This window comes from Megascapheus bottae, chromosome 10 (genome assembly GCF_031878675.1).
Source record: "Megascapheus bottae isolate mThoBot1 chromosome 10, mThoBot2.hap1, whole genome shotgun sequence".
Classification (NCBI taxonomy): Eukaryota; Metazoa; Chordata; class Mammalia; order Rodentia; family Geomyidae; genus Megascapheus; species Megascapheus bottae.
Genome location: NC_143518.1, coordinates 36,002,956 through 36,075,044, shown reverse-complemented (window position 1 = coordinate 36,075,044; position 72,089 = coordinate 36,002,956). Strand labels below are relative to the sequence as shown.

The 72,089-nt window shown below is 38.4% G+C and overlaps 5 protein-coding genes across 5 annotated transcripts; 1 reads left to right on the top strand and 4 right to left on the bottom strand.

The window, feature by feature from the left end:
* Nucleotides 1-20,191: 20,191 nt before the first annotated feature.
* Nucleotides 20,192-26,134, top strand: Fcer1a (Fc epsilon receptor Ia). The gene is made up of 5 exons (XM_090341614.1): nt 20,192-20,246; nt 20,658-20,678; nt 21,723-21,977; nt 24,038-24,295; nt 25,950-26,134. The coding sequence occupies exons 1-5, from the start codon at nt 20,192-20,194 to the stop codon at nt 26,120-26,122; spliced, it is 762 nt and encodes a 253-aa protein (XP_090197740.1). The 3' UTR covers nt 26,123-26,134.
* Nucleotides 26,135-30,612: 4,478 nt separating this feature from the next.
* Nucleotides 30,613-31,554, bottom strand: LOC150058048 (olfactory receptor 10J3-like). The gene has a single exon (XM_090339826.1). The coding sequence runs from the start codon at nt 31,552-31,554 to the stop codon at nt 30,613-30,615; it is 942 nt and encodes a 313-aa protein (XP_090195952.1).
* Nucleotides 31,555-49,295: 17,741 nt separating this feature from the next.
* Nucleotides 49,296-50,237, bottom strand: LOC150058047 (olfactory receptor 10J3-like). Its single transcript, XM_090339824.1, has one exon. It carries the CDS (start codon nt 50,235-50,237, stop codon nt 49,296-49,298), a length of 942 nt encoding a protein of 313 aa, XP_090195950.1.
* An 8,312-nt stretch (nt 50,238-58,549) lies between these two features.
* On the bottom strand, nt 58,550-59,485 carry LOC150058046 (olfactory receptor 10J3-like). The gene has a single exon (XM_090339823.1). The coding sequence runs from the start codon at nt 59,483-59,485 to the stop codon at nt 58,550-58,552; it is 936 nt and encodes a 311-aa protein (XP_090195949.1).
* Nucleotides 59,486-68,541: 9,056 nt separating this feature from the next.
* LOC150058045 (olfactory receptor 10J3-like) lies at nt 68,542-69,483 on the bottom strand. The gene has a single exon (XM_090339822.1). The coding sequence runs from the start codon at nt 69,481-69,483 to the stop codon at nt 68,542-68,544; it is 942 nt and encodes a 313-aa protein (XP_090195948.1).
* Nucleotides 69,484-72,089: the final 2,606 nt, after the last annotated feature.

Sequence of the window (72,089 nt, the reverse complement as noted above, 5' to 3'; positions counted from 1 at the left end):
AGTTGAATGAAAGCAAACTTTGAAATTACCTTCCTATGATTTTGAAGAAGAGAAAAATACAAGATAGTTTTCAAATATGAAGAGAAGTAGAGTGCCAAATCTGTGCTAATTTCCTTTGCAGCTGTAAGGATTAAGAGTCCTTTCCCATTCCTGCATAACCAGAATATGATGTATTATTGAATAAGGTAAAACAAATATTTAGGTAACTGGAATATCAACCCTGCCTACACTTAGGGGATAAAAATAAATACATATGTTCAGTCATGGAAAAGAGGGATGGAGCGTACACATCCCTGCACTTCTGTTGCCTCTCTCATCATCCCACAGGAAAAAGATGACAGGAGCAGATGAGTGCTAACACTGGAACCGTAGGATGGTGAGAGTCAAAGCAAAATGTCAGCCTCTTTCTGGGGAATCCCAGTTACCAAGAACACAGTTTATTTAATTCTAATTCCTGTTCCCTGTTCGGCTAAAAATACCTCTGAATCCCCCCAAATAAAAAATAAAACACTTCAAAATATTTCCTTCTAGAGAAATGATTTTCTTCCTAGACCTAGAAACCAATTCTGGGCAAGAAGTTAATCTTATTCATTTTATTATGTAAGTCATTCCAGTGGGAAGCATGGTGCAAAGGAAAGCCTGTGCTTGGTGGTTTTGAGTTCATCAAATAGAACCAAGTCTCAGGACTCTAGATTTGGGAAGTAATTTGAAAAGCACAGCAATCCTCAAAAATAGTCCCCCAAATCCTGCATCAGGGCCTCTGATGATTGCACATTCATTATCTCACATGTTAGTATAATCTTCTTCCTTTTTTGGTAAAATACTAAGTTTTCATAGAAAAATCAAGCCAGGCTTTTCAGATTGTAAGAGTGCTCATTGTAGATGCGGGGAGGAACCACGTGAGCAGAAAACATACTTTTCTCCTTCTTTACATTCCCTGGTCTACAAGTAATGAGTTTGCTTTTGTTGTTGGGTAAATTGTCTCAAAATTTTCTATGGATTGACCATGCACATTCCAATATCGTTTCATTGCTACACAGATGGAAATAGAACATACCAATTCATGTATAGGTTTCTTTTTTCCCCTGAAGATTGTGTCTTGAATACTTTCTGTATTTGTATTGTATATCTCACGCCTTTTAGTTCCAGTGGTGCATTCAATTTCATTACACATACAATTCTATGATACGCATGTCCAATTATGAATTTTATCCTTAGTTACCTTTTGTTCTTAGAATGTTACTTTGCTCTGCTGCAACATCTGTCTCCTTGCAACTTCTCACCTCCCACATCATTTCACCTTCTACTCTTCTCCAACGCAATAGTGTTTCAAATACCAGAGGGCATTTCATCACTGCTCAACTAGATATCCTTTCCACCCAGTACCACAACATGAAGAGCATGGGCAAAGTCAACACTACTGAACAGGAGACTCAACCAATCCTGAATGGAAAACCTCTACAGAGAAAAGAGTAAAGATTTGGACAACACGCATGACATTCCACTTCAACTTACTCCTGCCAATAAACCCTTGTTGCTTCCGACCTTGGCGAAAGGAAGAAGGAGGCAGTTTCCAGACAGTAAACTTTACAACACATTTAAGAAGCTGAGTGGATTCACTGGGCACAGGTGAGAATTTTTGTGGTGAAGGAGCATTGACAATGGAAGCTACAAAGCGAGGGAAATCCAGCCCCCTCCACTATCCAAAACAACCTCCCATGTTTGTTATGTTCATGAAGTCCAGGAGTATATTGTTTCCTGAGGCCTGGGAAGTGGCCTGATGAAGGGGCTGGAGGAGAGACAGCAATTTTTAAGCTGAAAATTTCAGGAACTTTGTTTATTTTCTCCAAACAAGAAGTGACTCCCTGTGCCCCAAATCCCTTGGGACCGTGCTATTGAGAATTGCTCTGTGATAGTTAGAGGTGAAAATGATACCAACTCTAAGAACTGGTCTCATGGGCTTCATTAGGAACTTTGGAAACGGATGAAAGAGATGCTTTCATTTGTTTACTGATTTGGAGGAATTGTTTGGGCTTTGGCTATCAATACTACAAGTAAGCAAGTAAATTATGAGTACCATATGCACTGCATTTTAATCTCAGAATTACAAATGCACCTGGGTTTCTAAGAACTTTATTTGAATAAGTAAGATTGGGGCAAGCAAGCAAATGATGAGCTGGGTTAAAGCCATCTCTGGTGTAGCTTCAGTCCTCAGCCAATATTTCAAGAACATGTCCACTTTACTGTACTGTTTAGGCAAGATCCTCTCATCTCACACTTGAAAAGAGTGGAAGACACCATCAGACCCTTTCCCTCCCTGTACTCCCCTTGTTTCACATTCTGATCTGGAGAGGGTAAAACAGTATAGATCCCCTAGAAATTTAGTTTCTAGTTCCATTTGACCCTCACCCCAAGATACTGCCTGTCTCAGGAGGCTTATATGAGAAACAGCTCTCCCCATAAATGGGTACTGCCGTGAGGATTTTCTGTCCAGATGCAGAAGTTTACTTCTGAAACACTATTTCCTCTCTGATTTTCAAAACGAATGCATACTGAGTACAGAAAACAGCAAAAGGAAAATAAGATCCCATAAGTCACTTGTTATCACTAACTTAGGAATCAACTATCACTAACATTTTGGTAAAGAGTTTAAATACATTTTTCTTATGAGTTTATATACATGTACTAGTTTACAAGCATATGGATTTGTGTTTGTGGAAAAGAAAACAACACAGGGGGCCATTAGTACTTCTGAAGTTGCTAGGGTTTGAATGGGTCCTTCAAAGTGCATGTGCTGATAACTCAGTCTCTGAATTTGTATTAATTTATTTATTGGTGGGCTCTTTGGAAGGTAATTAGCATTTTAAGTTAGGTCACGAGGATGGAAAACTTCCGATGGTATTACTGGCTTTATAAGGAGGGGAAAGGAGACCAGAGCTAGAACACTTTTACTGTCTTGCCCTCTCTGGCCTCTTACATTTCGATGAAGTGTAAAGGTCCTCACCAGATGATAGCACTATGTTCTTGAAATTCCCCAGATCCAGAAACAAGAGCTAAGTAAACCTTAAAAACAAGATCCAGTCTCTGATACTCTGTTATACTAACAGAAAATTGACTGAAGATCATAGTCCCTCTCCTTTTTCACACATATCTGGTGTTGTACTACTCAAGTCAGGCCTCCAGTTCTCCCTTCACCCTTATAACAATATGAGAGAATGCTACACAAACTTCTTCACACCTAGTTTGGCTTTTCTCTTAATGTGAATCCTTCTCATATCAATAAACAGTTTTCTACATTACAATTTTGAAAAGAGTCTTCTTTGTTCCTTTTTTTTTTTTGGTTATTATGCTATGATTTGAATCCCGATTCAAATGAGTACCACACATTGCATTTCATTGGGAAGACTTTAAAGTCTCTTTTGTTCTAGACTAAGGCTTCTCGAACAGTGGTACTGTTGGCACTCGGGCACTGATAACTCTCTGATGACTGTATGTTAATGGGAGTGGTGATGGCAGGTTGTACTCTGTATTTCAATATGTTTAGCAAGATACATGATTTTGCTCATGAGATATCTTATGCCTGTGATTTCCTTCCTGTTTTTATCACTGCACTGGAGAAAACCTAACTCTGTATGCATGTGTACCAGTGCTCTGTGTGTGTGTGTGTGTGTGTGTGTGTGTGTGTGTGTGTGTGTGTGTGTATACCAGTGTTAGGCACTGACCCTTAGCTCATTTTGTTCAAGGCTAGCCCTCTAACACTTAAGCTACAGTTTCACTTCTATTTGTTTTGATGATTAATTGGAGATAAGAATCTTGCAGGTTTGTCTTTCTGGGTTAGCTTTGAACCACGATCATCAACCTCCTAAGTAGTTATGATTACAGGTATGAATGAATGGTAGCCCAGCTTGGAGGAAACAAAAATAAATGTCTTTTGTCTCTTTATAGGACCAAAGATTCCACGGAGGCCAAAATTATTCTATGACACTAATGGTCAATTTTATTTCATTGATAAATTAGAAACCAAATCACTCTCAAATTCTAGATGACATTTATTTATTGTGTCATTAATGTCATCTCCTCTATATTTCTTGGAAGTTAATTCTAAAGGCTTAATTAGATGCAGGGTAAATTTATTAAGTTACATGATATTAGACACACTATAAGCTGTTTATGAGTATACCAAACTGTGGACTGCATTACATTGTGTCTAGAAACACATAGTCATTTAGTACATGAGCAGTTTTGTAACTAGCAAGCTGCATATGTGATGGAGTCACAGAAGACTACATCACCTAGTATCTCATGGCCATCTTAGTTTGTGCAAACACCTCATTTCATCACGTTGAAATATCTTTCAGGATATATCCCTGTCATTATGCTGTATTTCCACTTAATTAAATTTATAGTTAAATACCGTGTGGTTAGAACAGTAGAAAGAGGATTGCAAAAACCATACCTTTCACATATTTTACATATTCTGAAGAGGGCTGACAGGCCATCAGTCATAAAGGAAAATATTCTATAATACCAATTACCAGTAGAATTAGCTAAAGCATATGTCCTGGGGATTGGTTTTCCTAAGTACAGATGCAAAGACAAAATTGGTGAGTCCCACAAAGAATGAACATTCATAGATAAAGAGTTGTCTGGCACTGTTTAGTGATATATATATGCACACAAGTAAGTATACACACAGGTGCATAAATATTTACCTCTAAGGAAAGTAAGAATAGCTTATTATATTGCAACATCTTGATAGAACAATCAATGAGTTAATTGCTCATTTATCCCTCTAATGAACATTTATTGAAGAGTTACACATGCTTTACCCCATGATAAGCACCAGGTAAGGTAAGGGGCAATGAATCAAATTCATATAGTCACTGACTTCGATGAGGACTCAGATAAGGAAAGATGCCAACTTCATATGCTGTGATACATGTTCTCATAGGTAAGAATAAGGTAATATAAGAGTAATAAGTAACTTTTGGGGATACATGTAGACATACAAATTGCTAGGACATACTTCTACTAGGATGACCAATTTAGCATATTTACTATTAAAAAATTAATATATTACTATTCTGAGCTATTGTGAATTGTGTAATGTTTCAAATGCTGGTCAGCTTCACAGAATTTCCCACTGAACTTTTGGCCTTTTCATGGTGGAGACACACAGTGTGACTTAGGGAGTCTACACTAAAATATTCCTAATTCCTAAATTCACTGGGCTTCTCATTGCTTTTTTCTCTTTGATGTCAAATTCACTCAAGACAGTTCCTTTCTTCCCATCTTGAAACTCTCTTCAGTCTTCATTGTGTGCCATTGCTACATCCATGCTTTCCACTGGAAAGGAGCTGGCAGGTGTGGGCATTTAGAATACAGTGTGAATGTCTCGATCTGTTCTGCGAAGGGAAGCATGAGTGCCATTGAATCTGATGATGTTGTGAATTCAGAAATGTCAAGAGAGTATCTTTGCCCCATCATTTCAACAAGTGTCTAGAGTAAATAACCAAAGTAACCACCTGCTCACTCTCCATTGCTCCACTCTGATTTAATTCCCTGCTCATTATTCTGTTTGTTGATACATATATTCTTTTCTTTATTGCTTCTTTTTCTCCTTGGACTACAGAGTTCTTAAGAGCTCTTGGCCTTTTGTTCTTTCCTCAGTCTTCAGTCTTCCCCCAATGCAGCAACAAAAACACCAACCACTACCAAACCAAGAGCCTCATCATTCAGTTCTGTGTTTGCCATAGATTAATTGCTCAGATATAGCTCCAAATACAAAGTATTCTGTGGGGTTCAGGTGCCCCATTCCCTACAATGAAGACTTCAAATTAATTACAGCTAAAGTTCTTTCCATTGCAAACACTGATGACATTTTCAAGACATGATAAAAAAACAACAACGGATTAGGAAACTGGGGATAACTGGAATAACTTCCCCACCCCCGGCACTTTTAACAAATATCCCATGCTTACATCACCCCTACTACCTTTAGCTATGCAGCTTCCAACTCCTTTCTTTCTTCAACTTCCCCTGGCAAATCTGTCACCACCTCCTACTGCTTTTCCTTTTCATCTCTGTCAGCTTTGAGACACAGGCACAGAAGGCAAGGTTCCTATGTGTCCTGTACTGTCAGCCTGGAGGCCAGACTGGAGAATAAAACGCTCATCTAGCAGACATCAGGTGTAGTACTTTTGGGGGCACTCTCATAAGGCCATATTGTCTAAGGAACTAGCCTCTTGAACTCTTACAGCCCTCATTGCCAGAAAATATCTCCATGTCAGACCCACAGACAACCTTACAGCACATGTAGTCAAAATTTTCTGTTTCATAGATACACCTGTTTTTGAAAGGAGGCTCAGCTTGTGAGGTAAAAACATGAAGTCATTAACACTTGATATATATTGGGAGGTAAAGGTGGGTGACCACATCACCCATGCTTCTTTCTTCCAACCTCATTCTCTTCTTCACTGAGAGGGCAGAAGTGAGAATGGAGCGGGGGTGGGGGACAGCTCCTCATTTTGTGGTAACTGCAGTCTCTGCATCACTGCCTTGTAAGAGAACATGAGACTGTGATGGTACTCCCTGTGCAAAAGTTATCCTTGAGTAGTAGTTGACTTGTGAGTACAGTGCATCTTGATTCACCCCTTGTTAGTTGTTACCATTTGTTGGATTGAGCATACGTTCTCATTTGCCAGTTAATTGTAAGTATTGTTGTGGGAGTATCTTTGTGGATTCTTCATTGGAGAAGGGGTGTGGCTCAAGTTGAAGAGTACTTACCGATCAAACACAAGTACCTCAATCCCCAGTACCTCAGAAAATAAAAAGGAGCCATCTACCCAAGGTTCCATCAATTTCTGCTTTCCTCAGCCTTGATTGCACGCAGCCCATTTAATAACATTTTGCTATTTGAGTCTCCGTCACTGGGAGAGTGGTCATTTTCAGAGAGATGGGCAAACTGGCTGAAGCTGTTGTCAGTATCTATGGATACGTAACCCATAGGACACATAAGAAGATGTCACTTAAAATGGTGCTGATATAGGCAAAATGCTAGCCTGCTTCTCTCAGATCCTTCACTTCTTCCCGTATTTTTCCCTACCATTAGGTTCTCTGCTGGTATAATGTCATATAAATCTTAGCACCAAAAATGTATACCTGAATTCTTAACTTATTGAAAATGCAATGAATGATTCAGATTTCCAAAATGTTGCAGCAGTACTACTGGAACACCATGCCAGAGCCTTCTTTCTCATGTCTAAAACGTGTGGCCATGCAAACCTCTAAGCTGTAAACCCTGGCTCTGACAGGCACTGCTTCATGGAAAAAGGTTTGTTAGCTGTAGCTACTACATGGGATTCCTCTGAGTACTAGTCGAAATAAAGTATAGTGTTCAGTAGATGGAAAATTAATATTTACTATTGATGTTCTCTGTGATTCCTGTTGGAATAGATCCCAATTTCTTCATCATTACTTCTGCCTTTGTTTGTTGATAAGGATGTTATGTGTAGGAGAATCCCTTTATACCTTATAAAATATGCACTCAAAATATTGTCATGCACATGGTAGCTACTTAATAGGGAAAAATACAATATAATCTGATCCAGTGTTTCTGAGAAGCAAGTTAGTTGTTATATTATTGGCAAATCAAAAATAATGTCGTTCTAACAGAGAAGTTAGTGCACACATGGTTTTTCCTATCATGTTTTTGTTTTGTACTACCAAGGAACAGCAACTGAGCACAAATGTTACTTGTACAATGGGACACAGCAAAGATAGAGTCTCCTACACACTGGCTATTCACCACTAACTTTGCTTGGCTTAATCATTGTTGGGAAACTGAGTCATAAGTGTTGGGAAACATAGAGGGGATAATAGGAGAGAAAGAAGGCTGAGAGCTCAACAGACCAGAATAAGCTTTTTCTAGTTAATTGGACATAAGAGTCTCATGGACTTTCCTGCCTGGGCTAGCTTTGAACCATGAACCTTAGATCTCAGCTGCCTGAGTAGCTAGGATTACAGGCATGGGCCACTGGCATCTGGCAATATTTTTATTTTTTTAGTTTAATTTTTTTACTATACAAATAAATTTGAGTGTTTTTATTTCTCCCTAAAAAGTACATTCTTTGTTTTCTTCCATATTTTGATTTATTGAAACTAAAATTAACAATAATATTGTTTTTGGTTTTTTCTTATGGTTTTATTAACATTGATTTTTACATTATATTTCAAATGTCATGTTTAACAAACAATTAGTCAAGAAGGGAATTTCTATATATACTCACTGGCACATGGATTTTAGAATATAATTAAAATTAAGATGAGTTTTTATATATCATAGATACATATTAATCTACATTATGTCTATAGAGTATATAGCCCATCACAGATTTTTATATCTATGTAGTTATGTTTATATCCCCAAGACCATGTCCATACTTTTTATTTTTGAGGTTTTTTTTTAAACTGATACCAGGGATTTAAATCTGAGGCTTCACATTTGCATGCCTGGTGTTCAACCATGTGAACCATGTCTCCAGTTGTGCTGGTTAATTTGGATATGGAATCTCACTAAAGTCACTGCCTGGGGTGGTTTCAGAACTTGATCTTCCAGATCTCAGGCTCCTGAGGAGTTAGGATTACAGGTGTGAGCCACTCCACCCTTCCTGCCCACTTTACTGCTCACATAGCGGACTCCCACATGTACTCTTCCATGCCATGGCTCAGTTATCAAAGACTCCAGTATCGCTGCTGGATCCAAAGATCACTTTATTCTCTCACCTGACTTTGCCCCTCCACAGATTTAGTAATGAATGATTATTCTAGAAGTGTGCTCTCTTCTAGGATTTTATGGTACAGTTTTCTGAGATTTCTCTTTGCTTGCTAGCTGTTCTTTCATTTTTCTGTGAGCTCTTTTTTTGGGTCTTCATCTTCTCATATCTTTAAAATTGTGGAATTCCTTCTGACTGTGTTTTGGGAAATACTTTGTTCTTTAGCTCATCTCTACTTTCAGTTGACCTCATCTTACATAGGGACTGTATACATGCTAATAAGTCTCAAATTTAAGTCTCTAGTTCTGGCCTTTATTCTGTTCTCACAATTTCTGTAGCTACCTATTTAGCATAAACACATGTAATAAACACACTAAACATCTTCAAACTGAGACACTTGATTTTCCTCTAAATCTGGTACTTTTCTACATAAAGCCTTCCTCAGCCTTTGCCATGTAATAAGTAGTACTACCATGCACTCATTTAGAAAAGCAGAAAGATGAGCCGTTTTCTATTTCCTTCCATTCCAATCTGTCAATATAGCTGAAATATATCAACTCTATGCTTTCTCTCCTCTATCACCTTTCTAGAACAATCATCCTATTTTACTGTCATTGAAATCTTATTGAAACCATCTCCCCAAGTCTATAATTCATATAACTGCAGGTACATGTGTATATGTGTGTCCATGTGTATGTAGACATTAAATATTGACAAATGTGTAACACCTTCCAATTGTTATAAACAAGGGGATATATATGAATATATATGCATATATACCTAGATACATATGCACATGCATATACATGTGAGTATGTAGTATGCATGTCTGTGTATACCTCTGCTTTAAATAGTTTTTTTTTTCTTTTCTTGTTGTTGGTCATGGGGCTTGAACTCTGGGCCTGGGTGCTGTCCCAGAGCTCTTCAACTCAAGGTTAGTTACAGTTTTCTAGTGGTTAATGGGAGATAAGAGTCTCACAGTTGTTAGTGCCTGGGCTGGCTTGGAACCTTGATCCTTGGTCTTAGCCTCCTGCATAGCTAGGATTATGGGTGTGAGCCACTGCACCTGGCTTCTTCCCGAAGTAGTTTTTCTTAATGAGCTTTCCATTACCTTTCAGGAAGAATCCTCACATAGTTCTCCCTCGCCTCCAAAGTTGGGTCTTTATATACATTCCCATTTTCTTTTTAATCTTTTGCATTCTTGCTCCCTGAGCTTCAGTCTCGATTCCTAGAGTTTTCCGCAGCCACTCTTGTTTTGGAAATTTTGAAATTAGAGTATGTAATTAATGAAAGTCTTACCACAAACTATATTTAAATGCTAAGGAAATATCCACTGATAAATCTACAATAGTTTCCTCTTTCTCTTAAAGAAAGGCTAGCACAGTGACTATCGAAATACATAGCAAATTGCTCGAGATCCAATTTAGGAAATGAGACTACAGAAGAATTTTGTATTTACTATTAGTCATTACTTCTAATTAACCATAGCTCCTTGAACCATGGGAAGAGAAATTTTCCCTGTAGTCCTTTTTGTACTGTGACTACAGTATTAACTATGATTAAAAAAGGTTGCTTGTGTTTGGAAGCCTATTATACAGTACACTTTATGGTGATTTATTCTTCTCTCCATTTTGTTCTGTTGAAAATCCTAGAAATCACACTCACAGATGTAGCAAGATAATTTGACAGCCACAACTGTAAATTGCTAGCAAAAAGGCAAAATGTAGGAAAGGCAAAATGTAGGCAAGTTAGGGTTAGGAAAGCCATCCTAACAATCCATAACCCTTGAATATTAATTAATTTATTCCATCACCAAAACAAATGTACATATTTTCTCATTAATACATTTGCAAGTCCCTAATTATGAGAAACACTGGTCTGTAAGACTTTACCAAAAACTCCTCCATTTTCTAATAGTGCACCTATCTCTAATACTTTGTCCAAATTTTTTTTTGGCCAGTCCTGAGCTTGAACTCAGGGTCTGAGCACTGTCCTTGTTTTCTCAAGGCTAGAGCTCTATCACTTGAGCTACAGCACCACTTGTGGCTTTTTTCTATCTATATGGTACGGAGGAATGGAATCCAGATCTCTGTGTATTGCTAGGCAAGCACTCTACCACTAGGCCAAACTCCTGGCCCCTTGGTCCAATTTTCAAGCCATATGACAGGCACCAAGTTTAAATTTTTGGTCACAACCTCAATATTCATTTGTTTTCTTGAACCTCTAATCATCTGTAGGTGTTGCCTGTTGGGGAGGAAGTAAAGAAAAAACTAGAATGAATACTGTGTGCAGGGTCCCATTCCTCCTTTCTCTGATTCTTTTCCTTTCTTCAAAATGCAGACTAGTAATCATATTTCATCGGATATTATACATGTCTTTACACTGTCTTGATAAGGTTTTGGTCAATTATGAGCTTACCAATTAATGATGGAGTTATGAGAGTTAAGCCTCGTGACTCCTCACATTTCTGGGCCCCTCCAAGGCTCTGAGTAAGTTCTGCATTTCTAGATCTCTGTGTTAATATTTTGTTACTATCACAAGATAGCCTGAGATAATCAACTCAAAAAGAGAAACATATCATAGTCTTGACTCACAGTTTTGGAGGTCTTGCCCCAAGGTCAGGTGGCCCTGTTGTCCTTGTTTAGGACATATGTCCATACAGGACATCACGGCAGGGTTGCATGGTGGAGGAAACTGCTCACCTCACAGGGGATGGGGAAACAGGAGGGAAAAGGAAGAGGAGGAGGGCAAAGAGGAAGAGGTAGTGGACAAAGAGGAAGAGGAGGAAGAGGAAGAAGAGGAGGGGAAAGAAGCCAGCCAGAATCCCAATTCCTTTCAGGCCTATTACCAGTGAGCTGAGGCCACACCTGTACCCCAGCCTGTACTCTTCAAGGATCCATCACCACCTCGTTTCCCAGCCCCAATAGCACCACAGGCTAAGTACAAATCCTTTTGTGTAAGGACTTCTGGTGGGCACATATCCCATGCTGAGCAACATTGCAGCTGCATTTGGGTATTACCACTGCTTTACTTCATTCACACTTCCCTCCTCCATCACACTTTTCTCTCCTATGGGTGACATGAAAGTAGCTGCAGACAGTTAGAGGCTGTAGCTAAGAATTACAGTTGATCAGTTTCATTCTGCTTTAATGTAGTAGAAATACGTAGTTCATGGTAACTTCTAGGTATGCCATCCTAGTGTATGGTTCCAGGAAAACCCCTTCACCAATGAGCTAGAGCCTCTGGCTTTACGAATTAAGACAGATGGGAAACAGTCACAGTGTAGTGCGAATACATCTTCCAGAGCTGAGCACTGGAAAGAAAGGAGAGCTAAAGATGGAATATCTGTACTGGGAAGCTAATCTTACCATTGTTTTGCCTAAGTATCGAGTTTGTGTAAACTTGTTAGTAGAGAACTTGAACTTGTTTTTCATGTCAAACAAAAATGTACACTTCCCAGAATCTATTCAATAACGTTGAAAACAAAACTGTAAGTGTCTGAGTTGGTAGAGGACATTGATCACTTCATAGTATCCTAGAAGCGAGTTAGGGGATTGGGTGAGGGGGGGAAAATGAATGATTTTGCCTTTTGTGATTTGGATTAGTACGGAGAAGATCCATAGCACTGTGTGCATGCCTGTGCTTGTAAAGCAGGACCACAACGAGGATATTGCATGTGAAATGACATTTTATATGCATCCTGGCTACCCCAATAAAAGAAAATAAATACTGATCAATGAATGGAATGAATTGTATTTCTAGTTTTCCTATCAAGGTATAATTTCACTCTAATAAATGGATCAAATAATAGGTAGGAAAGATTTGCAGAAAAATAAATAGGTAGTGAAGTATATGAGTGACAACTGTTCTCTGTATTTTATAATATTTATCTCATCTATCAGCTTTTGTCATTTGTAATGATTTATTTTCTTCTCCCAATTAATATAATTTAATTTCTAATCTTTAATATTGTATTTATAATTCCTTATTGAATTTTATTCTTAAAAAAGACTCCCTGACTCTGGATCTACCTCTGGGTTACCTACATAGAAATATATTTTTAAATCAGTATGACTTGCAGTTTTAATATAAAAAAGCAATAAAGTGAAAAAACTTTACAGCAAGAAAATATGACCGTGGTAAGTGCTGCAAGCTAGCCTGATATGAGGCTGACACAGTGTGGTGAACAGTACATCTGCTAGGGATCCCATTCTCAGAAACAGGAAGATTCAAGGAAATGTAAGGCATCATCTTCCCTAAATATGCATGACCATATTTCCTGCAAAATCTAGTCTATATGAACAAAGTTCCCAACAAGCTTTGCACCTACTTGTCAACGTCAGCTTCAAGCTATCTAACTGGACACTCAAAAAATATACAAAACCAAGATGAATCAGCATACAATGCTGTCTGGAGTACACACACACACATGCACACACTTCCTGCAGGTCTTCTGAGGATGGTAACATTCTTAGGGAGTATGATGATCAGAAAGATTCAGAGTAAATCTGGGCACAGGTAGATCATGCCCATAATCCTAGCTACTCTGAAGGCTGAGTTCTGAGAATCATGTTTCAAAGCCAGCTAGAGCATTAATGTCTGAGAGACTGTTATCTTCAATTAGGGATCAGATTAGAAACCCAAAAGTAGAACTATGCCTCCAAGTGGAAGAATGCTAGCCTTGGATAGCATCTAGGCCCAGACTTGACAGACCAAAACAAAAACAAAAACAAAAACAAAAAATATTTCAAGTAAACTCTGACTCTTTGTATTTCCTCAAACCCAGCTCACTTCCTCCCACTCCTTAGAAACACCTCATTCCCACAGTTTGGGCTGGGTGCTGAAAGATTAAGGTTTCAACAGTTGCTTATTAAAATGTAAATGTTCTGGGCTGAGCTAAGACCTCAGGTCCTTATCTGCTAACAGCCTAAGGGAATTTTTCCGTAGAGAAGACCAGTTCCAATTTTTTTTCCCAACTTCAATTCCATTAGGAATCATAAAATAAACCTGGTCTCTACTACATTTGGCTGGAGGGCTAACTGCAAAAGGAGAATTTCTCTGTCTAGTACCATATCTACAGATCAGCTTCTGGCTATCTACCTTTACTCCTGCAGGCCTGTGTGTGAGAGAAGGGATCTTTCTTACTTGCAGGAATGTGAAGAAACTGTTGCCTCTGTTACTCAGAAAACAATATCCCAGCAATTGCTAATGCAGACAGCACATCCAGTCTGTTGTGCTCTGTTCTAAAAGTTTTCTTATATTAACTTAAGCTTAAAGTGAGTTCCGTTGTTTCCTTCATTTTATAGGTAAGCAGACTGAGGCAAAGAGATTGAGCACCACAAGACAGCCCCACATCCAACAGGAGATCTAAGCTGAGAAACAAACTTAGGACCCTGTTGATGGCCTGGACTGTTAATACGTCTTGCACTCCATTTCTTCAAACTATGCACAGATAATTCAGGTTTGTTTTCCCTTTTTTGCAATTTAGTTATAATACTCTATCATTTAAAAGTATATTTTCCCATCAGCACATCCCTTGAAAATCTTCCTCAGCAGGCTCATAAAACAGTTCTTCCTGTATGAAGGAGACTTCAACTCACTTAATGTCTATGTCTGTTAGACGACATGAAGGCAAGTCTGAAACGCACTGGATAGGATGTTTATAAGGCTAAGATTGTGATCAATTTGTTTGAGAACATATTATGTTGAGATTTCTTCATTAACTATGAGATGCTACAGGGTCACTCAACTACAAAGTATGAGTGAAGTTAAAGTGTGAGGGATTTGATGGATGTTCATGTCATACAGGATAAAAACATTGTGATGGGAAGTAGATTATGTTCAGTTACACTGAGCATTCTTCTATAGGTGCCCTAGATTCTATAGAAGAATTGTCTCTGTGTATAGTAGATTAGAAGGTTACCCAAGAACTGTAACACTAGTTTGGGGAAAGCTTTTCCCAAAGTATTGTGTTCTCATGTCCATGAAAATTCACCTGAATGGTTTGGTTTCATTGGTAGTATTCAGTCACTAACTCTGATAGAATCTGCATATATCTGCCTATAGTATATGTAACATCTCAGTTATATGGTCACTTTTAGATTTGAGTGATAATATCACTTTGTATTTAGAAAAGAATTCATGTGCTAGCAGTGTATTTTGTAGTTGATCTCCATTCGAATACAATGTCTGAAGAAAATCCATACGATTCTCTCTTTGTGTGAGGGCAAAATTAGTCTCCAAAAATGGAAGGGAAAGAATCATCCTTGGGAACATTTCTTGAAGTCTCATATTTTTCTTCTCCTGAGGGAAGACTCTCTACATACACCCAAGGCCACAGCTGTTATAATCCCTGTCTTCATCTCTTTCCTAGTGACATTTACTTTGGCAGTCTTGAGAGTGTCTCTTTATTTCGTACAGATTTATTATTATTTATTTTGGGGGGCCTAAAACACAAAGGCAACCATTCAGGTCAAGATAGGAAGTAGAAAGTATTAAAGCCATAGCATCTAATGTGAAAATCCAGCCGAAAATCAGCACATGCTGGTGACAGCTCTTTCTTGAAGAGATTCCTGTTGCTAGCAGTGGAGAGAAGATGACCAGCTCATGCCCTTTTAGCCCTATTGGGGCGGGGCAGCGAATGGGCAAAAATTTCCCCACCCTCTCTTTAGAAATATTTGCAAAATGCACACAGTAATGGCAGCACCCACAAATGTGGATTCAGAAGGCCTCGTCAACAGTGAATTAGACGTCTCCCTAAACTGAGGAAAGGAACGGATAGCACAAGAGTTAGAATGAACTAAATGAAGATTTCCCTTTGTAGGTAATAGATCCTTAGGACCTAAAAGGTCTTTGAATCAGTACTATGAGTCCATGCTTGCATGTGCACCTCAGTTACAAAGAATGAAAATATCTTAGGTGCCCACTTTGGTCTCATATATACTAAAACTAGAATGATATGAAAAAAATGGCATGACCTGTGTGAAAGGATGATGCATAGTTTATCTAACATTCCATATATTTTATTTTATTTTTTTAGGTGATATATATATATATATGATTTATTTTTTGCCAGTCCTGGGTCTTGAACTCACTTAAACTCCTGGTCCCAGAAATCTTTTTTTTTTTAAATTGTAATTAGTAAAAGGGTTACATGATATTTGCCAGATAGAAGGTGCATTAATTCACATACATTGATACCCTTTCACATGTCTTGGTACCCATTACCCTCCCCCCCACATCCCCCACCCATCTTGGTTTTCCCCCCTTCCCTATCAAATTTCAAATAACCAAATACAAATAAATTCAATATATCAGATAACGAAGTGAGATACTGTAACAATATGAGATAACCAAGGGACAGCAAAGGAGATGAGAGACAAACGTAGTACATTAAGGACAACAATCATTCGTTATATGGCTTTGGTTTCAATATCCTGGAGGTCCTTTCAATTAGCTTCATACTATATGGCCTTATGTATCAAGATTTTGCTCTATTGCAGATCTCTGCTAGTAGAGCCCAAGGTTTCTACTGATTATGACAAATGAGGGAAACCATTGAACCTAAGTTCCTTTGAGTCTGGCTTACTTCACTTAATATGATTTTTTCTAAGTCTTTCCATTTCCTAACAAATGGGGCGATGTCATTCTTTCTGACAGCAGCATAGAATTCCATTGTGTACAAATACCACAACTTGTTGATCCACTCATCAACTGAGGGAAATCTAGGTTGGTTCCATATCTTTGCTATGGTGAATAGTGCTGCAATGAACATTGTTGTGCTAGTGGGTTTAGTATGCCCTTGTTTCTGGATGGTTGGGTAAATGCCAAGTAGTGGAATTGCTGGGTCATAGGGGAGTTCTATGTTTAGCCTTTTGAGGCACTGCCACACTGCTTTCCATAGTGGTTGAACGAGTTTGCACTCCCACCAACAGTGTAGTAGTGATCCCTCCTGGCCACATCCCCCCCAGCATCTGTTATTATTCGTTTTCCTGATCCTGGCCATTCTAACTGGAGTGAGGTGGAATCTTAGAGTTGTTTTGATTTGCATTTCTTTTATGACCAGAGATGTTGAGCATTTCTTCATGTGTCTATAGGCCATTCTTATTTCTTCTTCAGAGAAGACGCTCTTTAAGTCTTTGGCCCATTTTTTAATGGGATGGTTGTTACTTTGGAGATTAGTTTTGGAGTGATTCAATTTTTTGAGTTGTTGATATATTTTAGATATGAGGCCTTTGTCCTTTGTTTGGTTGGTGAAGATCTTCTCCCACTCTGTAGGCTTTCTAGTTAATTTACTAGCTATATCCTTTGCCATACAAAAGCTCCGCAGTTTAATGCAGTCCCACTTATCCAGCCTTTCTCTGATTTGTTGTGATTCTTGGTCCTTATTAAGAAAGTTTCAACCTGTGCCAAGGAGGCCTAGTGTATCTCCTATTCCTTCCTGTAAAGTTTTCAGTGTGTACATTCCATATATTTTAAAACCTTATTTATCTGTCCATTATCTATCCATGACAGCGAACTCTTTCACCAGGTTATCTGAATACAAATCTTAATGCTTTGTTTTTCCACTAGGTACCTATCCTCTTTATGATTTAGTTGCCAAAATAGTTAAGATCTATGGTGTATTTAGCAAGATTTAGCCCCATATTTTAGGGAAACACCTTGGGGAGAGATTTATTCTGTATATACCATCAACAAATAGATATTTTGTTCTTTCGATATTTCATCTAACATTACTCTAGTTATATAGGACTTAGATTGGCCCTTCTGCTTCCCTATTTTGGAGAAGACCACAAAGACCAGAGCATTGATATGAACTGAGTTTGGATGCCTCCTCTTCTAGATATACAAATGTTCCTGTCAAAACTTCTCATTCTGAATCCAGATGAAAAGACACTTCTTAGTCTATGTGCCCATGCTCATGCATGGCACATATGAGTTTAACTTTACCACTGGTCATAGTGACACTGTGATGTACTGAGTACATGTGTACCTGGATTCAAAAGCCTGTAGTTAGAAATAAGTTAAAGGCATATCCTATTCAGTTCAGTAAATTCATAGTGCTTTTCTTTTTTGTGCTGGTCCTCGGGCTTGAACACAGGCCTGGGCACTATCCCTGAGCATTTTTGCTCAACGCTAGTCCTATATCACTTGAGCTACAGCTCCACTTACTGGTTTTTTGAAAGTAAATTGGAATAAACTCATGTTTATTCCAATGTAAGTATAAGAAATGAGAAGATTATTCCATCCATATGATAGTTATAAACCTTGGAAGATTGGGCTGGAAGTGTGGCCTAGTGGCAGACTGCTTGCCTAACATGCACAAAGCTCTGGGTTCAATTCTTCAATATCACATGAACAGAAAAAGCCAGAAGTGATGTTGTGGCTCAAATGGAAGAGTGCTAGCTTTAAGAAAGCTCAAGGACAGGGCGCAGCCCTGAGTTCAAGCCCCAGGACTGGCTAAAAAGAAAACAAAAGGAATTTGAAGGCCATAAAACTGATGTGTTAGGAATTCCACATAAAAATGAAAGAATTTTACCAGTTTATCAATCTTCATTCTGTTAGGGGAGCGTGGGGCTGTTGTTTAGTCTTAGTGTTTATGTGTTCCTTTGCATTTGTATTCTGTTTCTTGGAGTACCTGTAGCTATTTATGAACTTTGGAAATCTTATATTATGCTCTCTGAGGTTCATGTAGTTGGGTGATTTATTTTCAGGGTTGGACTAGTAAGTAATAGCCCTTATTTATTTTTTATTTTTTTTTGTTTTTTTGGGGATTGTTCTTGGTGAACTTGTGAAGTCTTTGCTGTCACTGTTACTAAAACATTTTCTTCATTCAATCCTAAACACTTCTGCAAACACTTTAGAGTAGTAAAGTAAATCAAAGTAATCTCTAAGTAATCTCCAAGTATTCAGGGTTACCTGATACTTCAAATCAAAGCCAGTACCTCTTCATGAGCTCTTTCCAGTTCTCATCCAAGTAGGAGATACTTGGACATTGTACAGATTTCAGAGGAAGCTTGTAAGTCAGTTATGTGAGCCACAGTGAAGTGACGGCCTCTGAAGGACAATTTTATTTTTATTTTGAAAACTTAAAAATATTTTTTAAATCTACTTTGTTATTATCTTTAAGTAGATATACAATGGTGTTTCTAGTTAACCTATCAATTTATGAGTGTAATGCTTATTGGTCAATGTCCATCTCTGAAAGACAACTTTATTGTAGGGTGACTGTCCTGGAAAGAAATAAATTCAAACATCCTTGAACAAATATACAACCAAGGAGTAAAATAAGATCTGTCTCTATGTCTAGAGATATATGTTCAGGGTCTAGGGATTCAGATGTAACTCCAACAGCAGCTCAAACCCATGTCCACTCAATTCTTCCAACTTTCCTCCAATCCATTTGTACTTTTGTGTTCTGTTCTTCCTTGATCCTGCTCTTTTCTTCCTGACCATGGGGAGGATTGAAATCGCATAGTTAAGCTATGCAAGACAACTAGCACAAGATACTAGCTATTCAGTTAAATATCATATGGTTACTTCCATTTACTTTTAGCTAGATGATATTCATATTTCACCTAGCTGTCTTTAATAATACTAATAAAGAAGAAGATACATTTACTACTCATCTTTTGGCCTCAGCAGATACACAAAAGAAGGTATCTTAGAGAAATAGTCGAGGAAAATATCTCCAGTTTAACCAGTCAGATAGTGTATCACTAATCATTCAGATGAAAATTTGTGTATTTGTAAATCAAATAGATCAGCAGGAAATCAAGTAACAAGAGGGTTGTCACTTAAAATTAAATCAGTGGGATTCCAACAGCATTTTACTGGCCACAATGACGCAAGCATAAATAGTCTATTAGAATGGGTAAGAGTCTGACTTGGGTTAGATCTTATATGTTTGAATATCAAATTTTCCATTTACTGGATGATACCATAAAACAAGTTCACAACCCTTTGTAAGACCCAGTTTTCTTATCTATAAAATGTAGATAATGATAACACTTAATTTACAAAAAGTTGTGAGAAATGTCAGTTCTACTTAGCATAATGCCTAACTTGTGCTGAGCTATTCAGTAATTAGAGTTTTGTTCTGCTGTCACTTGTATTATTTTTCTAAGTTGCAAGTTGAACAGTTTTTCAGTGATTGACATTGTGATGCAATCTTTACCAGATTCCCGGTGTATGTGAGGAGCAAAGTGAAGTGGGTCAATAAAAAATCGCTCAGCTATATATATGTATATATATATATATATATATATATATATTATCTCTGGAGAAAGAGGCATGGCTGATGAGTTAGCCAGATATGATACCAAAAAAATAGTATTTCCTTCTCCTTTTTGGTTTCAAGCCTATTTCTGGAGGCATAGATCTCTCTAGCCCAGTTGGCACCTTACAGCAGAGAGGACATGGCTACTGCCAGGGTGTGGTCTGGACTGCTGTGGATGGCTCTGCTGCTCTTCTGTAAGTAGAGGTATAACTACTTACCCTGGGTGGGGCGCGGGGGAACACAAATGGATCTCGAAAACAGCTGGGTGGGAACTATGAGAGTTTTGGTGTTGACTTTTTCATGGATCATTTTTCAGGGACTCTGGGGGAAGAGAAGAGATGGGAATGCACAACACATAATGGGGAACCAGAGCTAAGAACTTAGCTCTTTGCAAGCCTCTGGCATCTCCCAGAGTACAAACTCTGTGTTAAAGAAGGAGGGTCAAGACATGGGAGAAATTCCTTCTCTACGTCAATTTTTTTGAGAAGAGGCTTAGTCCTTTAAACTCCTTAGGTATGGATTCATCCCAATATACAGTTCTCAGTAGTCTGGAGACTCAGGAGACTTGGCAGAGATGTTAACTTCTCCTCTCTGGACTTTTGCAGCTCCAGATGGCATGCTGGCAGGTGAGTCTTCTGTCTACATTCCCTCAGCATTTCAGCATGTCTTAGAACTGCTTTCTCCTCACTGCCTTCTTTCATCCTATCACTTCTTCCCCTCCCTGGCTAGCTCACTTTCCATTTCCACCTGCTGTCTTTCTACTTTTCTCCTGTTCAAGAATTTCTCACATATCATTGAACACCTCCTCAAGTCATCTTCCTCTTGAGTTTAAGGCAATAGCCACCTTGGCTATACATTTTCTGTGATTTAGCCTCCCTTTCAGGCTTCATACTCTCATTCAAGTTCACATCAGCATCATCATTATTATTATTTATGATTTTATAATGAAGAGTGCTAAACACACTACATGCCTTGAAGGAGGCATAGAAAACAAAAGCTAGACTCAAACATAAGTTCTTGGGATCTGAATTTCTCCTTTCATTATATTCCCATTTTGCTATCCAACTACTTTCTTTTCTGTTCACACTTGCATCATGTTCTTTTGCTCCATTCTAGACCGACACAAGTTTTGTATTCTTTATGTGCTTACATTCAAATAGCCATAAAAATTTAGATCTTGGAAATGTTCAAATAGTTCAGTTTATTATTCACTATTCCTGCATCTACCGTACCCAATAAGTTTTTAATGAACACTTTGTTTTTTTTTTAGTGATAGTTCTTGGTGAACTTGTGAAGTCTTTGATATCACTGTACTGAGCAATAATCAAGGATGACAATTTTTTTCTACCTGCCAAGAGATTTCAGTTCTCATGGATACTAAAATTTGAATGAAGACAAATACAGTGCAGTATTCCAAATCATTTACCAAATTAATTTGTGTTCTCTCACCAGGAGGTCCCGAGTTCCCTAGGGACACAACACAGTAGACTCTATTTTTTAATGCCTTCCTTAAGATTAAGACAGCACCCTATAGCTAATAATTAACATTAAAAGGAGAAACTGACCATTAATTGGCTATTGGCATTTTTGTGCTTGTAAGCCTAAGTGGTTTCTGAAGATATTTTATTTTTTACTTCATTATCTCTTTCCATAATTTTATCTTCTTTAAGCCACCCAGAAATCTGTAGTGACTTTGAAGCCACCATGGAATAGAATATTTAGAAGAGACAATGTGACTCTTATTTGTAATGGGAACAATGCCCTTGAAGATGGCCCCACAGAGTGGATGCACAACGGTACCATTTCCAAGGTGACAACTCCATATTGGGACATCATGAATGCCAGCTATGAAGACAGCGGGAAATACAAATGTCGGGCCAATGGGCATTATCAAAGTGAACCTGTGTACCTGGAAGTGTTCAGTGGTAAGTTTATCTGATTTGGAAATATCTCTCTCCCAAGTGAGGAATGGTTCATCAGAAGATGGGGCGAAAAGAAGTTATTCAGAGACTGAGAGCCCCTGGGGGAGACTGAGAACTTCTCATTTAAACATCTTCATCTCTTTTCCTCTTCTTCTTCCTCTTTTTTCTTTCTCTTCATCATCTTCCTTCTTCTTGTTCTCCTCCTCTTTTTTTTTTGACAGTGTTTTTCTATGTAGTGTAGAGACCTCAAACTCAAGATCCTCCTGCCTCAGCCTTATCTATGCTACAGTTGCGGGTTTGAACCATGGTGTGCAGCTTCTTCTCTCTTCCAGAACCCACTCCTTTAAAACCAACTTTCAATATCCCAGTCATCTTCCAATATATTTCTGCTATTTTCCCTCTATCTTTTCTGCTTAATATAGATGTAGGTTGTGTTGACAAATGATATGATGGATATGTGGATATTACCATAACATGTGATTCTGGACTAGCCTCAAAAGATCTGATTTAAAGATTTGCTCTGAACAATCTGCCTGCCATGACCTGAATATTAGGGTTATTAGGAAAGCTGCTGGACATGTTCCTCTTGATAGCTACTGTTAATTGAACACAATTCTTAGGTGTGTATAATCTTTATCATTCTCCCCCTGGCCAACAACGAGCACAACATATTGAGGCATATGGGGATTCATTCATAAAAGTTGAAAGAGCAAACGAATGATTTCTTTTGAGTGGAACAGTCGTGGATATGTTTTACAGAGGCCTTTCAAGTGAAAGAAAGTTTTGTTTTGTTTTGTTTTTTTGCCAGTCCTGGGCTTGAGCTCAGGGCCTGAGCACTGTCCTTGGGCTTTCTCATGGGTAGAGCTCTACCACTTGAGCCTCAGCACCATTTCCGGCTTTTTTCTATGTATGTGGTACTGAGGAATTGAACCCAGGTCTTCGTGCAAGGTAGGTAAGCACTCTACCACTAGGCTAAACTCCTGGCCCCGAAAGAAAGTGTTTTAACACTCATATGCAAGATCCAAGTACAAATTTAAAGCAGTGTTGAATAGTTTATTTTCTTGCAATAGACTCAAAAGAAGACTGTAAAGGTATCTCCTGAACCAAGTATACTTGCACGAGTCAACCATGATGTCCCCATGCAAAATTCTCCTATCATGAACGTTTTACAATTTTGACTATGACCTTAGCCTTAGAACCTGACTCTGGTCTTTTACTGACCCATTACTGAGAAACATTTGTTGAGCATCTGTGTAGTCCTTAGTGTCATGTCAGCCATTGGAAGTACAATAACAAGATATTACCTCCAACTTCCTGAAAGAAGAGGAAACTAAATAAAGAATCAAACAAATAATCGATTAAAATTTCTGTGCATCTTTTAAGAAACGACTGAGGTTAATAGCAGAGCTAAGAAGCTTCTCTGAGGTAAGAGAGGACAAAATAGATTCTCCTAAATTATAACTTCAAGTTTTGTGAATAGAGCCCAGAAATTCTGGGCTCGGGGCCTTTCATTCATAGGCTCAGAAGAGGCGTGTGAGACTTCATGGCACCAGACTGTCTTTTCTGGAGAAAAGGGAGAGAAGATTCATCGGAACAGGAGACAGACTCTAAGCCTTTTTTTTCCCCCTTGAACTCTGGGATGGGTGCTGTCCCTGAGCTCTTCAGCTCAAGGCTTCCACTCTAGCACCTGAACCACAGCAGTATTTCTGGTTTTCTGGTGGTTATTTGGAGATAAAAGTCTCATCGACTTTCATAACTGGGCTGACTTTGAACCTTTTCCTTAGACCTCAGCCTCCTGAGTAGCTAGGATTCCAGGTCTTAGCCATGGATGTCTGGCTTACTTTTGCCCATTGTTACTGGCTTTATGAGTCAAGATATAAATGAATGATAATCTGTGGTTTCTGACATTTCAAACATAATCTCTTCTATGTATGTATATGTATGTATGCATCTATCTATCTATCTATCTATCTATCTATCTATCTATCACTTATCCATACTTTCTCCCCATCTTCCCTCCTTCTGTTCATTGTTAAATTAATAACATAAAAAATGCTCTTCAGACTGGCTGCTCCTTCAGGCATCATCTGAGATAGTGATGGAAGGTGAGCCCCTCCTCATCAGGTGCCATGGCTGGAATAACTGGAATGTCTACAAGGTGATCTATTTCAAGGACGATGTAGCATTCAAGTACGTGTATCATAGCCCAAACATCACCATCGCCAGTGCCTCACTGAATGACAGCGGCACCTATCACTGTAATGGCAGCCTGCGGCGGCTGCCCTATCACTCTGAAAGCCTCAGAATTACTGTGGTAAAAGGTGAGTGTGTATGTAATCCTAGCTTCTCAGGAGGTTGGGATCTGAGGCTTTTAGTTTGAAGCCATCCTGGGCAGGAAAGTCCCTTAAGACTCTTAGCTGTAATTAGCCAGCACAAAGCTGGAAGTGGAGCTGGCTCAAATGGAAGAACACCATTTATGAACAAAGAAAAGCTAAGGAGCAGCACCCAGGCCCTGAGTTCAAGCTCCAGTATTGGCACAAAGAAGGTAAAATTCTTCAGGAAAAAATAGTTCACAGTGGGGAAGGCAGAGAGAATATCAGTGTTTGCAGCCATCAGAATGGAGCTGCAGGGCTATGTGACTAGCTTGGAGATGCTACCAGACTTGCAATGAAGAGACCTAGGTGCCTTGTCTGTCTCGATTGTAAATTCCTTATCTGTTAAATGCTAATAGTAATACTGCCTACACTATGGAATTTTATGAAGATTAATGAGGTAATTTTGTTAAGTGGCTTTGTAAACTATTAAGCACTGTCCAGGCATAATAGATTGTGATTACTGTTTTGATCTCAAACTTACCTATTGTCCCTGAGGACAGCACTCCTATTCATCAAATGGAAAGTGAGTTTCAAAGTTGAAGTAACAAGGGATGTGCAAAGCTTGAAGATTCTGTTCTAGGTTAGGGGGCTGGGGAAGAAAATCAAACAGTCGGTAAGCTGCATGCTTGATGAGGAGAGAGCAGGCTGATGAACTGCCTCTGTGGCTTAAAAGAAAAAAAAAATACTCTATTCAAATGTCATGTAAGAGGGAGTGCCTTTATAATGTTTGCCTTGCAAGGGAAAAATTAGATGCTGTGTTTTGGCCTTGTTTGTAATATTCTCTGCAAAAGCACATAAGCAAAAGTCAGAATTAAGCTCTAATTTGAGATCAAACTGCTAGTTACTTGCTGCTGGACTTTCAGTGTCTTTATACATAAAGTAAAGGTAGAAATTATTCTAGATCCTACCAGAATCATCTAATGAACTTCAAAAAATATTAATGTCTATGGTTCACCGCTCTGGAGTCTGATTTAAATGATTCAAGGTGAAATATGGACATACAATTCTTTCAAAGCTCTTTAAAGGACAGTAAAGTGAAGCCAGCCTGGTTGAGATCCACTGGTTTAGATCATCCCTGGGTGACTTATAATGGAGACATTCTAGACTCTATAACTCTAGGACAAGAAGAAAAAAAAATCAGCGCTATGTAAATAGAATAATGGCATCATAAGAGAATCATCCAAAAGCAACATAACCATTCCAATATCTCTATTTCACTCCGTAGCCATGTAAGAAATAATAAGAAATAAGACACTGGTGTCCCCCTCCCTGCCCTACCCCCTAAGCTCTCTGTCTCTATTTCTAGATTGTTTGTGGATGCTACTTATTTTAGCTCCAAGAAGGCAGTCATTTTCTCCTTTAACTTTCCCTTGGTAACAATGGATAGACAAACAGCTGAACAGGAGTTATTGGGGAATATTTAGCCTTAGCTTTCCTTAGCACTCTTGGAAGGCTCAATTGTAAAACTCAGTCTCTTGAGTATTTTCTCTTTGTTCCTAGATGAGAGGCCATGCTTGGCTCCTCTCATAAGAAGATATACTGCTCATTCTTCAATTGTTTATATGAATTATGTTTCTTTTACATCTATATTCCTTTCCAGCTTACCAGTCAAAATATTCCTGGCTACAACTTATTATTCCATCGTTGGTGGCTGTGCTATTTGCTGTGGACACAGGGTTAATGTTCTCAACCAAGGAGCAGTTCAAAACAGTCTTGATGATTCAGGAGACTAGAAAAAGTGGCAAACTCACTCAAATCCACTCCTCAAAGTAGCTAACGTCATTGCACAAGAAAAAAATTTTAACCTTGCAATATTTTATAGCCTCTTCAATAGCTTTGCAAATGTCAAATATGGTTTTTAATATACATGGAGAAATCTATACTCAAAGATGTGCGGATCTGCTTCATTAAACCAACTGTAACTGGTTAGTAGCATATAATAGAATTCAATAAACATTGGTGGAATATGTAAAGAAATGAGTAGATTTATGTAAATGTTTGTAAAATAGACGGAATAATTTAAACAAAAGAAACACGAAACTAGGTAACAAGATACTTTCAGAGATTCAAAACTTTTAGTTTGTTTTTCTTCTTGTAGAAAAAACAATTAGGATCTGGATTTCAAATGTCATCTCTTAACCGTTATAAGCAAGAGCTAGCAATGAGAGGACACTAAAGAGAGGCAATTCTTTGCTCTGTCTTCAACTTACTTCAAGCTTTTAGTTCTTGACAGCAATGTGGCTAGTCTTGAGTCACAGGATATTAGGGAAGAAATTTGGTCCAGGATTTGTGTGTGATTTGATTCATCTTTCCCGTAGCTCTCATTTTTTTTTATATTCTATGTCAACAGAACCTCTTAAGCATTTTGGAGGTTTTTCCAGCAAACAATTGTCATCAGAACATATCTCTGACTATCGTGTCAGATTGAATGAGCTATGAGGCAAAGGGTCCAGATAGTTTTTTGTTTGTTTATTTTCCCTTTCATTTCATGTCTTCATACTGTTTGTTGAAAGTCCAAATCTGTCTTACAAAGTGAATGGAATAAAAAGTTATCCATTAGAGCTGAGCATGTGGGCATATATGTCTAAGTCAAAACCTTTGGGAGGCAAAGATAGGAAGTGCAAACCTTATCTGAAAAAGAATCAAAGCAAAAAGGGCCGGGGATAAGGCTCAAGTGATAATGTACTTACTAAGGGTGAGGTCCCAAGTTATAACCCTTTTACCATGAAAACAAACAGGCAAACACAAAAACAACCATTGGAAAGAAACTAAACCATACCAAATCTGGACTCTTCTACTGTGTAGGTTTGTGATTTGAGAATATCTTCTTCTAACAACATGGGTCAAATACTTTGTTTCTAAAAGACTAGCCCAGATGAGAAACCCGTCTACCTCTGTTACTATCATGGTCCAAAAAACTCACTCAACTGGAGACTGAGGAAGTGTGTCCAGGAGACAGGATCATGTTGCCATTGGTGGGCATGAGTTTCTGGTTACTCACTGATGTCAGATGGCCCGTACAACAGCTTGGATCAAGAAAAGTATATCTGGGACAAAAAAAAATCATAGGGATAAATTTGTTTTTCAATTCTACTTTTTCCAAGGAATCTTCAGAGAAACGAACATAAAGGAACAATCAGTTGAGCTTTCTCTTTCTCATTTCTAAAGACAAGTGGCTGTTATGAAGCTCCTTCCTAATCTCTTGTGTTTGCTTCTGCTTTCTTCACCGAGATAAAGCATTACTAGATGCCGAGCAAGTAGCTTGTGAGTAGGCTTTTTGAGTAAAGAGCCCAAGGTTGAAAAGAGATTACTCAGGGAATAGTAGGAAAGAATCCCCCAAGAGGCTTCCCTGGTGCTGTGCCAGGAAATTCCTTCCTACTTCTATTCTGGGGCTATAGCAGGTCACAGCTTTGGGATTACATTTTTCCCACTGCACTTACTAAGGATATCTTCAGTCACATACTTTTCTACCATGTATCAGCACACAGGCATTCAGCTAGAGAACAAGCCACCCTTATTGCAGGAATGGGTATAAGGCCAGCCAAAGGACTCAGCATTAAAGACAGAGAGGTACTTGGTGTGTCTAGGAAGTGGAGGACCGACCAACTTGAGGTCCAATTTCAAAGGGTTTTAGGGTCTTAAGTGTCACAATTCATGGCTGCCTCCAATTCTGTCCTCATCCCAGACCAAGTGTTGTGAGAATTTGACCAGAGCAGAAATATGGAAGATCAATTCGAGGTGGCATTGATAGAGGTGACTTGCCAAGCTCTAAGATTTTACTCTCTTTTTACAAAAAGGGGTTTGGGCAAGGTAGTCTCTGGGGTCCCTCCAGGGCACACAGGGGTCACTCATTGCCCTCTCAGTCCCAGTCCAGGTCATGCTTCCCCAGGCACAGATGCTCAGGGGCTTGCCCCAAGCAGTGACCACACCTGCTGCATTCCAGGCTACCTGCTACATTCCAAGCTGCACACATCCGTAGATTCTTCACTGTACTCTTCTGCCTATCTGAATTCCAAATTTGTTTCAGACTTGTGTCTACTTTTGCTTTTTTTCTTCTTGGAATCATTCATATTTTATCCCAAGAGGAATGGGGAGCAAGAAATAAGAAATTCCATATGGTTCTGCAAGGTATGCCATTCATAAACTGATCTTTTTATTCAAATATATGTAACATATATAAATCATATAGATTATATATAAGCATATGTAATTATATATGGTATATATATATTAAACACTTATATAATCTATGTCAGAGAAAGAGTATATTATAGAGGTGACAAAAAGTTACCTCTGATTTACCATGTGAACAGTAAAACCTTTGATCTATCCTCAGACATAAATTCTGGATCTTAAAGAGTTCTTCATAATTATCTCAAAGTCAGGAAATACATTGAAATAAGCAAATCATTGGGAGGAAAGGATTCTGAAAAAAGACAGATGAACTGGATGAAAAAAGCTTCTCAGGAAAAACATTTCCTGAAGGAAACTCACTGAGAACCCAGAGCCAAGCTTCTCCCAGCACTCGCGGGAAGCATGTGTGGAGCCTGCAGGATGTAATGTAGCAGTGGACTCCAACACCCACTGAACCGTTCACTCAGTACGGACATGGTTATTTCATTGAACCTTTAAGACTTTACTCAATATCTCTGAACCGGATTCAAAAGAATAGACAGGAAAAAAAAATCTTGCCAGGCATGGAGCAGTGTCTCATGCCTGTAATCCTAGCTACTCAGGAGGCTGAGATCTAAGGATCAAGGTTCAAAGCCAGCCCAGGCACAAAAGAACCTGAGATTTTTATCTCCAGTTAACACCTAGAAAACAGGAAGTGGGGCTTGGCTCAAGGGTAGGTTGGTAGCCTTGAGCTGAAGAGCTTAGCAACAGTGCCCAGGCTGAGTTCAAGCCCCATGATTCACCAAAAAAAAAAAAAAAAAATCTTGAGTTGGGTTTGACCATCTCTCATTATGGTAAATTAGACACAGAGCAATTTTATCCTTTTTTTTTTAACACGCCAGGTTCTTTTTTCTTTTTCTTTTCCTTTAATTTTTTTCTACAAAGCAGCTCATATTAACCTTCACACAGATGCACAGGTGACTCTCTCACAAATGAGCGCTTGCCTATGCAGTTTCCTGTCACTGGACCTAGAAGAGTCTAGATGCTCCACATTATTTGACTCCAGGTATGGCTGGGTGCTCCCCAAGCAGAGTGAAGGACACAAGGAAGAACCTTTCTTGCACCACAACGTCTACTTTGATTTTCTCTGAGGCGCAGACAGGAAATGCTGTTTTGAACTCAAGAATATTTGGAAAATTTACCACAGCTGTTTTAGGATATTCCTGCTAAGTTTGCAAATGAACTGTTAGTCTGTTGTCCATTAGCAAGAACTGTAGATGTTGCAATGATTGTAACATTATTTCAGAAAGTTTAGGTGTACCTTATGGAAGGCACTCCCCTTTCGTTTGGCATTTTCTGTCCTCTATTCTCTTGCATACTGTAGTAAACATTAAAAAAAAAACCAGTCACATAGAACTGTTCAGCATGCTCTCTTTCCAATCTGACTTCTCATGTGGGTGTCTCAGAACTGTAGACAGTTTCTTCTCTTCTTCCTTGCTGCTTTCCAACATTTCATTCTATAATTCCAGTCCGTGAGAAGGCCTGTTCATTCCAAGGCTTTGATGATTCTAGGTTGTGGTAGGATTTAGATAGTATCAAAACACAAACACACACGAGCCACAGACAGAGAAGCATAGGGAATCCCTCAAATACTTCAATGGCTGAAAGTATTTTCTCCGACAGCCTCATCAACAATGACAAGTTCTTCCTAAAACACCACAGCCATGTGGAGAGCACACACACACCTCCCGAGTCACGAGTCAAACAATCATGGGTTGTGATGTTTTACAGGCCTATTGAAAACTGTGTGTCACTACACTGGTATAAAGAACGCAAAGGAATCTCATGATGTGGACAGCTCTGTGTCACTGTGTATGAGTGCCCTCAGGGTGGAGCAGTGCAGAGACACACCTCCACCCATGCTTCCTCTGTGTGTGCCTGTTCATTCTCACTGTGCTGCAGCAGGAAACAGACAAAGGGGGCTGCAGCAAAAGGAAGCTCCTTGCTTTCACACTCAATTCAACCAGTCTGCATTTCTTGATCACAAAATGAAAGGCACCATAGAATTAGCATAAATATGTAAGTTACAAATAATATAAATATATAAATTATATACATATATGTAAAAATGACTGAACACACAATCCTGATTAAGGTGAGAGGACTTTTAGCCCCAGCACTCTGCGCACAGCATCTTTGACCTCCTTATTCCTCAGGCTGTAGACCACAGGGTTCAGCAGGGGCGTGATGACGGTATAGGTCACTGAGATGAGCCTGTCCTGCCCCACGGAACTCTGGGACTTCGGCTTGAGGTAAACAATGGAGGCACAGCCATAGTGGATGATGACCACTGTGAGGTGGGAGGCACAGGTGGCAAAGGCCTTCTTCCTCCCCTCGGCAGAGGCGATCTTGAGGATGGCGGAGATGATGAGGACATAGGAGATGAACACCAGGCACATAGGCAGAACAAGGACACAGACACTGACAATAAAGTTGATGATCTCATTGACAGTGGTGTCTGTGCAGGACAGCTTCAGCAGGGGTCTCACATCGCAGAAGAAATGGGAAATGACAAAGCCATCACAGAAGGGCAGGCTAAACACAGAAGTTACCTGGACAATGGCCATGCCCAGGCCAATTCCCAGGGACCCGGATGCCAAGTAGATGCAGGCTGTCTTACCCATGATGACTGAGTATCTTAGGGGGTTGCAGATGGCCACATAGCGGTCATAGCCCATGGCTGTGAGCAGGAAGCAGTTGTTGATGCCAAATGTTAGATAGAAGAAGAGCTGGGTGGCACAGTCCTGAAAGGAAATAGTCTGCTGAGGGCTGAGGAGACCAAAAAGCATGCGTGGAATGATGGTCACAGTGTAGCAGGTCTCAGAGATGGAGAGCATGCTCAGAAAGAAGTACATGGGAGTGTGCAGGTGACGGTCCAGGTGAATAATGGTGACAATAGTGACGTTACCAGACAGAGTCAGCAAGTACAGTGTCAGGAACACCACAAAGAAGGTCAGCCTGTGTTGCCACTGGAAGCTGGAGAAACCTTCAAAGAGGAATTTGGTCACGAAAGTGGAGTTGAGCTTTGACATGGAGACAGGGTCATGTTGGAAAGAACTAGGGAAAATAAACAAACAGGCACAAAAAACTAGATACGATGTGTGAGCCATTCATGTAAAGCGTGTTCATTTGAACAAGGCTCCAGATAAGTAATGTTCTAGTTTTATGAATACTTCCATGTACTTTTCTTCTCGCCCTCTTCTATGTGATGTAGAATCATTACCTTAGGATGGTAGGGAGGAGCTGATATGGAACAAGTTGTAAGACATTTGTCAGAACAGAGAAACGATTTCATTTTATTGATTATATTATCATTTCTAGATAATTCTACTTCTGTGTTTATAAGGCTTTTAAAAAATGGTTTTCCAAATCTTTCAACATTTGCTATTACTTGATAATACCTTAAAAAAAATCCATCCTGACCATTGAGCATTATCTTCCTGTGGTTTGATTTTACATTTCCAGGCACATTAGTGATTTTTAGTATCCTATTATATATTCAAATTGAAATCATAATCTTAAAATGGTGTGTGTATATTCATGTTGATTGAAGCACTTGATGTATTATATACAAAGGTTATCAAAACCACCTAGACGTCCATAGACCAATGAGTAAAGAAAATGTTTCTTATACAGAGACTAGAGTAACACACAGCAGTATAAAATACAACCTTAAGGAAAATAATTCTTCCACCTGTAACAACTTGGGGGAAACTAGAGGCTCTTAGGTTGTGCATTACAGAAGGATAAATGTATGTTTTTTCTTATATGAGGTTCCTAAAACAGTTGCCTGACAAAACAAATCAGTGACATCTGTGAGGATAAAGAACAAGGGAAATAGCAAAATTGTTGTGTTCTTTAGGTCCTCAGGTCATCTTAAATTCCTCAGATCATTCTCAATGATCTGAGACCTAGTGAAAGATATTTGAAGTGCATCATCTTTCTACCCTGCAGCGCTATTCAACGCCAACTGTCCTATAAGTTACTTGCAATTCAGTTCCTGGAACTGTCACCTTCCTGAGACTGGCACTTACCCTCCCTTATAATACTGAAAGACTAGCAAAGAGAAAACTTTTCTTACCTAGTCTTCCCATACACACTGTCAGATCTACCCTGTAATGTCATGAAAAATAATCGCATAGGACAGTGTAGCTAGTAAGCTTATTTTCCTGACTCTTGCCACAGAAAGAGATAGAGATGGGCCTGATATTGTCCCTTCAAGTCGGCCATGGTATTTCTTTGTATGGCAGCAAAGAAAATATTATTTCATCAGACAAAAATAGATGTTCTATTTGCTTGGTTTCTGTACATTGTACACTGGGTTAGAGATAGAAAGGAATTTGCGCATCTACTTTTTGTCTTACTCTCCAAGGTGATCCACCATGGGAGACTCTCCCAGGAAGATTTAACCGTGGGTCTTACCAGGTTTTACCATTACTTCATTTACAGAACTGAGAGTCAAATTGTTTCAGCCAGTGCCTGTGGAGTTCTCTTCTTTGTCCTGTTCTATTTTTCCTACATACCATTTTAATTTTTGTTGTGAATTTGCCCAAGTCAATGAGCAAAGAGGCTTCATTATGAACTTTACTTTTCCCCCTCATCCCCTTTCAACCCTCCATTCAAACAGGTTTTGGGTCTTTTGATATGTTATTTCCATAATACCAAATACAAATCTATAACATCTATCCCACTATTACTCCTTCCCCCTTCCTCCCACTAAGTGGCATTTTCTTTTCTACAATCATGTCATACTGTTAATATTTTTAACACCATTTAACAACATTTTAGATATCATGAAAATCAGTTTGAAGATCTCCACAAACTACAATTAGAACTTAGTAAATTACCAGGTTCTGGTGGCTCACGCCTGTAATCCTAGCTACCAGGAGCCTCTGAGGATCATGGGACAAAGCTGGGAAGATCAGAAAAATGTCTTGAGATTCTTATCTCCAATAAACCACTCAGAAAAAGCTGGAAGTGGCACTGTGGCTTAAGTGATAGAGCACTAGCATTGAGCAGAAGAATCTCAGGGATAACATCCAGGTTCTAAATTCAAGCCCCAGGCTCAGGAAATAAAAATGTAAGAATGCAAATCACATACAAGAGAGGTACCTGCATGAACATTATTGTGGTAGCACTAAGATATGGAACTAGACTCTTTTCCCAACAGTCAATGATTATATTAAAAAACAGGGAATTTTTCAGCCATAAAGAGGAGTGAAATTGTCATATCCTTTGCAGAAAAATGGATAAAAATGGAAAGCATAAAGGTCAAGAAGGCTGGGTGTGGTGGCTTACGTCTGTAATCCTACCTACTCTGGAAGCTGAAATCAGAGCATCAAGGTTCAAAGCCAGCCTGGGCACAAAAGGGACAGAGACTTGTAACCTCTAGAAAATGGGAAGTGGCCTTGGCTCAAGGGTAGGGAGGTAGCCTTGAGTTGAAGAGCTCAGGGACACCACCCAGACCCAAAGGTAGGGTGGTAGCCTTGAGTTGTAGAGCTCAGGGACAGTGCCCAGGCTCAGAGTTCAAGCTCCATGACCCACAAAAATAAATAAATAAATAAATAAATAAATAAATAAATAAATAAATAAATAAAATAAAGATCAGTGAGATAACTAAGAAAAGTATTGTATTCATTATAAATTCTACCAACACCTAACTCCCATACCTATCCTTGCCCCTATATCACTAAAATGCACTCCTAAATCATTTTCTTCATTTCAATTGGTGGCCATACCCCAGGTCTTCCTTTTAAATGAAGCCATTATGTTCTTTTGTACTTTCTTCTCACTGTATAAGTTCCTTTAATAGCTCTCTAAAATGTTAAGCACAATCTCACACTGATTTATGAGTTGATTATAGTTATATAAGACAAAGAATTCATAAATATTAGATAGGCTAATGCACTTGAAGAATTTCACCTGAACTTTGACACACAGGAAGTGGTTAATGAATACAAATTTTATTAGTTGTTTTCCTTTTTATTTTTCATGAGTGAGTCAGTTTAAATTTGAAAAAAAGGTAAGAGTAGGACTGGACATGAGAGATTTAAATGGACATTCCTAGATTTATAAAGCTTTGATTTCATCAAATTTGAAATTATTTCCGTTACCTCCCATGTTCTCATATGGCCTTTGTCATTCTCTTTAAGAACTTTTAGTCATGCGCATGAATCAGATTTACGCACTGCTACAATACCACTCTGACACAGGTACAGATTAAGTAGACGTAAATTTGAGTTCTGTTTCTAATCCTTATCATAGTAATGCTCCATATTTTGCCTCTCCCATGGATCAGAAAAATCTCACCTCATCTGAAATGATATCCAGATTCTTTGTTGTATTGTAGTTGGCTTGAGCCCTTTTTCATGTTAATTCACACTTTCATTGCACTTGCATACACGGAAATGCATGCACATTGTTTATAGCACTGCATTACACTCTATTGACCAGAGTACCTGTTCATGCCTTTGGCCTGGATTATTCCTTTTGACTCATTCCTCCAGAAGATTATCAGCTGTAAATTACAAACACTCTAAATAATAATAATAATTAACCGAAAGAGAAAAGAGTGGAGTAGTGGATTTAAACAGTGGTGAGAGCAGGCTAATTATTAGAGGCTCTAGGAAATTAAGTAAAGAGGGAAAGTCATGGAGAATGTAAAGATGGACAAAAATGCACAAAATTCAGATAGTATTTTTGACTTTAGAATTTTTGTTACCTTTATGTTTTTTTCAAGTAAATGATGCACAAAAGGGAGCAAATTAGCTATTTGCTGGTGGCTAATACCTATAATCCTATCTATTCAGGAGGCTGAGATCTGAAGAGCACAATTTTCAGCTTGGGCAGGAAAGTCTGTGAAACTCTGATATCCAAATAACAAAAAGCTAGAATTGTAGCTATGGCTCAAGTGCAGAGCACTAGCTTTGAGCATTAAAAATATAAGTTAGGCACAATACCCAGGACCACTGTTCAAGCCCCAGGATGAGCAAGAAAGGAGGAAAGAATGAAAAGAAAGAAAGAAAGGAAGGAAGGAAGGAAGGAAGGAAGGAAGGAAGGAAGGAAGGAAGGAAGGAAGGAAGGAAATGGAGGAAAGGGGAAAGGAAGGAGAAAAAGATCTGGCCTTGGCCCAGTCCTAGATGAAAGGACTTTTGTTTCCCTAGAAACAAAAAATTTCACGTATTTTGTAACTTTACCGAATATTTTGGTTTATATAACCCCCCCAAATTTACTTAATTTTACCCAGAAAAAAGGATTTTATCCAGAAAATCAATTTTATCCGCTATTTAATGTGTTCAGTAGTTACAAGGTCTAAATATTGTACTGGAGATAAGGAAAGTAAAATACAGAGACTGTCTTTGCAATCATGTTGCAAACAAGGTTCTTGATCAGCCTTTGGTATAGATCCAGTTAAAGGTCTTTCAAGTGTTTTGTGCCTCTCTTGTTTACATTACACTGCACATCCATCTAACTTCCAGATTCCTGAAAGTCATGTTCTTTCCTATGAGAAACTACATTTCTCTTCTACTAATAGTCACACAGTATGGGAGAGTTGACTGTATATGCTAGTAATACCCCTTCTCTCATCTTTACCCATAAGGAAGTGACACTCACCAATCAGCTGATTGTTTCTTGTAACTTATAGAGAGATGAGTTGAAGAATGAGTCATAGGTATCCCCCCCCCTAGAGATTTGGCTTCTGAAAAAAATAGAGCACAGTTGTTTATCTACAGCTATAAAACATTTCCAATAATTTTGAAAAAGCCAGTCATAAAATTATTTAAAACCCACTAGTTACTTCACTTTAGGTCACATTGTAGAACCAGGATATTTTCCTGACCCAGTCTTAGACTTTCTTATTTCAGGATTATAGAAGCTTCCTGAGCAGAGACTTGGAATAGAAATCCTTATAAATGGAATCCCTACACTAGACATGACCCAAAAATCCATATATAAAATGCTCTATTTAAATAAGAAGGGAATGATAATTTGTCTTAGTCCTCTTGCATTTGGGACCAAAGTGAAGGATGGAAAACAACACAGTAAGTTCCTCCAGATTTTCATCATCCCACCTGCTAAAAGAAGCTTTCTTTGTGTCAAAGACCAACTATCAAATTGGAGATTGTTAATAAGGTTCCAAAGTTCTGTCCCCAATGTTGGGCATCTCTTTCCCAAATAATATTCAATATTCCCAAATGATCAATAGTAGAAGACACAATGTAAACACCAGAGTGCCTGGAGACCTTGTTACTGAGGCATCTCACTTCTGATCCTGAAAGAACCACTTGGGAGCAGGAGCTAGCTAAGCTGTTATGAACAATCTCTGGGGTTCAAAAGCCAATTTTTCTTCTTAGAGTTGACTTTTGGCTTTCTAGAACTTATGCTATGTTTTCATCCATTTTTCCAGTGTCAAAGGAAGGAATTTTGGACACTTTCTGGGAAGTGCCTTTATGTTTGAGAAGTTTGAAATAACAACCACCATGTAGTTTCAGTAAGCATGAATCTCTGCCCATACGAACACGCAAGGACAATCTTTCCATTTTCTGGTGCTTGAAGTAGTGTAAATTCTCTTGTTGTTCCAGGTGCTGGTGGCTCACGCCTGTAATCCTAGCTACTCAGGAAGGTGAGATCTGAGGACCATGATTCAAAGCTAGCCTGGGCCAAGCTAGTCTGGGCAAAGCTAGCCATGAGACTCTTATCTCTAATAAATTACCCAGAAAAAACTAGAAGTGGTGCTATGGCTCAAGTGGTACAACACTAGCTTTGAGCATAGAGAGTTTCAGAGACAGAGTTCAGGCCCTGAGTTTAGGCCCAAAGACCAGCAATATATACATATACATATACATATACATATACATATACATATACATATGCATATGCATATGCATATACATATGTATGTCTGTATGTATATGTCTGTATATATGTATACATACACATATATATACATATGCATACATACATACATATACACACAGACATACATATACACACACACACACACACACACACACACACACACACACGCTTTCTTGGCACAATATAGCCAAAGTCAATATACTTACTTCCTGCAATTCCCATAAAAATCCCAATGCCATTCTTCACATAGAGGAAAGAAAAGTCATCTCAAAATTTGTATGGAAGCACAATAAGCCTTGAATAGCTAAGAAGTATCACACTGTACTTCAAATTATATTATAAAAGTACAGTAACAGAAGCATTTTGGTACTGGTGCAAAATAGCCTTGAAGACCACTGAATAGATAAGATGACATAGAAATAACTACACACAACTGCAGCTAACTGATTTTTGGTGGAACAGTTAAAAAATATATGTTCAGGAAAGGATAGCCTTATTTAAGGCTGGGTGAACTGGCTGTCCAAATGCAGAAGACTGAAACTGGATCCTTAAGTCTCACCTTGGATCAATGTCATTCAAAGTGGATCAAAGGTTTTAAGACTTAAAACTGAGACTTCTACAGGACAGAGAGGGAAAACACTAGAAATTATAGGTATGAGAAATAACTTTCTGAATAAAACACTAATTGATCAATAAGTGGAATCCAGGATTGACAAGTAGAATTACATCACTTTGCAAAGCTTCTGCATAGCAAGAGATGTACTTATTTTACTAAAATGTCAGCCAAGAGAATGAGGGGGGAGGGATATTTGTCAGCTGTATGTCCAAATACCAAAATATATAAGAGTTTAAAATGTAAGTCCCCCTTCTACCCAGGGTACACACTAGGGATCTGGGAACAGATCAAAACATCCTAAGTAAAGATCCAGAAACATAACAATTAAAGAATGACTTGATAAATGGGATTGCATCAAACTTAAAAATTTCTGCCTGGCAAAGGACATAGACAAAAAGCTAAAAAGACAGCCTGCATAATAGGAGGGTATTTTTTTGTACCAGTATGTATCAGACAAGGGCCTGTTATCCAGAATATTCTTACAGCTTAAAAAATTAAAACCTCAAAAATTAAACCCTCTTTGGAAAAATAATTCAATTAATAAATGGGCTGAAAAGTCAAAGGGAAACTTCTTAGAGGAAGTAAAGTGACCAATAGGTGAATGAAGTAATGATCAACATCTCTGGCCCTAAATGAGATGAAAATCAAAGCAGCACCGAGATTCCACCTGACCCCAGTTAGAATGGCCATCATACGAAAACAAACAATATTAAATGCTGGTGAGGATAGGGTCAAAGGGGAACTTTAATATACTGTTGATGGGAATACAAGCTTGTTCCAACCACTCTGGAAAGTAGTGCTGTGGTTCTTCAACAAACTAAGCATAGAACTACCCTACAATCCAATAATCTCATTCCTGAGCATTTAGCCAATAGATCACAAACAAGGTTATAGTAAAGCCATCAGCACAAACATGTTCATTGCAGTATTATTCACCATAGGCAAGATATGGAATCAGCCCAGATGCTCCCCAATGGATGAATAAATCAAGAAAATATGATATACATACACAATGGAAAGACTTGGAAAAATTATATTAAGTGAAGTAACTCAGACCCAGAGAAACAAAAGTTGCACAGTGTTCCTCATTTGTGGTAGATAAAATGTGCCTGTAAATCTATGAATAAACACACTGTGTGGTGTGCAAGAGGTTGCAAATGAATTAACTGATGTATAGTAGACTCTATGGAGAGCTCAAATAGTGCAATTTTTTAGAAAGACAAAGTCAAAGCCCAACAAAATAAACATCAGGGATTGGGTACTCGCAAGAGGAGGGTGGAGTAACAAGGAAGAGGGGTAGACAAATGAAAGGGAGGAGAATGCAATTCATTGTATATACCACAAAACTAAGAAAAGTAAGAGAAGAGGTGGTCAGAGGGGGTGCAAAAGTTGAAGTGGTGAAACTGATCAAAATGCACTGGTTCTATAACTTGTTTGTTAGGTGGCACTTCCTTTATACAACTTAAAGATCAAAAAATTTAAAAAAATGTACTCCCCAAAGAATCAATAATCCAATTAGTACATGAGCAAAAGAGGTAAACAGACACATCTAAGAGAAAGAAGTACAAGTACAAATAGCCAATAAAACATGAAGAAATGCTGGGCATCCTTAGCCACAAAGGAAATACAAATGAAAACACCATTCAGATTCCATCTCATTCTAGTTAGCAACAAATTCTGGTGAGAATGGAGGGAAAGGGGAAACTTGAAAGACAGTGTGAATGTGAATTAGTGCAACCACTAAGTAAGTCAGCATGGAAATTTTCAAATAATTAAAAATAGAACTAACTCCCTTAGGATTCAGTGATACTGCTTTTAGAAGTTTATCTGAAAGACTGCAAGTCCAGACACAGTAAAGTACCTGCACTCCTATATACACAAAGAACTAGTCACTATATGTCCAGAGGCTTTATAAATATTAATTAATAGGCAGTTTAACTAAATAAATGTTAGGAAACTGAAACAACATGTCTGGATGTGTGTGTGTGTGCGTGTGTGTGTGTGTGTGTGTGTGTGTGTGCGCGTGCGCACGTGCGTGTAGACTAATGGGAAGGGATTGGGATTGGATGAATAGAAAGAGAATTTCCAGGTAAATGCAATCATAAACCCCATTGTAAATATCTGAAAATGGAACTAGGAAGTTTGATGAGATGGGTGGGGATTGGGGGATTAGCTACGTGGTGGTGTGGGAAGAATGTTGGAAGGGGTGATTCTAATCAAGATGCATGGTGCATATAAATGGCTATATTAAATTGCCCACCTTCAGGTCCAACTTTTTGAAGGTATCAGCTTATTAGTTATGTTGCTGAATTCTGTTGCATGAACTTTCAGAATTTTAATTTAATACATGCTCTGTCACCTGATATCTATATTTATTTTAGACTTTTTACTTCAGTTTGGTTTCTTCCTCAAATGGATTCTACCTCACTTTTCTATAGCTAAAATAGATTTTAATAGGTACCTATAGTCTAAAAATATGTAAGCGTTTGTCAGTTGATTAACTGCTACTCACTAAATGCAGAATTGGGTTAGCTTACTTTCCAGGGGCTAAGATTCTCATTCATTATGACTAGAATAAAAAGGGGGCTGGACAAGGTGGTCTCTGGGCTCCCTTCAGTGCAGACAAGGGTCACTCGTCACACTGTCACGATCCAGGCCATGCTTATCCAGGCACAGATACTAACAGGCTTCCTGAAAGCAGTGGGAACACCTGTGGTGTTACATACTGCACACACTGTTCACTGCCTTTGATGGGCTCTTTTGTGTATCTAAATTCCAAGCTTGTGTCACACCTGTGCCTGCATTTGCTTTTTGTCCTTTTTGCTTGTCATTCATATTCTATTCCAGGCAGAACATAGGATACACAAACAGGACCCCAATATTGTGTGGATCTGCAGGACTTGCTATTCATAAAGAAGTCTTTACTAGAATATGTATGTTTGTGCATAATATTTTCTATCTGTGCCAGAGAATGAGTATATTATAGAGACAATGAAAAAAAAGTCATCTTTAGTCTACTCATTTGGCCTGGTCTGACACTTTCAATTTATCTGTAGACCTATATTCTGGTCTAGGCTTGAATACCAAGCAACTTAGCTCTTCCATATTAGTCAGTACAAGTGCTCATGGATTCTCATGAATGGTGGCTTTTCTGGAAATCAAGACAGAGGTTACCTACTTGTGTCCCATGAAAGACACAAATTCCACATGCTGCCTCCAGGAGACTCAGGGCAAAGATTGACCTGGTTAATCTTTGGAGATTGAGGATGTTTGGAGATTGAGTCATAAGGAAGGCTATGATTAGTCACTCTTCTCATTTATTAGTAAGTGATGAGCCCTAGATCACCCATGTGACACTTTATGTGAGGATTCTGTTGGGCAAAGAAGATTCACCTGCACCTGGGTCCCTTAAATACCCCAGAGTATGGAGTTCTCTTTGCCCCTAGGGCATTTTTCCTGATCTGCACAGTGACTTATTGAGTCCATCTCTCACAAGGTTGCCACCCAAACCTTTCACAGCACGGACATTTCCTGAATAGGTCTCATTTTTTTATTCTTTTTCCGTTTTTGAAATTGGAAAGGCAGAGGCCAACTCTCAGGCTCTATTTTTGTGGATGGTTAACAAATTTCTGTCAGTGGGAAAAATTCTCTACAGTATATTAGCACTGGATGATGAAACTGCTCAGGCACAACCTTCAGAAGACAAACAAACAAAATATCTCTTGCATTAAGGGTTTAATCTAGTGGTAGAAAACATGCCACCCAGTGCAAAGTTTGGGTTCGAGGTCAAGTACTGGAAAAGAAATAAATCCACTATACCAGAAAGAAAGATATTTTTATGAATTCTGAGAAAATACAGATTTAAAAAAAATCAGTCCTTAAAAAAAGGAACCTGTGATCTTCACGACCAAATTGCATCACACTAAGTATAGCTCAAGAAGCCTAGCTACATCTTTTCTTTTGGAACCTCAAATGGTGAAGGCCTTACTTTCATACACAAAATATATAATAAACATTTAATCAGATGTCTTATATCAATTTTTGTGTTATAGATAAAGTTCTCAGACTGTACAGGGAACTCAAGAGAGGGACTAGGACACAATCTTGAGTACAGACACATTATTCTGGAGTGCTTTCAGCATTACATCTGTACACGAAGAAGGAAGTAGGTGGGAAAACCAACTGAAATGAGGTGCAGTCAGCAACACTTTCCTCAGATTCCTCACCTGAGACATGTGGCCCTCAGAGCTACACAAAATTTTCTCAAGACAAATCACTGGCAACAAACTGTCACAGAAAAGAGAGCATGAAACAAACAAACAACAGAAAAAAAAAACCCCAGCAACCTTGGAAGGAATTCTTGAGGAAGACTTGCTGAGATCCCTGGTTCTCCTAGCCTCTGGGCCTATACATGTGTGGATCCTGAAGAGGCAATATGGCAGTGGATAGTATCCACCAAATTCATCTGCAGTGAGGACAGGTGTTTCTGGCATTTATTTATTCAACATCTTTGAAATGGAGTTGAAAGAACTTCTGGAAAAAAAAATACTTCTCAGAGGCTCTTCTGAATCAGAGCAGAGACTTCGCTTCTCGGCACCGCAGACAGAGGAACACAGAGCCTGCACGAGCCCAGAGCCGATACCCGGCCGTGCACGGACCTGCCAGCTTCATGGAACCGGAGAATCCAGCAATTTGTGAGTAGCTCCAAGAAGTTTCCACTTCTGCTCACGGGATGGCATTGGGAGGGAGCCCCTCCCCCTCCAGCTGAGAGCAGCACCATCTTGACTGCTGGCAACTACCCAGGCCAAAGCAATTGGAGCCTGAGAGGTGTCGCTGACAATGCCATCTTTCTAACTGGCAAAGGATTTCCCAGAGATCCCTTAGCTGGAAATCCACCCCAGTGCTGCTGAAGTCCATCCCCCTGCGCCCACCGCAGACCTGGTAAACAAAGCTGCCCGCGGATCTTTCAGCTTTGTTCTACCAAACAAGCAAACTCATCCAAAAAACCGCAAAGCCAAATCACAAGAGAAAAAGACTTTGTGAAGTGTTTAGATCCCGAATTTAGTGGAGACACAAGTTTGCTATCCTGCCCCCCCAAAACCTTGAAGAATACCCTTTTTTTTCTTCTACCCCATTTCATTTGCTTTCTTAGATGTTCTTATTTTTCTTTGCCATTTAACCTACACCTTTTTTTCTAATGTTATGATTCATTCCTTTTTTTTTTCTCCTCTCTTTTCCCGCAATCCTGTTACTGTGGTCGTTCCTAGAAACACAGTGACAGCTCTGGGTACAGTCTGAATAAAAATGATATCCATATTGATACAGTCACCTGCTTTTTAAACTCCTCTTTCTCAACCCTAGTATCTCTTGGGTAAGAACTCAGAACAGTGAGGAATCTCCCCCCACCTTTTCTTTTTGTTGTTGTTTTTGTTTTTGTTTTTGTTTTTTGGTGTGTGTGTGTGTGTGTTCTGTTTTGTTTTATTTTGTTGTTGTTTTGTTTCTTTTTAAAATTTGTATCATTGAAATCTCCTATATCTACCTCCCTCTTTTCTCTATATATTCTTCTTATTACTCTTCTTATTTTCATACGTTTTATCTAAGTTCATCTAAACTTTCTACTCAAATATTCTACCTGTCTATCACATTAGGTCAGTTATCCTTACATGATACCTTTTCTTCATTACTATAATAATCTTACACTCCTGCAGTATCCTTTTCCTACCTCCCTTGTCATCTTTCATATTATTTTTCTATCTCTGGTCCTCTGTTCATCCTTCCACTCTTATAATGCATGGATCTACATTTGATGGTTGTTGAGCAATGCTGTGTATCTAGGTGTTCAATTATGCTCTAGGTCCAGAGGGACTTAAATACAACAGAGATTGGATTGAGGGGCTTATTGTTTTAGTCATAAATTGGTCATCTGTGATTGTATTAGATTTGTATGTAAGTGCACAAAAAGAAAGAGAGAGTGATATTTCCAATCTAAAAGAGCGAACATCTATTGTCAGCCAACTAAAAAGGTCTAGGTTGGTTATATCTGAAAAATTATAATCTTGTTTAGTATTAATCTTGCTCCCATTTTCAAATGGGCAGAACAAGAAACTCAAGAAAAATGTCAAATAAAGGAATAGCATCTCCCACCCAACACAAACAGGCAATGGAACAATCAGTGGCAAATCTAGAGGAGAGTCTTCCAAGTGCTCTACAAATGCAATTGATAAACATCATTAATGAAAAATGTGAAAACATAAAGAAAGAGATAAGGGAGGAAGCTACAGCTAAACAAGAGGAAACCATAAACAAGGTGATATGTGAAAAAGGGGAAGCCATAAAGGAGGCCATAATAAAGGTTTTTCAAAGAAAAATGGACGAATTCATAGAATTCACAAACAAAAGGTGACTGAACTCCAACAAATGTCCAAAGAGAATAAAGCTGCTGAGCAAACCACTCAAATGGAAATCAAGGAGCTAAAGAAATCCATACATGATCTAAAACAAGAGATTTAAGGCATCAAACATGAGCAATTAGAAGCAAGGGAGATGAAGAATAAAGTAGATAGCTTTGATAGTAGGGTAGACAATGCAGAAGAGAGAATTTCTGAGGTTGAAAATAATTTAGTTGTTATAGAGAAAGAAGAGAAAATGAGTCAATACAAATCTAGGAAATATGAAAAAACGCTACAGGAGGTCCAAGATACAATTAGGAAGCCTAATTTAAGGCTAATTGGTATTGCGGAGGGTCTGGAGAAAGAGGTCAATGGTATTGGAAATATACTTCAAGGAATTATCCATCTCAGCGTACTTCCCAAATATTCAGAAGGGCAGGCCCATCCAGATACAAGAAGCTTTTAGAACCCCAAACAGACCTGACCAGAAAAGGACATCCCACTGCCACATTATAATCCGAACTGGATCAATAGTGACCAAAGATAGGATCCTAAAAGCAGCCAGGGAGAAGAGAACAATCACCTATAAAGGCAAACCAGTCAGAATAACCCTAGATTTCTCAGCAGAGACCATGCAAGCAAGAAGAGATTGGAAGGATATATGTCATGTCCTGAAGTCAAATAACTACCAACCAAGAATACTGTACCCTGCTAAGCTCTCATTCATAACTGAGGGAACAATAAAAACATTCTATTCCAAGAAAAAGCTGCAACATTATGTAGCAACAAAACCAACATTACAGAAAATTCTCAAAGGTGTTCTACACATAGAAAACCAACACAAATGTAATACAGAGAGAGACATGGCACCTAAAACTCGTAACATCTAAGTACCACAAAAATTATCAAGACACTGGCCCTAATGAAACCTTGTAAAAATGGCAGGAACTAATAAATATTTCTCAATCCTGACTCTCAATATCAATGGACTTAACTCTCCAATTAAATGGCATAGATTATGTAGTTGGATCCATCGTTCTGCTGTCTTCAAGAGACACATCTTACCCAAAAAAGCAAACATTTTTTGAAAGTGAGTGGTTGGAATAAACTCTATCAAACTAACGGCCCCCATAAACAGGCTGGAGTTGCTATTCTCATATCAGATAAAATAGACTTCAAACTAAAATTAGTGAGAAAAGACAAAGAAGGTTACTATATACTACTAAAGGGATCTTTCCTCCAGGAGGACATAACCATCTTAAATATCCACACACCTAATCCCGGAGTGCCGAACTTCATCAAGCAAACTTTACTTTCGCTGAAACCATACATAGATCGAAACACAGTGATTGCTGGTGACTTTAAGACACCACTCTCACTTATGGACAGATCAACAAGGCAAAAACTCAACAGAGAATCCTTAGAATTGAACAACTGTATAGACCAACTTGATCTAACAGACATCTGCAGATTATTCCACCCAGCAACAACACAATATATGTTTTTTTTCAGCAGCACATGGAACATTTTCCAAAATAGACCACATTTTTGGCCATAAAACAAACCTGGACAGATTCAGAAACACTGAAATTATTCCCTCCACTCTCTCAGACCACAAGGGCATCAAATTGGAACTAAACACCCATCTCCACCAACGAAAACCCTGTAAGTCATGGAGATTGAACAACACATTGTTGAATCACTAATGGGTCATCAAAGAGATCAGAACAGAAATCTAACAGTTTATGAAATTTAACAAAAAGGAACACACAAAATACCAACTCCTTTGGGACACAGAAAAGGCAGTAGTTAGAGGAAAATTTATAGTTCTGAGTGCCTACAATAACAAATTGGAAAAATCGCAAACCAACAATTTAATGTGTCACCTTAAGCTCCTGGAAAAAGAGCAACAAATCAACCCTAATCCCACTAGAAAGAAGCAAATTATTAAAATCAAAGCAGAATTAAATGAATTGGAATCCAAAAAAAACTATAGAAAGAATCAACAAAACAAGGAGTTGGTTCTTTGAAAGAATTAACAAAATTGACAAACCCTTAGCAAATCTTACCAAAAAAAGAAAGGAGCATAGAGAAATAAACAAAATCACAGACAAAAATGGTAATATTATGACAGAAATTACCAAGATCCAGAGTATCATGAGGGAATACTTCTCAAAACTTTACACCAACAAATTTGAGAATCTAGAAGAAATGGATGTATTCGTAGCCAATATTAACATACCCACACTGAACCAAGAAGAACTAACCCAACTCAACAGGCCTATTTCAAGTACTGAAATAGAAATGGCAATAAGAGACCTTCCACCTAAGAAAAGCCCAGGGCCAGATGTATTCACAGCTGAATTCTATAAAGTCTTCAAAGCAGAGTTCACACCAATACTCCTCAAGCTCTTCAAAGAAATTGAAAATGAAGGTTCTTTACCAAACTCATTCTATGAAGCCAGTATAACCCTCATCCCCAAACCAGACAGAGATTCATCAAAGAAAGAGAACTATAGACCTATTCCTTTGATGAACATCGATGCAAAACTTCTCAACAAAATACTGGCCAACCGTCTACAACAACTCATCAAAAAAAATTATACACTATGATCAAACTGGATTCATCACAGGGAGGCAAAGCTGGTTCAACATGTGCAAATCAATTAATATAATTCAACACATCAACAGGAGCAAGGACAAAAATCACATGATTGTCTCAATAGATGCAGAAAAGGCATTTGACAAGATCCAACACCCCTTTATGTTAAAAGCTCTGGAGAAACTAGGAATCCATGGAACATTCTTCAGTATAATAAAAGCTGTGTATGACAAACCCACAGCTAGTATACTTAATGGCGAAAAGCTAAAGCCATTCCCACTAAAATCAGAAAGGAGACAAGGATGCCCACTCTCTCCACTCCTCTTTAAGATAGTATTAGAATTCCTAGCCGGTGCAATAAGGCAAGAAGCAAGCATAAAGGGGATCCAAATAGGGAAAGAGGAAGTAAAACTTTCCCTCTTTGTAGATGACATGATTCTGTATTTAAAGAATCCTATAGACTCCACTCCCAAGCATCTTGAGCTGATTCAAAACTTTGGAAGGGTAGCAGGGTATAAAATTAACCATCAAAATTCAACTGCCTCCTCATATTAAGTGAAGTAAGCCAGACTCAAAGGAACATAGGCTCAATGGTTTCCCTCATTTGTCATAATCAGTAGAAACCTTGGGCTCTCAGACCAGAGATTTGCAATAGAGCAAAACCTTGATACATAAGGCCATATAGTATGACACTAAATGAAAGGACCTCTAGGATATAGAAACAAAAGCCATATAATGAATGATTGTTGTCCTTAAGGTACTATGTTATCTCTCATCTCTTTTGCTGTCCCTTGGTTATCTCATATTGTTACAGTATCTCACTTTGTTACCTGATATATCGGCTATATTTGTATTTGGTTATTTGAAATTGGATAGGGAAGGGGGGAAAACAAGTTGAGGGGTGGGGGTGGGGATAGGGAAATGGGGACCAAGACATGTGAAAGGGTATCAATGTATGTGAATTAATGCATCTTCTATCTGGCAAATATCATGTAACCCTTCTATTAATTACAATAAAAAATATATGAAAAAATACTTCTGAGTTTTCATTTGACCATCCTTGCAAAAGTGGATTGACACTATCATTTCTGCAAATCTAAAAGCTTACATTTCTGAAAAAAATGAGAACCTTAAACAAAACTCTCTTTTAATCAGGATCATAACTTGTTCACTTTCACAGTGATGTCATGTCTCTTTACAGGGCCATGCTGTGGGATGGAGTGGGTTTCCCACTCTTTGGCTCAGAATGTGCCCGAGTGGAGGGATGGATGAGTGGAGGGATGGATGAGAACAACGATCATCTAAGCACCGGCTTCCACCTGCAATGAGGGGCAGATAAGAAATGCTGTTTTGAATTCAGACTTAAAAAAACTTCTGAAAATTAACCACCACTGGCTTTGGCCTGTCCTCATAAACTGACATGTGATTCTTCTTTTGTTTATTAACAAGCATTATAGAACTTAATGTGTATGTTTGTACCACTATGTCAGAGAGCCTAAATCTGCCTACAAAATGTGATCTGCTTTTACTTGGTCTGTTGTGGCCTTTATCCATTTTAATGCTGTGGTCTAATTCTGTTTTTAATTCAATTTTTCAGCCCATTCACTTTCGGTTTGAGTGTTCTGAATCTGACATCTCAGAATTGGGGACAGTGCAACTGAATCTTAGGTGCAGCTCAACTTTATTTCTTTTCAAACATTTGATTCCATACTTCTAAGAAGTTAGGGAAGATATATCCAATAAGCAAAATGTCTCCAGTATTTTGATTTCTTGGTAATGGTGCAACTTTTCCCAAGTATCAAAACAAGAACGCAAGAAAGCCTCGAGCAGAGAGGCATATGTAGATCCTCACTTAAACGAATGATTGCAAAATTTAATCTGATCCTCTCAACAACACTAAAGATTTCTTCCTTAGATATATTCAAAACTATTGATTATGATGGTTCCATAACCCTATAGGAGTGTGTGTGCGATCGTATTTGTTTAAATTCTTAAAACATATGACATACCTAAAAGTCTTCCCACAATGTGTGTAGCTTTGTACAAGTTTGTATATGTGCATTTGAAAACAATTAGTACAATGATAACACAGCTATCCACTGCCTTCTTCTATGAGTGCTTATACAGTTTCTCACTGCTCCAGAGAGAATCAAAGAAGTAGAATTCTTCCAAAAGGAAGATTCTTGTTTTACACTCATTTCAACTAGTCTGCTTTTCTTGACCTCATAATTAAAGGTACCATAGACTTAGCATGAGTTAAATACATATCTAGAAACTCATAAAAAATGACTGAACACACAATCCTGATTAAGGTGAGAGGACTTTTAGCCCCAGGACTGTGCGCACAGCATCTTTGACCTCCTTATTCCTCAGGCTGTAGACCACAGGGTTCAGCAGGGGCGTGATGACGGTATAGGTCACTGAGATGAGCCTGTCCTGCCCCACGGAACTCTGGGACTTTGGCTTGAGGTAGACAATGGAGGCACAGCCATAGTGGACGATGACCACTGTGAGGTGGGAGGCACAGGTGGCAAAGGCCTTCTTCCTCCCCTCGGCAGAGGCGATCTTGAGGATGGCGGAGATGATGAGGACATAGGAGATGAACACCAGGCACATAGGCAGAACAAGGACACAGAGACTGATAACCAAAGTGATGATCTCATTGACAGTGGTGTCTGTGCAGGACAGCTTCAGCAGGGGTCTCACATCACAGAAGAAGTGGGAAATGACAAAGCCATCACAGAAGGGCAGGCTAAACACAGAAGTTACCTGCACAATGGCCATGCCCAGGCCAATTCCCAGGGACCCGGATGCCAAGTAGATGCAGGCTGTCTTACCCATAATGACTGAGTATCTTAGGGGGTTGCAGATGGCCACATAGCGGTCATAGCCCATGGCTGTGAGCAGGAAGCAGCTGTTGATGCCAAATGCTAAATAGAAGAAGAGCTGGGTGGCACAGCCCTGGAAAGAAATAGTCTGCTGAGGGCTGAGGAGACCAGAAAGCATGCGTGGAATGATGGTCACAGTGTAGCAGGTCTCTGAGATGGAGAGCATGCTCAGAAAGAAGTACATGGGAGTGTGCAGGTGACGATCCAGGTGAATAATGGTGACAATAGTGACGTTACCAGACAGAGTCAGCAAGTACAGTGTCAGGAACACCACAAAGAAGGTCAGCCTGTGTTGCCACTGGAAGCTGGAGAAACCTTCAAAGAGGAACTCGGTCACAAAAGTGGAGTTGGGCTTTGGCATTGCAGGGATTTGTTGGATGAATCTTGAAAAAGTACAACAAACAAACTGATGTGCTGTGTGCACAATAAAACAAAATGGACTATGCCTATAATAAAAATTGACTTTATCTAAACAAAGTTTCCAGACTCCAGGAACATGGTTGACCATTTACTCATCTTCCTTTTTCCCCATTCACTTTTTGGTACAGCAGACAGATTACCTTTAGATCTTTAGGATTGATGTGGAGACGAGAGATCAAGCAGAAATAAGTTGAAAGAAACTTGTGCAAATGGCTGCCTGGATCCAAGTATTGATTACGAGGCAAGAAACAAATCTCTAGATTATATTGTAGTTGCACCTTTCCATTTTTAAGGTATCTTAAAAGCAGTTATTCAAACATTCCCACATTTTTCATCACTTTTTAATATATTTATGAAAATAATGTTCATCCAACTGTTGAGAGTTATTCCTTGTAGTTTCGATTGGCATTTCCTTCAGAAGTAATAATAGCGACCGTGCTATTACATACCTGAATTGAAGTCAGGACCTCAAAGTCAGTGAGTCCAAGTGGTTCATGTTTATTTTGGTACTATGCCTTCAATCTTCCTCAATATGTCTTGAATGAGTACTTCAAGAATTGAATAAACAATGACCTAATAAAAGAGAATATATGTCTAAGACTAATACCCTTTCTCTTCTCCAGCACTGTTAATTCCCATGTCCTACATACTCCATACAGTTTAATTCCTGGAATCATAGTTATCCTTGCGTAGCACCCCTCATCTACTGTTATCTTGAAAGACTAGTAAAGAGAGCGCTTCTTCTCTTGAGTCCTCTTATGGACCATGTCAGAACTGCCCTCTAATATCATGAGAAATAATTGGCTCAGGCAAGGTAACTATTAAGCTTCTCTACTTGACTCTTGCCACAGGAAGAAAAGGATTGCATTGAGCCTGACAATGTTCTTTCAAGAAGGCTCTGGTCTTTTCTAGTGTGATAGCAAAGAGAAAAATTATTTTCTCAAAAAAGAACACTTGTCTAATTTTCTCAAGAAAGATCACTTGTGTTGTTTACTTTGTTTCTGTACAAAGTTAGGTTCACACTAAAAAGAGGCTGGTTCTTACTGTCTTACTGCTGTTGCAGCAAGGGCCTCTACCAGGCTGATTTATCCTTGTATCTTAGCTAGGATTCCACCATTACCTCTACTTATAAAAATGAAAATCAATGAAATATCTTTTTAACCCTTTCTGTATATCTCAAAGTAAATTTCTCCTCCAACTTTCCCTTTTTCTGAAGCTCATTGTACCTTTTACATTTTTTTTTCAGCAGTCGTGGGACTTGAACTCTGGGCCTGATAGTCATCCCTGAGCTCTTCAGTTCAAGGTTACCATCCTACCCCTGGAGCCACAGCACCACTTCTGGTTTTCTAGTGGTTAATTGGAGATAGGAGTCTCACAGACTTTAGTGCCAGGCTGGCTTTGAACTGCAATCATCAGATTTCAGCCTCCTGAGTAGCTAGGATTACAGGCATGAGCCACCACGCCCCGCCACCTTTTGCATTTTTTAGAACAAATTACTTCAAAAAAGTGGATTTATTGTTGTGTTTTAACATATATCACATGCTGTTATTGGATTCCCTCCATTTGTGTTATCCTTTCTGAAAACACCTCTTCCTCTCAACTCCCATTTTTATCAGGTTTTGATGACTTCTATTACACTATTTTCATACACAAATAGTATATATGTATAATATCCAATTCCCAGTAATTCTCACCCCAGAATAGTCTCTCTTTTACAAACATGCCATGCTGTTACTGTTTTAGGAACTAGATTCCACATTTGAGTCACTATCAAAGTCCGTAAGATGGTTCTCAGGAAAACTGAAAATAGACCTACCATATGATCCTTCTGGGAAACTCTTAGATATAGCCAAAAGAATTGAAATCACATATAAGAGAGATACACCCATGATTATAATAGCACTATTTACAGTATACATGATATGGAAACAGATTAGTTACCTTGCCATCAATTATTATAAAAACAAAATATGGTACAATGAGGTAATATTCAGCCATAAAGGAGGTTGAGGTTATTAAGGCATTTTTAGGAAAACTGATAAAACTGGAGATCATGCCAAGCTCAGAAAAAAACTTCTTTATACAGTTTACCAACACCCAAATTCCATACCTAGCATCACCCCTCTCACACTGTGATTGCCTCCTAATTAATTTTCCTCATTTCAGTTGGCCATACCCCAAATTTCCTTTTTAATGTTACCATTGTGTTATGAAATATCTCTTTGTTTGCCAAGTACTGCTTCATGAATTCCTTCACCACATTTCCAAAGGTTTAAGCACAATTTTCAAATTCATTTGTAAGCTTCTTTTAGTAATATGTCCAGGTTATCATGAAGATGAGTGAGATAATGCCTTTGAAATATGTGACCTGAAACATGACATGCAGGAAGTACTTAATAAATAATATATTTATTGATTGTCCTACTTTTTATTTTTCTTCTTTAAACAATTTTTTATTTCAATGTATAGATGGGTTACAGTTATATTCACCAGATGAAAAGTGCATTACTTCTCACACATTGATATTCCTTCTTATATTTTTGTCCCCATTTCCCTCTCCCCACCCCTCCCTTCATTTTCCCCCTCTATTTCAAATAAGCAAGTAAACATCTATAGAATATACCAGGTAATAAAGTGGGATACTGTAACAATATGAGATTAGCCAAAGGGCAACACAAGAGAAGAGAGAAGAACATAATACATAAAGAATAACAGTCAACATATAATAGTCATATTGGAGATGGGAATTCAAGGAAACAATCCTGGATGTGTGATATCTAAACTTGGGTTTTGGATTTTGCTACTCCTCTCCACCTTCATGCTCTTTAAGAACTTTAAACTGTGTGACTGATACATGTATATTAACTGGTTTATTATATCTTGGCTGCAATGCTATCCAAAGGTAGGCATAGATTAGGTCAAAGATATTTTAGTTTCATTCTAATCTTATATCATGGTAATGCTCTGCATTTTCTGCTTCCTTGGATCAGAAGAGCTCACTTAATTACTATAGCTAGGAAAAATCCAAAGTCATGTCCAGGTCTTTGCTGTGTATGGTTGATAGCTGGGGTCCACTAATGTCAAATCACAGTTTCATTGCACTTCCATACACTGAAATTAAAGCACATTGTTTTTAAATCCCAGTTCCACTCTATTGACCAGAAGACCTATTGTTCGATTTCTCATCCAGACGGTTACTCAACACAATATTATAAACATCCTAAGAAATGTTTTACTTATACCACAGGTGGAAACTTCTAAAAGAATAAAAGTACAGTGACACATTCAAATAAGTGCCAAGCATAGGTCTATTCATGTAGGTTCTAGGAAATGAAGGTAAAAAGGGAAAGGCAAAGAGAAAACCAACAGAGAATATAAAGGCCAACAAAAAAACCTCAAAATAATCACATTATTTTAAGTCTGAAGTTTTTATTGCCTTTATGTTCATTCTAATAATTCGCACAACAAGTAAAACAAGATCTGTCCTTGGCCTAATCCTGAATGAGCTTACTAATTATGCTTCTCTCTAGAAACAGAAAATAACCATATTATTTCCTAATTTTTTTCACTTACCCTATATTTTGGTTTATTTAACTCAGAAATTTATAGGATTTTTTTTTAAATCTTGAAAACCTATCTTATCATGAGAATCAACAACTTCTGATGTTTAATGTATTCAGTAGTCAGAGAGTGTACTATTCTAGTGCTTGGAAGAGAAAAATGGTAGAGATGATCTTTGCAATCATGGTGCTTAGATACCTAAACAGACGTTAGTAGAAGCCCAATTAAAGGCCATGGAAGCATTTTATGTCTCTTATTTTTGTATTGCTTGACGTAATTACCTACTTTTTCAGATTCTTTTTTTTCCTCTTCATTTTACTGTGCTCTTGTAAATTAGGAACATGATGTCTCACTATTCAGCTAATGAAATCACATCATCAGCATAACTTAAGATCATGCATACAATATGATGGTTTTCCAAATCCTTAATGATCGTATTCTTTTTGATTAGAGAATACAATCTTCTTCTTTTAGATTGTCACTGGCTATGTGATAGTTGATAATATGTTCTAGTAGGTCCAACTGTCCTGACATACAAAGAGGTGGTATCATGTTTCCTGTATCTTATAGAGAGTTGATCTGAAGCTGAAGACTTGTGAACTATTCTAGACATTCAGTAGCATATATAGCAAACAGTTACCAATAGTTATGTTTACAAGAGTTTGCTAAGGCTCATCAAAAATCACTTAAAACCAAACAATTGCTTTGTTTTAGATTACATTGTAGGACACTGATATTTTCCTAAAAGAGTTCATAATTTTTCTTTTCGCTGGTCACTAAACTTCCTAAGCAGAGCCACAGTTTATTAGAAGTTACCTAGTCAAGACACTATCCAGAATGCTGTACATTAAACTTACTGTTTAGATGGAAAGGGAATAATGACTATCTCAGTCTTCCTGAAGGATAGAAGCTGCATAATCCTTCTGAGTTTTCATCATCTACCTTCTGAAAGAAACTTCTGAGTCACAGAACAATCACTGGGAATTAGATGTTCTTAATAAGGAAACAAACTTCTGTTCCAGATGCTAGTCATCTGTTTTCCAGATACTATTTACCACCACCAAATGATGAATGGAAGAAGACAAAACACAAACAAGCTGAGTACCTGGAGACCTCATTACTGAGGCAGCTCCTTTTCCAATCCTGAAAGTGACACTTGGGAGTAGGACTTGGCTAATCTCTTAGGAACAATCTCTGGGGCACAAAGGCTAATTTTCCTTCCTTGAGTTGGCTTTGGTTTTGCTAAGATCCATCATGTTTTCTGTTCACTTCTTCAGGGTCAAAGGTGGGAAGTTTAAGATCCTGTGGAATGTGTCTTCATGTGTGGAAAATTCCAAGAACCAATTCTCAAGTGGAGTTTCAGCATGTATGGATCTCTGCTATTATGGACACACAAACACAACCTCCTGATGCTCTGATGCTTGAAATAAAAGAGGCTTTTGACATAATATGGGCAAAGACAATCTACAAATTTAATGAAATATCTATTAAAAAGCAAATGTCATTCATAGCAGAGATTTAAAAATGAAAAGCAATCTCAAATTTTGTAAGGAAAGACAAAAGGCCTCAAAGAGCAAAGGAATTTTGTGGGAAGAATGCTGAAATATCACATTTTCACACCAAATTATACTGTAAAGATCTAATAACAGAAACAAGTTGGTATTGACACTAAATTGACTCACAGACTGTCAGAACAGACTAGAAGACTCAGAAATAAATCCTCACAACTAAAGACAACTGATTTTTGATAATACTTGCAAGGAAAGATAGCCTCTTTGACAAATGGCTCTGTGAGAACTGGATAAACATATGCAGAAAACTGAAATTGGACTCCTTGCCTACCCTTTGCCCAATATCATTACAAAATTGATTAAAAGTTTTAATTGATGACATTAAACTTTGAGAGTTGTACATGACAGAAAAACTGTGATCTTTCCATATTGGATATAATGAACTTTTTTTGCCAGTCCTAGGCTTGAGCTCAGGGCCTAAGCACTGTCCTTGGCTTTCTCAAGGCTAGAGCTCTACCACTTGAGCCTCAGCATCATTTCCACCTTTTTTCTATGTATGTGGTACCAAGGAATCGAACCTGGGTCTTCACGCATGCTAGGCAAGCACTCTACCACTAGGCCAAACTCCTGGCCTTTTTTTTTTTTTTTTTTTTAAGAAAGGGAGGACTGGGAATGTTGCTCAGTGGTAGAGTGCTCGCCCAGCATGCATGAAGCCCTGGGGTAGACTTCTCAGTACCACCCAAAGAAAACCAGAAGTGGCACTGTGGCTCAAGTGGTAGAGTGTAGCCTTGAGCAAAAGAAGCTCAGGGACAGTGCCCAGGCTATGAGTTAAAATAATAATTATAAAAGATTTTTTATTAAAAGGAAGGGAAACAGAAAATTAGACTTCATAGACTCTGAGGAAGAAAATACAAACTTTAGATATTCCTATAAAGATAAAGTTGCACTAAATTGTCTCATGGTAATGAGAGCTCAATAAACATGACTGGATCATTTTATTTTATTTTGCTTTATCTTTTGGTGCAGGTCTTGGACATTGTCCCTGAACTTTTTGCTTAAAGCTAGCATTCTATCACAGGCCACTTCTGGCTTTTTGGTTGTTAACTGGAGGTAAGAACCTCACAAACTTTACTGCCCAAGCTTGTTTTGAACCTTGGTCCCCATATCTCAGACTCCTGAGTAGCTAGACATGAGCCACCAGCAACTGGTGATTGAATCATTTTTAAAGTTCATGTGAACAACTGATCTCTCACTAAGTATATCATGGTTAGAAATCAATTGCCTAAAAAATTAGACTATCTTATGTCAATTTCTGTCCCATAAATGGGATTCTAAAACTATATGATTGGAACCCCAAAAAAGGGACTGAGACATAGACTTGAATACAGAAATATCATTTCAGGGTGCTTTCAGCACCCTGGTATGTTTATATAATGTTCACACTCATGAGAGATGTGGACCTCAGTGAGTTCTTCACAATTGTCTCAAACTGAGAAAATACCATGAAACTGGCATATCATTGGCAGAAAGCATAGTGGAAGAAGATAGCATGAACTGGAAGAAAACAGTTTCCTAGCAAAAACACTTCCTGAAGGAAATTTACTGACAGATCTCAACCCATCCCATGCAAGTGGGGGAATCATGTGTGAGGATCCTAAAGATGAAATCAAGCAGCAGATTCAACACCCACACAATTTACTTGGAGAAAGGTCATAGTACATTCATTGTCAAGTAGTTGACTGGAAACTGCTAAGCCAAATATTGAATTGAGTTTTGACTGACCTCACACAGATAACAAGATTACCATTTCTGGAAATGTGTACACTAGGGGAATATATCTTTTATGCCATCACACACCAATTTTTTTTTGTTGCTGTGGATGGTTTGTTTTTTGTCAAGCAGTTTAGGTTAATTTACATGACAATGATATGAAACCACTTCCATAAATGGTATCTTGCCTCTGTACAGTCATGCCACAAAATCCAGTAGATTCTGAATGTCATACAAATTTCCTTGGTTCAGCATGGGCATGAATGCTCCCAAATAGAAGGCAAAATGAAAAAAAAAAAAGATAGTTGCTTTTTTTTTTTTTTGTGGGTCGTGGGGCTTGATCTCTGGGCCTGGGTGCTGTCCCTGAGCTCTTCAGCTCAAGGCTACGGCTCTTCCACAGAAGCCACAGCACTACTTCCTACTTTCACCTTTTATAAAGTGCAGACATGAAATGCTGTTTTGAACCCAGATATAGAGTTAAAGGGATCAAAAATAAACTTCTGAAAAATAACTACAACAGGCCTAGGAATTTCATGTTATACTTACAAGTATATCTTCCATCTTCTGGTCATTAAGAAGTATTGTGAAAGTTGAATCTGAAACATTTATGTATATAATGCTACTGCAGAGAGCTTAGGTCAACTCTATCAAAAGCATTCTACTTTAACTTTATTCTAGTCTATCTTACATGGTGTATTCTTTAAAAATTCATCTTATCAGTGCCTTCTCTTTTCAGTCTTAGTTTTCTCATTTGAGAATCTCAGACCTGAGTACAGCCCTATGCCACATTTTCTGTACATGACGCTTATTGTTTTCCAACATTAGATTCCATATTGCCAGTCAGTAAGAGAACATCTATTCACTTAGAAGATGGTTCTCCATCCAATGTTTTGACAATTTCTTGGATGTAATGCAGTTTTGGCATCTATCAAAACAGGAACACGAGAAAGTCTCGCATAGGAAGCATATGTGGGGCCCCTCACTTACTACAGTGGTTGTAATATTTACCCTGACAACTTCATCAACAACAGAGTTCTTCCTGACCGGTGTTTGAACTATTTGCTATGTTATTATTTTACAACCCTTTTGGATTTTTGTCTCACTGAATTGTTATAAATCATTAAAACCATTCTCTGGAAGTATATCATTTGTGCTGTTGTGTATGAGTTCCCCGGGGAAAGAGTAGTAGAGAGGCACATATCTGACCACTTCTTCTCCTATGTCTACCTTCTTCTCACTGTTCTAGAGCAGGATCCAAAGAAATATGAATATTCCAAAAGGAAACTTTGTTTTTCCACTCAATTCATCTAGTTTGCCTCTCTTGATCTCATAATTAAAGGCACCATAAATTAGCATGCATTGTATTCATGATGTAAAACCTGAAGGCCTGAACAAACAATCCTGGTTAAGATTAGAGAAATTTTAGCCCCAGCATCCTGTGTACAGCATCTTTGACCTCCTTATTCCTCAGGCTGTAGACCACAGGGTTCAGTAGTGGTGTGATGACAGTGTAGGTCACTGAGATGAGCCTGTCCTGCCCCACGGAACTCTGGGACTTCGGCTTGAGGTAGACAATGGAGGCACAGCCATAGTGGACGATGACCACTGTGAGGTGGGAGGCACAGGTGGCAAAGGCCTTCTTCCCCCCCTCGGCAGAGGCGATCTTGAGGATGGCGGAGATGATGAGGACATAGGAGATGAACACCAGGCACATAGGCAGAACAAGGACACAGACACTGAAAACGACATTGAGGATGTCATTGACAGTGGTGTCTGTGCAGGACAGCTTCAGCAGGGGTCTCACATAGCAGAGGAAATGGGGAATGACAAACTTATCACAGAATGACAGCCTACACACAAATGCTACATCGACAATGGCTATGATCAGGCCAATCCCAAGTGACCCAGAGGCTAAATGGATGCAAGCTGTTTTGTTCATAATGACTGAGTATCTTAGAGGGCTGCAGATGGCCACATAGCGGTCATATCCCATGGCTGTGAGCAGGAAGCAGTTGTTGACGCCGAATGTTAAATAGAAGAAGAGCTGGGTGGCACAGCCCTGGAAAGAAATAGTCTGCTGAGGGCTGAGGAGACCAAAAAGCATGCGTGGAATGACGGTCACACTGTAACAGGTTTCTGAGATGGAGAGCATGCTCAGAAAGAAGTACATGGGAGTGTGCAGGTGACGATCCAGGTGAATAATGGTGACAATAGTGACGTTACCAGACAGAGTCAGCAAGTACAGTGTCAGAAACACCACAAAGAAGGTCAGCCTGTGTTGCCACTGGAAGCTGGAGAAACCTTCAAAGAGGAACTCGGTCACAAAAGTGGAGTTGGGCTTTGACATGGAGGCAGGTATAGGTTTAAAGGAGCTGAGAGAAGAAAAGATTGCTGTGTGACTCAGTAGATAGAGGAGGGGGGACCATGCCTTTCATAAATATTGTGCCCACTGAAACGGTTCTTTTGGATACTTTGCATTGAAGGCTGAGATGGAGATGAGAGGGAAAGTAGAAAGAAATCTGTAGAAAAGGCTCTTGATTTCAGTTTATTGATTATTAAAATTAAAAGAAATTAAAATTGCTATCGTATATGGTATTTCTGGCAATATAATTTTAATAACATTCCTCCTGTTGAAAGGTTACCTCCCTGTAGTTTCACTTGCATTCTCCTGAGAATTAACTATTTTCAGTATCTCACTTCATTTCTGAATTGTACTCACCATCTTAAGGTAGTATCTGAACATGCATTTTCTCTCTCTCTCTCTCTCTCTCTCTCTCTCTTGCCAATCCTGGGGTTGATCTCAGGGCCTGAGCAGTGTCCTTGGACTTTCTCAAGGCTAGAGCTCTACCACTTGAGCCTCAGCACCACTTCTGGCTTCTTTGTATGCATGTGGCACCGAGGAATTGAACCCGGGTCTTTGTGCATGCAAGGCAAGCACTCTACCTACCACTAGGCCAAACTCCCAGCCTCTGAACATGCATGTTTTAAAATTTATTTTTTCTTGTTATATAATGTTGATAGACAGAGGGGTTATAGGTTCATAAGTCAGAAAAAGAATTTATTTTCTTTTGGAAAAATATCACTTTTTCCCTTGCTCTCCCCCAGTTTTTCCCTCTTATTTTCACTCACAAAGTTGTTTAGTTCATTTTTAACGTAGTGTCTAGTGAGTACCACTGCTAGTTTTGTTCAATCTTTTTCCCTCCATTTCTGTGCCCCCTATTTCTCCCAAATACAGATAAACAAGCATACAAGACAAAAGAAAGCAAAAACAACAACAAGGAAGAAAATTTCTCATTTCCATTTCATGGAGTTCATGTTGATAATGTACATTTGTGTTTATCAAGGCACTGTTTACTATAGAAAGCTTACGAAAACATCTTGCATCATCATGGCCAGAATGGTAAAGAAAATGTGGCACCCACAGGGGATAAAATAATAGATGTTCTGTTTGATAGCTCTAAGGGAATTCTTACATTTATAAAACATAGATAGACTTAATAACTAATAATACTAATTACTAAAGCACAATTACTGCATGATTTCATGCACAGGAGGTCCCTGCACAGGCAAATGACAAAGCAAGTAAGTGGCATTTACTCACAGAAAGAACAATGAAAATTGAGAATTGTAACTCAAGTGTTTTAAAGTTTTTGTTCTTCAGCTGAAATTAACTTTTCATCTCTCCTATGCAACATCCAGATTGCTATAGTCACTAATACTGTATTAGAAATTTAAATCTTTTTTTGGGGGGGTGGTCGATTTCTTGTTGAGTGTCTTACTACAAAAGAAAAACAAAATACCAAGGAACAGAAGGAAATATTTGAAGGTGGTCGATCTCCCTCTACCTTTAGTTTGGTGATAGTTATGTGGCCGCATGCCACAAACTCATCAAATGCATACACAAAATGCATTTATTTCATTGAGTAACAATTATCTTTCCCCTGAATAGCTAAATAGGTCATGACACATGACTTGGCAATGGGAAAGATGGTTAGGAAAAGATAAAAAGGTTAGATAGAGATAGGTGCCTAAGTTTTCATATCCTCCCCAATGCATCTTCAGTTAGTACCATCAGGACTCAGTGAATAGTTACATAGCAAGAAGTAACAGGCATCCGAGATTGATACCTGTTTTGCCCTGTTAGTTCTCACTCTCCAGCGCCAGACAAGGTCTTTGACATTTAGTTTTGGAACTTTCCTGTCATACTGAAAGCCTAGAAAAGTTCAGTCTTCTTGCAGACTCTGTCAGAACTAACCTCTGATATCATGAAAAATAATGACATGAGTTAGTATAAATGTTAAGCTTGTCTTTTGGACTCCTAGATTTGAATGGAATCTGCTGATGTTCCTTCAAGGAGGCCATGGTCTTTCTTTCCTACCATGAAAGCAAAGACAGAATTGATTACCATCAGAAAACACCAGATGCTATATTTATCTTCATTTCTACACCTCTAACTTATCTTTGAGAGAGCAGAGAACTGGCTCATCTACTTCTTGACTTATTCTAAGTGAACCTATCTTGGGATACTGTTCCAGGCTGATTTAATCTCTCATTTTGTCAGATTTCAACAATACTTCCATTCAGGATGCTGAGAATCACTTGAGTAGCTGCCTTTACTTTCTACCCACCCCATAAACCATGCCTCCTGTCACTGTCTTATCAGTCCAATCTTTTTTTCCTGTATTTATTTTTATTTTTGTCAGCATATCTAATAGTTCAAAGGGGTTTCATTGTGTTACAAGTATACAATGTATTTTGAGCAAATTCTTTTCACCTATATTACTCTTTATGCCTTTGTTCCCTACCCTCCTTTCAAACAGGTTTTGGTGGCTTTCATTATGCTATCTTCATATACATATGTATATATACACACATATATATGTAAAATGTGTATATTTAATTTTCATCTTTTTCCCCTCAAATATTTTTCCCCTCAAATATTTTTCCCGCACCATGTGGTTTCTCTCTAACATCTGTTTTTTTCACAAGTATTCATATCATTACAATTTTTAGAACTAGAAACCACATTTGAGTCACTATCAAAATATATACAAATAAACATTATATATTTGTAACTTTCATTACTATATATATGATATATATGCTATATATAACTATTATATTGCCTTGTTCTGACATTTTTGGGTGTAAGTCCAAAAGAATGTAAATCACATGCAAGAAAAATAACTTGAAGATACGTTATTATAGCAGCACTCATCACAATAAGCCAAGAAATAAAACCATGCTATTTTCCCAATAAGCAATGATTAGATAAGAAAATGTGATACATATATACAATCAGGTATTATTCAGCCACAAAGAAGAGTAAAATTAGTATGTCATTTCTGGAAAAATGAATAGAATTGGAGATGGTAAATGAAACAAGCCAAACTCAGTAGGAAACTGTTCCTCTTTACATCATACATTCTACCAACACCAGAATTTCATACAGGTCATCACCGCTTTATAACAGGGATTTCCTCCTAATTCATTTTCCACCTATCAGTTCATCAAAATCTGCGTCTTCCTTTTGAATGTTGCCACTATGTTTGTCTGAAATACCTGTTTGCTGAGCACTTCTTCAAAAATTCCTTTGATTTGTCCCCTAGTTTTCTTTTTTGTGGGTCAAGGGGCTTGAACTTTGCCTGGGCACTGTCCCTGAGCTCTTCAGCTTAAGGCTACCACCCTACCCCTGGGCCTGGGCATTGGCCCTGCACTCTTCAGCTCAAGGCCACCACCCTACCCTTGAACCATGCCCCACTTCCCGTTTTCTAGAGGTTAATAGGAGATAAGAGTCTCAGGTCCTGATTAGCTAGGATTATAGGCAGGAGCCATCGTGCCCACTGGTCTCCAAAATTTTAAGCACAATATTAAACTCATTTGTAAATTGATAAAGAAACATAAAACCAAGTCTTTATGAAGATTAAATAGGTTAATGTACTTGATGTATTGGACCTGAACCTTAACACACAGAAATCATTAATGATTAGTCATGCCATTATTGGTCTTCATTTCTATCTTTTATGAATGAGCCAGTTGAAATTTAGAAGAGTAAAATAAGAGATGTGGGATTCAAGCAAACATCCCGGATTTGTATTCCTGGTTTAAATACAGGGCTTTACAGATTTGTCCATTATTTTTCTACATTCTCCTATGGCTTTTTTTTTTTTAGTTTTCTATAAGAAGATTTGTGTACCAGAGGGTAAAGTTTGTTTATTACTGGAATACTCTTCCAGCATAGGTACAGAATAGATAGAATATGACTTTGAGTTTTGCTTCTTTCTATTTTTTATCCTGGTAATGTTCAACATTCTGTTCCTTCCTTGGAGCAAAAGAGTGTATCTAGTTACTATATCTAGGAATAACCAAAAGTAATAGCTCTATTCCTTTTTGGTGTTACTGTTGATATACCTGTATTCGATATTAGTGATGCCTATTACATGAAGTATTCTTTTTGGTTTCTAATCTAGACTGTTGGCCAGCTGTAAAGTATAAATAGCCTAAAATGTCTTGTGTGAGCAAGACTCTAACAGAATAACCAGTAAAGGGTGCAAAGTGGGCGGCAGATTTAAAGCAGTTGCACAAGGATTATGCACATAGGTTCTAGGAAATGTAGCTAAGGAAAGAAAGACAAAAGAAAAAATTTATAAGAAATGTAAATGCGAACAAAATACACAAAATTCAGATGATTTTCATTTGTTTGTTTGCTTATTGCCTGTGCATTCAATGAAGGACACGCAAAAGAAAGTGAACTAGGATCTGGCCTTGGTGCATATACTTCTAGATGAATATACTCTCCATACCTTTCTATATTTTGGGATATTTAACTGAAAAACTTAGTAGATTTTATCCAGAAAACAACTTTTAGTGAAAGTTGACTTCTTCACTATTTTAATGCATTGAGCAGTTACCAAATATAAGTATCGTGCTAAAGCTAGGAAAAAATGTGGCAGGGGTAGTCTTTGCAGTTCTACTTGCAAACATAGATTTTTGGGCAGTCTTTAGAGCCAGTGAAATGTCATTTGAAATATTTTTTATGATCCTTTTTTCTATAGTACACATCCCATTCACTTACTTTCTTATCAGTCCAGTCATTCTCTTTCTGATGAGAGAATACATGCCTCATCTTTTACAGATGTCACTGATCATGTATTTATCACCCCTCCCCATTTTGGCACATAAGAAAGTGAGATTCACCCAGATAGCCCATTTCTTCTGTCTTAAAGACAGTTGAACTCAAGCCTGATTCATCTGCACCAAGTTAAAAAATTGGCTGCATAATAAATAAAATATAGATATTTACCAACACATATGAAATGTTACCAAGAATGTTGCAAAGGCTCATCATCAAATTGTTTAAATCTACTAGTTTTGTCACATTAGGTCAGACTGTAGGGCAGTGATATTTTTCTGAACAGCCTGTGTGTTTTCTTACCTCGGGTGTCCCTGAAAATTCCTGAGTAGAGCCACAGTTTAATAGATACTCCTTAATTTAGACACCACCCAGAAAGACATACATAAAACTTGCTGTTTAACCAGGAAGGGAATAAAGCCCATCGCAGTCCTTCTGCATCTGAGACCAAGTGACACAGGAAAATATTAAAGTAGTTCCTCCCAATTTTCATCACTCCATCTACTAAGAGAAGCTTTCATTGTGTCACAGAAGAGCAACTGTGGATTAGGGTAACAAACTTCTGACCCAGATATTGAACATCTCTTCCCCAAACAATATTCAATATTCTCAAATGATCAGTGGCAATCCAAACAGCAGAGTGCCTGGAGACCTCATTACAGAGGAGTCTCATTCCTAGTCCTGAGAGAACCACTTGGGAGTAGGAGCTGGCTACGATGTTAGAACACTCTCTAGAGTGCAAAGGCTAATTTTTCATTTTAGTGTTGGCCTGCTAAAACACATGTCATATTTTCTGGTCTCTCTCTCTCTTTTTTTTTTAGTATCGGGGAAAAGAGTTTAAGACCTTGTGGACTGCTTCTTCATGTGTGACAAATTAAAAGTAAAAGTCCCCAAGTAGAGTTTCAGTGTGCAAGATCTTGGCTGTCGTAAATACCCAAGGACACCCTAATGCTTGAATTTACTTCAAAGCTGCTTGGCACAGTGCTGTGAAAGGCAATCTGCAAACTGAATGCAATGTTCATGAGGATCCCAAACATTTATCACTCAATTAAAAGAAAAGAAAGCAATTGTGTGGGAGCATTACAGGCTTCAAATAGTAAAGAAGTTGTGACAAAAATATTCTGTAGGTATAAAAAAATAAACCAGACTTCAAATTATATTACAAAACTACAAGAATGAAAATAACATGGTATTGACACAAAACAGACTAGAAGACCTGTGAGACAGACTAGAAAATCTGGAAATAAATACCACATGACTGTAGCCAACAGATTTTTCATACAGAATCCTTAAACATATATTAGCCTTTTCAAAAAATGGTGTTAGGAGAAATGGATGCCCACATGTAGAATCTGAAGTTGGATCCCCTACCCCTCACCTCATGCCAATATAAATTCAAAGTGGACCAAGGACTTTATAATCTGGGACTTCTGCATGACTGGATAGGTTAAACACTCAAAGTTATTAGTATACTGAATAACTTCTTGAATAAAACTTTAGTAGCTCAACAAATAGAAACAAGGTTTTATAAGTGTGATTACAGCTAGCATCTCTATAATATTTTTAAACAAAACCTTTGACTTTAGACATATCCTAGATCATTAATTGTTTTTAATTTCACTATTCCCCTCTTGAAAATTTGAAAAGCATAAGCCAACTGTCAGTTTCCTTTTATTGTGGATACTCGGCATAACACTCTCAATGGGTAATAGAGTATAGACCTTGAAGCACAGGCATGAAACTATTCATATGCAATCCATAGGAGACAAACAAAAAAATCTTGGCCTGAGAGTTCAACCTATTAAGAACACATAATGTACAAGGTCCTGGGTTTGATTTATGAAAAGAAGAAAAGGAGAAGATGAAGGGGAAGGAAGAGAAAGAGAAGAGGAGGAGGAGGAAGAAGAGGAAAAGGAGAAGGAAGAGAAGTTTTCCTGGATTCTGAAACACACACAGATTTTTATTTTCAAATAGTTCTACAAAGATAAATCTATACTGCTCACAAATAAATTAACTGACAGTAACTAGAGCTCAACAATCTGACTAAATTACTTTTTAGAATTCACACAAACAACAAGAACTTTCTTAACTGATCTATAAATGGTGTTCTAAAGTTGTCCAGATTGAAAACCTTAAGAATGAGACTGAAACATAAGCATAGAAGCTTCTTTCCAAGAGGCTTTCCGTATTACACCTGAGTTTAAATCAAGGAAGCAAGTAGAAAAGAAAAAAAATTGAAATGAAATGAGATCACAGCAAAATCCTCAGGGTCCTCACACAGGAGATCTCTACACCTCACAGAATAGGTTGAACACAATTGTCTCAAAGTCAGAACACACACTGAAATGGGCAAATCATTGGTAGCAAAGGATCTTAGCAAGAACAGTTCCTGAAAGAGACTCACTGTCAGCAGGGTGCCCAAGGTTTAACCTGGGGCAGGGAGTGAGGAGGGTGTAGACCCTGGTGGTGAACACAGATACCAGCCACATTCATCTGGCACTTCATTGAGCCATCAGGCCTTCACTCAATATCTTTGAAATAGATTCAAGGAACTACTAAGTCAGACATTCTCGAATTGTATCTTGACCAAACTCACAGAATTGATAGGTCGTCCTTATTTCTGGAAACTGGAGAAATAGATCTTTTATCCCTTCACTTGCTCGTTTTCTTCTTTTTCCTTTTTCTCTTTTGGCAAAGTTAGCTTCTGTTATTTATTCTCCACATCAAGAAATCCTGCCTCTGCTGGATCGTATGACAGGATCGGCCTTTTGGGGGTGCACCTGAAGGTATCCCCACAGTGAAGGAAAGGGTGAAGACCCTTCCTTGTACTAGAATATCTACTGCTACCTCCTTTCATATGAATGTGTGGAAGATTGTTCTGAAATCTCATTAAAGCTGAGGGGTCCAAGAAACTACTGAAGAAATGGTGGGTTTTGGAGCCTTCTGTTAAATTCCTAGATTAGGCAGTTTTAACCTGCTCATCAATCAGCATTATAAAGGTTCAATTTAAAGCTTGGTGCCCTTGCCCCCACCCCCACTAAAAGCCCTCTGCTTTTACTTCACGTCTTCTGACCACTATGTCCTTTCATCCTGTGGTGAACTTTGTTTTTTAAGCCACCTTTTAAGGATTATCTATTTTTCAGTCATTTTTTTCTCATTTATGCATTTCAAAATTGAGTACAGCTCGACTTATTCTCTGGGCCTGATGTTCGTTGTTTTCTAACTTCTGAGATTTAGGGAAGATTGATATACACCTCCAATATTGTAATGATTTCCTGGCTGTGCTTCAAACTCAGATTGTGCAAAAAACAAGAATGCAAGAAAACCTAGGGCACCGAGACTTATTTTTTTTAACTTTTATTGGAAAGTTGATATATACAGGGGTTACAGTTACATAAGTCAGGTATTGAGTCTGTTTCTTTTTGAACAGTATCACCTCTTGTCTCATTTTCTCTCAGGATCTTCCCTCCTGATCTCCTTACGGACAAGCTGTATAGTTCATTTTCAACTTCGTGTCTAATGAATAGCACTGCTGAATTAGTTCACCCTTTGTCTCACCATTTTTAGGGCAGAGACTTATGTGTTTCCTTACTTAACTGCAATGATTGCATAATTTACTCTGACATCCTCTACAACCATGAAGAGTTTTTCCTGGAGAATGTTCAAAACTATTTGTTGTTACTAGGCAATGCTATGTTATTCCTATACTCCTAGGAACCAGGAGGCTAAGGTCTAAAGAATCATGACTCGAACCTTTGGCAGGCCACAAAATCCAGGAAGTTACCTTTAATTAAACAGCAAAAAGCTGGAAGTGGTGGCATGGCTCAAATGCAAGAGCACTGGATGTGAGCCAAAAAGCTGAGCAAAATAGGAGACTCTGACTTAAACCCCAGTAGAGGCATAAAAATATTTCTAGAACTCTACTTTAATTGGTATGCCCTTGAATTTGTAAAAAGCAAACAAACAAAAAAACAAATGTATTCTCGGATGTGTATGGCTTTGTGCAAATGCATGTGATTCGCACAATTAGGTATGGGTGGCAGAGACAAAGCACATCCTTCATTGCCTTTTCCTAATCATTTTCTTCCTGTTCTAAAGCAACATCCAGAGAAGTATACTACTACAAAATGAACCTTCTTGTTCTTTCACATAGTTCAACTAGTCTGAATTTCTTGATCTCGTAATTAAAGGCACCATAGAAGCATCATTTTACATATGTACATTATATATACATAATATACATATGGAAATTCCTGAACACACAATCCTGATTAAGATGAGAGTATTTTTAGCCCCAGGGCTCTGCGCACAGCATCTTTGACCTCTTTATTCCTCAGGCTGTAGACCACAGGGTTCAGCAGGGGCGTGATGACAGTGTAGGTCACATAGATGAGTCTATCCTGACCCAAAAAATTCTGTGACTTAGGCTTGAGATAAATGATAGAAGTACAGCCATAGTGGACGATGACCACTGTGAGGTGGGAGGCACAGGTGGCAAAGGCCTTCTTCCTCCCCTCGGCAGAGGCGATCTTGAGGATGGTGGAGATGATGAGGACATAGGAGATGAACACCAGGCACATAGGCAGAACAAGGACACAGACACTGACAATAAAGTTGATGATCTCATTGACAGTGGTGTCTGTGCAGGACAGCTTCAGCAGGGGTCTCACATCACAGAAGAAGTGGGGAATGACAAAGCCATCACAAAAGGGCAGGCTAAACACAGAAGTTACCTGGACAATGGCCATGCCCAGGCCAATTCCCAGGGACCCGGATGCCAAGTAGATACTGGCCATCTTACCCATGATGACTGAGTATCTTAGGGGGTTGCAGATGGCCACGTAACGGTCATATCCCATAACTACAAGCAAGAAGCAGTTGTTGATGCCAAATGTTAAATAGAAGAAGAGCTGAGTGGCACAACCCTGAAAAGTAATAGTCTGCTGAGGGCTGAGGAGACCAAAAAGCATGCGTGGAATGATGGTCACAGTGTAGCAGGTCTCAGAGATGGAGAAAATGCTCAGAAAGAAGTACATGGGAGTGTGCAGGTGACGGTCCAGGTGAATTATAGTTATAATAATCACATTGCCAGATAGAGTCAGCAGGTACAGTGTCAGGAAAACCATAAAGAGTGCCAGCCTATGCTGCCATTGAAAGCTGGAGAAACCTTCAAAGAGGAACTCGGTCACGAAAGTGGAGTTGGGCTTTGACATGAAGGTAGGTGTAGGTTGAAGGGGGAAAACGATAGGTGTCCTTTGTTAACCATGAAACACAGTAGGATGGACCATATCGTTAGTGGAGAGTTTGTCTTGGTCAAGGTACCAGAAGCCGGGACATCCACGCTCAGTTGTTGACCAATGCTTCACTCTGTCTCATTTGCTACTGCTTTCTTAGGTGTCATAGAAAGATTACTTTAGGATGCTTAGGATTTAGGTCACAGATGGAGAAGAGAGGGAAGCAGGAAGAAAGTGGAAAAAAAAAGCTTGTAGAATGAGTACTTTATTTCAATTTTTGCTTCTATATCAAGAAACTACAATGCTACATTATATTATAGTCCTGTGTTTAATTTTTAAGGTTTTTTTTTACTAATGGTGCTCAAATCATTTAAACATTTGCTATCTTGTGGCAACATATTTTAAAAAATAATCTAACATCCAGTCTAGCTGTTGAGAGATATTTTCCCTTGGTGATGACTTACATTAACCCAATGATTAGTGATTTTGAGCATCCTATTACAGAACTGAATTGAAGTCAGAACCTTACATCTAAACATTCAGATTTAATATGGCACGATGCATTATACAGAGTTATGAAAACAACCTAGATGTCCATCGACCAACAAATAAAAGAAATAACAGTGTAAACAGAGAATAGAATAATACATTTCTTTAAAGAAAGCCATTCCTCCATTTGTAACAACACAGACCTAGAGGATATCAGTCTACATGAAAAACCTTAGCAGAAAAACAAATGCGGCATGATTTCACTTGCATGGGGTATCTAAAAGAGTCAAATAAGTACAAAATAAGTGAGTGGCATTTACCAGGTCAAGGACAAGAGAAACGGATTTTAATTCAAGCGCTATAGGTTTTAGTTTTGCAACATGAATTAGTTTTTCAGTTCTTTTGTGCAACTCAAATTCAGAGAGTCAATAACTCTGCATTATAAATTTAAATTTTTATGGAGGGTTGATTTCATGTTAAATGTCTTATTATGAAAAGAAACAAATACTGAGGCATATAAGGATCTTATGAAGATCTTATGTATATACCTGGATTTTGATGATAGTGATTTTGAGTATATGCTTATGTTCCTTCTCATCAAATGGCTATGAAAAGTGTATTCAGTTCAATTATACTCTACCAGAACTGTGAAAGAGATCAGGAAACAAGCCCAGCTGAGCTATTTAGTGTACTTGACTCCTCAGATATCCCTCAACATACCTTGAATCGGTGAAGTAAGAGCTAAAAGGTGGCTGAGATGATACATTTTCTACCTTGTCAGCACTGTTCAGTACCTGCAGTTTAAGGACCTACCATGCACTGTCATCTTGAAAGACCAGAAAAGGGACAACTTCCCCTGTCCAGTCTTCCCATAAACCCCATCAGACCTACCTTCTAACATCATGAGAAATAATTGCATAAGGAAGCATAGGTATGAATTGTGTCTCTTCGACTCTTGCCAGATGATATCCCTTCAAGTAAGCTTTGGGTTCTCCTTCTGTGGCGGCAAAAAGAAAATTCATTTCATCAGAAAAGGTCAGCTGTGCCGTTTCACTCCATTTTTCCCTTCTGTATCAGGCTAGAGAGACTAGGAGCTGCTCATCTACTGTGTGTCTTCCTCCAAGTGAACTTACCTCATGAGACCACCAGCAAGCAGATTTAACCTTGTACCTTACCACGTTTCACCATCACCTCCATTTGTAACACTGAGGATCCACTGAATCGCTTCCTTTCCCTTCCCTATTGCCCCAAAGGTAGTGTCAGTTGAACTCTCTTTTCTGTCCTATTTTTTCTGCATTTCATTTATGTTTAATTTTTATTAGCATGAATAATTTTACAAGAAAACCTCATTGTGATCTATGCAATGTAAATGCTGTACTTTCATGAAATTCGGTGTATCTGTTACTTTCTCTTAACCCTTCTCTCTCTCTTTCTTTCTTTTAATCAAGTTTTGGTGCTTTTTATGCTGTTCTCATATAGATGTACCTCTATAATATTCACACTCTTATCATTCTATTTTTCCCCTACCCCTACTTAGAGAATTATCTCCAAAATCCTATCTCCTTTCCTGCCGTGTCAGACTGTGACTGGTTTTAGATTTGGATCACACATATGAGACACCAAAAACATCAGCGAAATGGTTCCCCAAAAAACTAAAGATAAAACTTCCATATGATCCTGCTGTACTGCACTTGCATAAATATAAAAGAATTTAATAACATACAAAAGAGATACAGCCATGATGATAGCAGTACTATTTATAATAGCTGAGACATGGAACCAAAACATTGATCGACAACTGAAAATTGGTCCAAAGAGAATGGTTCATGGTATATATGTATGAGATATTATTCTACCATAGAGAAAAGAGAATTTATTATGTCATATGTAGGAAAAATGGATAGAAATAGAGATCATAATGGTAGATTGGACAAGCCAACATCAGAAAAAGACTACTGTTTTCTTTATACATTCCACCAACATCCACGTTTTCTACCTATTATCAATCCTATATGACTGAGATCAACTCCTAATCCATTTCCTTTATTTCAATTAGCCAGATCCTATGTTTTCCTTATGGAAGTTGCCATTATGTC

Excerpts from the sequence above, each read along its gene's own strand:
- LOC150058046 (XM_090339823.1), bottom strand. The coding sequence starts at position 59,485 with ATGTCAAAGCCCAACTCCACTTTTGTGACCGAGTTCCTCTTTGAAGGT.
- LOC150058047 (XM_090339824.1), bottom strand. The coding sequence starts at position 50,237 with ATGCCAAAGCCCAACTCCACTTTTGTGACCGAGTTCCTCTTTGAAGGT.
- LOC150058045 (XM_090339822.1), bottom strand. The coding sequence starts at position 69,483 with ATGTCAAAGCCCAACTCCACTTTCGTGACCGAGTTCCTCTTTGAAGGT.
- Fcer1a (XM_090341614.1), top strand. The coding sequence starts at position 20,192 with ATGGCTACTGCCAGGGTGTGGTCTGGACTGCTGTGGATGGCTCTGCTG. Across the intron at positions 20,247-20,657 it reads GATGGCTCTGCTGCTCTTCT|CTCCAGATGGCATGCTGGCA; the intron begins GTAAGTAGAGGT and ends GGACTTTTGCAG. Across the intron at positions 24,296-25,949 it reads CAGAATTACTGTGGTAAAAG|CTTACCAGTCAAAATATTCC; the intron begins GTGAGTGTGTAT and ends ATTCCTTTCCAG.
- LOC150058048 (XM_090339826.1), bottom strand. The coding sequence starts at position 31,554 with ATGTCAAAGCTCAACTCCACTTTCGTGACCAAATTCCTCTTTGAAGGT.